Source organism: Ipomoea nil, unplaced genomic scaffold (assembly GCF_001879475.1).
Source record: "Ipomoea nil cultivar Tokyo-kokei standard unplaced genomic scaffold, Asagao_1.1 scaffold0317, whole genome shotgun sequence".
Taxonomy (NCBI): domain Eukaryota; kingdom Viridiplantae; phylum Streptophyta; class Magnoliopsida; order Solanales; family Convolvulaceae; genus Ipomoea; species Ipomoea nil.
The window spans coordinates 3,865,887-3,931,609 of record NW_017616745.1 but is presented as its reverse complement, the minus strand read 5'-3'; the positions used below and the strand labels follow the sequence as shown (position 1 = coordinate 3,931,609).

At 34.1% G+C, this 65,723-nt stretch overlaps 2 protein-coding genes and 2 pseudogenes across 10 annotated transcripts; all 4 read left to right on the top strand.

Annotated features, from left to right (window-relative positions):
* Nucleotides 1-22,703: 22,703 nt before the first annotated feature.
* Nucleotides 22,704-28,949, top strand: LOC109171379 (homeobox-leucine zipper protein MERISTEM L1-like). 7 transcript variants are annotated; one of them, XM_019320463.1, is made up of 13 exons: nt 22,704-23,045; nt 23,904-24,178; nt 24,309-24,426; nt 24,565-24,753; nt 24,997-25,440; nt 25,582-25,683; nt 25,790-25,990; nt 26,074-26,248; nt 26,729-27,000; nt 27,101-27,196; nt 27,390-27,781; nt 28,347-28,348; nt 28,537-28,949. In XM_019320463.1, exons 2-11 carry the CDS (start codon nt 23,955-23,957, stop codon nt 27,756-27,758), a joined length of 2,190 nt encoding a protein of 729 aa, XP_019176008.1. In that variant the 5' UTR covers nt 22,704-23,045; nt 23,904-23,954; the 3' UTR covers nt 27,759-27,781; nt 28,347-28,348; nt 28,537-28,949. The 7 variants fall into 7 exon arrangements, with proteins under 7 accessions (XP_019176008.1, XP_019176007.1, XP_019176006.1 ...); XM_019320462.1 differs by lacking the exon at nt 28,347-28,348 and having other exon boundaries at nt 28,522-28,949; XM_019320461.1 differs by lacking the exon at nt 28,347-28,348 and having other exon boundaries at nt 28,517-28,949.
* A 15,685-nt stretch (nt 28,950-44,634) lies between these two features.
* Nucleotides 44,635-45,086, top strand: LOC109167385 (annotated as a pseudogene).
* Nucleotides 45,087-45,451: 365 nt separating this feature from the next.
* On the top strand, nt 45,452-48,206 carry LOC109167146 (annotated as a pseudogene).
* A 4,637-nt stretch (nt 48,207-52,843) lies between these two features.
* On the top strand, nt 52,844-58,826 carry LOC109164899 (beta-glucosidase 46-like). 3 transcript variants are annotated; one of them, XM_019313462.1, is made up of 13 exons: nt 52,862-52,878; nt 52,914-53,111; nt 53,306-53,372; nt 53,495-53,553; nt 55,574-55,649; nt 55,745-55,819; nt 55,948-56,035; nt 56,149-56,401; nt 56,490-56,605; nt 57,028-57,283; nt 57,387-57,489; nt 57,866-57,983; nt 58,431-58,826. In XM_019313462.1, the coding sequence occupies exons 2-13, from the start codon at nt 52,950-52,952 to the stop codon at nt 58,627-58,629; spliced, it is 1,572 nt and encodes a 523-aa protein (XP_019169007.1). In that variant the 5' UTR covers nt 52,862-52,878; nt 52,914-52,949; the 3' UTR covers nt 58,630-58,826. The 3 variants fall into 3 exon arrangements, with proteins under 3 accessions (XP_019169014.1, XP_019168998.1, XP_019169007.1); XM_019313469.1 differs by having other exon boundaries at nt 52,844-53,111; nt 55,948-56,005; XM_019313453.1 differs by having other exon boundaries at nt 52,845-53,111.
* Nucleotides 58,827-65,723: the final 6,897 nt, after the last annotated feature.

Here is a 65,723-nt window from a genome sequence, read left to right as displayed (position 1 = left end):
CACAATTTGATTGCAGATTTATGAGAGCAAAAACCTAATTTGAATAAATATGTGCACAGATTGCTAAAAGGAATCATAGATTGCTTTTAAATTGGAGTGAAAAATCTAAATTTCCCCCTTCATTTTAACACCAACTTAACGCCAAAACTAACGGAGGACTATTTTGGCTTAAAATTCAAAAGTCAGATGACTACTTTGGGAAAATTAAAAGGCAAGGAACCAATTTGAGAAAAGACCATAGTTGGAGGACCATTTTGAGAATTAACTCTCATCATGATCTAAAACCGACTTAAATGTTTTATTTTAAACTCTGAAACTATAACCAATTTTAAAATAAAATTAATAATTAACAAAAAAAAAAAAAACAAATAATAGATTTTTGAAGTATCAAAGTACGTCATAAATCATCTAAGTTTTGTTAAAAAGACCATGGATGAGGGAGTCTAGTTATGATAAAACGAGCCGTAGATAAGTCTCATGAGTCAAATTTGAAACATTATGATTACTAAGTCAACTGTTTAATTAATTTGACTGTGGTTGCCACAAAAGAAACTCTTTTACCACTAGATAACAATGTTTTGAAATTTGATTATGGTTAAAGTTCAACCGATAATTGTGGGCCAAATTGGTCAGTTCCGGGGGGTGGGGGGCTAAGGTGGCAAATTATTTTGTGGACCCGAATAAAAAAATATTTAATTTATATACTAAATGCTCACAATTTATACATATTGAATGTTCACAATTTACATACTGAATATTCACAATTTTATATACTAAATGTTCACAATTTATATACTGAATGTTCGTATTTCAAATTGTGTACATTCAGTATATAAATTGTGTATTTCGACTCGGGTCCACCTTGTAGATCCACCTTGCAAGGTGGACCCTAGTCAATGGCATAACTATTGGGCTAAGGTGATGCTAGAGCAATTAGGTGATGGGCCTACATTCGGGCCCAAAAACATTTTAGTATTTTAAAGATATTAGAAGATTTTGGGAGGCAGGAATTTTGTATTTTTGATTAATTGTACTTTTTTCTTATATTTGAAGCAATGAATTTTCCTCGTGGAGTTGGTGGATTATGTTGATGCATGACTTTATATGTCATTATTCTCCTCTTTATTGAACAAAGTATAACCTCAAACCACCTCATTAAATTGTGTTCTTTTCTACTCAATCTCTACCATACCCCTCTCCCACTTACATAACACACTTTTTAATTGATAATAAAAGCTTTGCTATTTACAAGCCAAGGTTGGACTCCATAAACTTAATTGTCAAATGTTCATATTAGAAGCAAGTTAGCTAGCTAGATTGCAATTTTAAATTTTATTATATATTATTATATATAAACAAAAAATGTTAAATTATTCGAGACTTTCTAGATTCTGGGCTTAGCTTGTAACTGTTTTTCGAGTGAGAAAAAAAATTTAAATAATCATTGTTTATGATGTATCATTGATTTCAAAGACAATTTATGTATGCATCGATCTCCAAAACTTTTTAATTTTTGTTGTTGTCTTACCTTGCCTATCCATAAGGATTTTTGTGTTGATGGAAGTTTGGAGGGTCAAGTCTGGAATCCTGCCGTCTTTAGGTATTTGATACTTGGCGCTAACTGTTACACAAGTATAAAGAAGTATAACTATGTCTTCACTACTAATTGTAGTTTTTTTTTTTTTTTTTTTTTTTTTTTTTTTTTTTTTTTTGTCATAGTGGTATGTGTTTGGTCCATGCACAGTAGTTATCTTCATGTACATTTCGATGGTAGGATGCTAGATTCGGCCCTCCAAGTTTCCGAGCAACTGTCGAACTCATAATCTACTCTATACCAATTTTCAAGATCAAACGCTTACTACTATGTCAGATTTATAACTAGTAGCGAAAATACAATTTTATTTCCTTAAATTTGCGTAATAATTAACAGCACATATTTTAATGATAAGATATTAAATTTGGCCCTCTAAGTGTACGCCAAACAATATCAAAACTTTTAGTGTACGATGAAATTAAAGATGAGATCACATGATCCATGGAAATAAAAATTCTTAATTAATTGCTACAAATTAATTAAAATCCACAAGAATATGTACGTGCAGTAGCTAGGCAGCAAAGTAGCTTTCAGCAGAAACAATATTAAAAGTTGAAAACTGGCAATTAAGGTTGTAGGGACCCATTAGCAAAGACATGGTTGTAAAAGTGCAGTTGGGACAACAAAGGGATGCTAATTTAATGCCCTCAATATTCAAACCCTACCATGGGTTCACTTGGATAGTGACATACATGCATTCTTGATGACCCATTTATTTATATATTTATTTAATCTAATTAAATCAACTACCCAAGACTACAATATTCATTGTTCTACTCACCAATACATAAACAAATGGCCCCAAAAGGGTTGTCGTCGATCGAGTGAGCGAAACATGATTTTCGTGCATGAATGTCACGAATTTGATTCATGCCAATAACCTCTCGGTTGAACATGTCACATAGAGGCTTCCTATTGTGGTTTACCTTAGTTGTGTGGTTGGTGTGCTATTACATATGAATGAAATTTACTAGTGAACACCCTAGTGACTGCGAGTTTCCCTTGACATCTAAAATAAATAAACAAATGTGTGTGTAATAGGTATGGTGGTATGGAACATAATTTAAGTAATATAAGTTTGGAATTTTATGTAAAGGGTTTTATGTAATTCCTTAAGAAATTGGAAAATGCTATGTAGATTATATATGTATATGTTTTTATCAAATGATTGATGTAATGGCGTCCGTGAAATTTGTTGGCTGAAAGTTTGGAAGGTCATATCTAGTATGTTATCATCAAAACGTAGCGCTAGACCGTTGTTGCTACGCATGTATAAAGAAATAAAATTACATTCAATTTGTTACTAGTCATAGTAGTATGTAGGGGCTGGATATCACATTCACTATTAGCTATAACAAACAAGTGTTACAATTACTTTATATATTGATTACATATGTGATGGTTTTATTGGGACCGGGTCCACCATAAACCGAATACAGAACGGGGTAGGCAAAGAATAACTTTATTACCCATGGCGCTAGGCCCAAAATAGTACGTACAAAGTCCGAGGTACAGACCCAAAATGACGGCCCAAGTACAAAGAACAGGGCCCAGAGGGTGGGCTATTGCTAACTACGCTACTAGTAGGAATCGAACCCAAGTATGAAGGTTGAGAGTATGAGATCAAGATCACTGAACCGTAGTACTTGTCCTGTCTGTGTCGCCCCCTGCCAAGAATCCAGGGCCCCTATTTATAGCCTGCCCCCTTCCCTCTTCTAACACTGCACCCACGTGTCCCACGTACTCAGACACAACTCCCTCACTTTTTGCACGCCAGTCTGCACGTTCACCACACCTCCGACACCTCCGCAAGTTCTCCCGCGCACCCCACGCACCCCGAGCGGACCGCCCCCCAGCGCAGGTGACCGCACGCCGCCGCGCCCCATGCGATGGGGGCGCTAGGCCCGCGCTCGGCGCGCCATCGCCGGTTGGGGTCAGCGCCCCTGCCGGCGACCTCCTCCGGCCATCGGCGCCGGCTGGCCGGCTGCCCCCGTGGTCTCGCACGCGGCCTGCTGCGCGCGCCATCGCCCCAACCGGCGATCCCTTCCGACCACCGGCGCCGGCCATCCCTCCGTTCCCTCGCCGTCGTGCCCCCAACCATACCTCCTGGATCCGTTCGGCCCAACAACGTCAGCCCAATAAGTCCTCAACCCATACCTAATATCCCCATCAATATGAATTAAATTAACGTGCCAATCACATCTTTGGTTAAATTAACTATGTAAACTCATGTTAGATGATAACAAATCTGATTTTTTTTTTTTTAAATGGTCGATATGGCATTGTAAAAAAAAAAACACACAAATTAGAGTTTATATATATATATATATATATATATATATATATATATATATATATGGTCCTTTGACTATTTCCTTAAAATTTCAATTAAATCAAATTAAGTCATTATATTGACTACGCATTTGTACTTGAGTTAGTCCGTTGATAAACTTTTTAGCCAAATATAAGGACAATGTTGAAATTTTAAACTTCTCTCATTGCACCCCAGGCATAGAGAAATTCAACTGATATTGTGGGAGAAATAGATAGTAGATAATATTCATGATCCTTATAAGGGTTAGAGTTCGGTTGGGAACATTCAACACGACAAACAAAGCTTGAATGATTTTGGTTTGAAAAGTTTGAATTTTCACATTTACAACAACTAATGAAAAATTAGTGAGAGAAATTTGAGTTTCCAGCGTTGTACCAGTATTTGACAAAAACAATAACCAATCTGAATGACTAAAACATGTAACATATCCATGATTAAGAACTTAATTTGGTTTGATAAGAAAGCAATGTCTAATTTTGATATTTTGAACCAATTGAAAGAGCCATTTTTACTAGTAGACATTGACCTTGAAGGCTATGATAGTGATGATGAAAAACAAAAGTCTCAAAACATTGGGAAAAAATGTGGTGAAAATAAATGAAACGTACGAGGCTATGATCCACTTAGTCTCAAATTTACAAAGAAATCTCCATTTCTTAATTTCATGCATCATACATATATGGCAAGCCAGTTGCCACAACTCATAGTGGTCCTCCTATATAATTCCAATTCATATATACTATTCTAATTTAATATTTAAAACTTCCCACCGCGAGGAGTGGCGAGGACCATGACGTTAATTGCTTAGTGTCACAATCATTATCATAATTACAAATGTATTTGTCTTAATTTTTTTTTTTTTGTGTTAACTAATGTTGGACGGGGTAGCTAGAAAGAGTCAAGTTCAGCATTCGACTATTAAAATGTGCATGATGTTGACTGCAACGTAAGTATAAAGAAACAAAGTTGTGTATTTGCTACTAGTTATAATTTGTAGCATAGTTATAAGGGCATTCTCATCCGTGAGTTTTTTTTTTCATAGTTTTTAACACAAGGTAGTAATGTCGAGGAGAGAGGCCATGCAAGAGAAAAAAAAATCAACCCCTCTTGCAAGATACTTATTTTCACGATTTTTGAGATTGGAAGGAAAAAAAAACGGCTTGCGTTGCATTTGGGCAAGGAAGCGCTCCTAGTGAGTGTGTGCGCGTCACATATGACTGATGATTCTCTTTTTTTTTCCTCTCTATATACATCAAAAGTTAGGAACAACTTTATTTTTATATATTTGCGTAATAGTCAGTACCACGTTTCGATAACATGTTAGACTCGGCATTTTAATCCCCTACCTAACACATTTGTAGATGGATTTCACCTATTTCATTCCACCAAGCTAGGTAGGCATCACTTTGTCAAATGGAGGTTGTTCATTTGATTCAATTCTGCTAGTTAAGGTCAAGGGTGTGGAGTCTCTCATAAAGCCTTACTTAATTGGGTGTGGGCTGATTGTCCCATTGTTTAGGGTTTCTTCTCCTATATGTTCTAGGCTTTTTTTTTTTTTTAAATTTATTTCCTCTCAACAATAAAAACATTTTAAATTCAATTATATATTCGAAGATTTAATTTTTTGATTATCTGAAAAATATATTATCTTTGTAGACTTGATCAAATAGATTTGAGGTTTCTAGAAAGTGCAAAATGGAATATACATATGTAATGGTATTAATGCAGGTTAATACCAAGAATAAATACGAAAAATAACTAAATAAGGTAATAGTAAATCTTATATTTAGCTTTCAAGTTCAATACAACTATACAAGAACCAGGGGTGGTAGCTGAAGTGGCAAATGAGCTCTCTTTGTGGAGAGAATTTCTAGATAACTCAGGTTCGATTTCACAAGCGACGAGTTCCCATGGCCTTTCATAGTGAATGGGGATTAGTCGAATGAACTCTCTTTGTGGAGAGAATTTCTAGATAACTCAGGTTTGATTTCACAAGCGACGAGCTCCCATGGCCTTTCATAGTGAATGGGGATTAGTCGAACTAAGGTTCGATTTCACAAGCGACGAGCTCCCATGGCCTTTCATAGTAAATGGGGATTAGTCGAGTGGACTTGGATTGTTAAACCGATAGAGAAAGACCCAAACCATTAATAACTAACCCCATGTACTATGATCGTGGTAACATCTTTTTTTAATAACTAACCCCTTGTACTATGATCGTGGTAATATCTTTCTTTTTTTTTTTTTTTAGTACTACTGGCTCTGTTATAATGTAGTATCTGTTCAGAAGCACCCCCACTGAAGATCAAACTCATGACCTGTCATCTGAGAAAGTCACTTCGTGCCACTAGACCATAAGGTGAGTCAGGACTTTAAACAAGTGAGTCAAGACCTCTAACAATTAACTTGCCACACTTCTTAACACAATATCAAAATACATTTAAAAGCCTCCATAAATCAAATGTGCAAAAATGTGCCAATGATGCTTGGACTGCAATTACTGTGGGTAAATTATATTATGCAGCAATCATTATTAAAATAAAAAAAAAAATTGCCTGAAGGACATTAATGTAATCTTAGAAACAAACTAATAAATTGAAATTAATGCAATTCTTCATGTAAATAATACGGAGTATATAATATCCAATAAATAAAAAAATAAATAAAAGATCGTTGAACATATACACGCTCTGCCCCACAAAACATCAAGCTTGAGTTGACTTGTGAGTTGTGATGTATGGCTGTGCACTGTGTAGCGATGAGCTGTTCATCCCAATATTCTTCTGCTACACACGTGATTTGAAACATATTTACAGCGGTGGAAATAATAATAATAATAATAATAATAATAATAATAATAATAATAATAATAATAATAATAATAATATGTATTTTAGATTAAATTGCGATGCATTATAATCATTTATTTTATGATTATACTCTCAATAAATATGTTACGGAGTACGGAGTATTTATTTATTATGTATTTTAATTATTTTTTGGTGCGTTAAAAAACCTTAAAAAGATTGTGTTTGATTGGCATAAATTGCATTGGAATCGAATTGCAATTTAATGAAATGATAAACTACATTGTTTGGTTGGAGGGATTTTTTATTATTTTTTTATTTTTTGGTACATCTGACGCCCTCATAAGAGAGCGATTATCTAACCCTAAGGTTTGACGTACTATTTTTGTCGGCTGAAATGAGGCCTAGCAGGCTGTCTGGAGCGGTATTAAGAATCTCTGTTCCCCAATTAGCGAATTGTCCCATGTTGGCGAGCCAGTCGGCGCATTTTTTACCTTCCCGGCCTATGTGGGAAATACGAATGTTATTGAATCTGCAAGCTAAATCCAAGCATTCTATGATAAGGGAACCCACATGGGTAAAAGAGTTATGGTCTTTTGTGATGATGGCGACCATGGCCGCCGAGTCCATCTCTACCCAAAGGTTACCTAACCCCATTGAATTGCTATTCCATGGAATGTTATTCCCTCATGGGGCATTTGGTTGGAAGGAATGAATTATGGGAGAAAGGAATTGGAATTCGGTGAGGAAAGAATAAGGTAGGAATAAAGTACGAATTCAAATTACAATGTTTGGTATGCAGGTTGGAATAAAGTAGGAATCCAAATTACAGTGTTTGGTATGCAGAAATAAGGCAAGGAATTGAAAGGGAATAAGTGATACAATGACTGAAATGCCCCTATCGTATTAAAATTCAAATCATATGTTATTCAAAATTATAAAATATTACATTTATCAAATTAATAATAAAACACACATAAATTTTCACCAAAAAAACAAAACACACAAATTATTAACCATAAAAGTAATTTTTTTTTTTAAAACAACAACAACAACGATTGTACAGAATAAGGTGCAGGGGGAGATGGCGGTGTGTCCTCTAGGCCGGAGGAGCAGCGCGGCGTCGCAGGGGAGACAGTGGAGGGAACGGCGATCGGCGGCGTAGCAGATCGGCCGCGTTTGTGGCGTCGGAGGGAACGACGATTCCTCGTATCGACAGGGGAGGCGGCGGAGGCGGCGTTGGTCGTCGCGGTTGCAGATCTAAACGACGAAGCTGCAGTAGATCGGCGGCGTTTGTGGCGTCATAGGCTGTGGTGGCCGGCGATGAGAGTTCTGGACGAGCCGGTAGACATCGACGGCGGTGACGGCATCACCGAGCTCAACGCAAGCTACAAGAATAGAGGCCGGTTAATCCTTGGAGGATAATAGACAAGGGTAAAATTGTGTATACAACATCTGTTTTTCTCCCATCAAAACACCGAATTGCAATTCTTAGGAGGGGGGTATGAATTCTAATTCAGCATTTGGAGGGAATTGCAATTCCCTCCAACAAAACGGCGTAATTGTGGCTTCCGCTGAATTGCAATTCAACTACAGCTAAATTACGCCCAACCAGTCGGCACATTTATTACCTTCCCGGCCTATGTGGAAAATACGAATGTTATTGAATCTGCGAGCTAAATCCAAGCATTCTTTGATAAGGGAACCCACATGGGTTAAAGAGTCGTGGTCTTTTGTCATGATGGCGACCACGGCCGCCGAGTCCATCTCTACCCAAAGGTTACCTAACCCCATAGAATTACTATTCCATGGAATTGTTATTCCCTCATGGGCGTTTGGTTGGAAGGAAGGAATTAGGGGAGAAAGGAATTGTAATTCGGTGATGAAAGAATAAGGTGGGAATAAAGTACGAATTGAAATTACAATGTTTGGTATGCAGGTTGAAATAAAGTAGGAATTCAAATTACAGTGTTTGGTATGCAGAAATAAGGCAAGGAATTGAAAGGGAATAAGTGATACAATGACTGAAATGCCCCTATGGTATTAAAATTCAAATCATATATTATTCAAAATTATAAAATATTACATTTATCAAATTAATAATAAAACACTCATAAATTTTCACCAAAAAAATAAAACACACAAATGATTAACCATAAAAGTATTTTTTTTTTAAACAACAAGAACGATTGTACAGAATAAGGTGCAGGGGAGGGGGAGATGGCGGTGTGTCCTCTAGGCCGAAGGAGCAGCACGGCGTCGCAGGGGAGACAGTGGAGGGAACGGCGATCGGCGGCGTAGCAGATCGGCCGCGTTTGTGGCGTCGGAGGGAACGACGATTCCTCAGATCGGCAGGGGAAGCGGTGGAGGCGACGTTAGTCATCACAGTTGCAGATCTAAACGACGAAGCTGCAACAGATCGGTGACGTTTGTGGCGTCGGAGGCTGTGGTGGCCGGCGTTGAGGGTTCTGGACGAGCCGGTAGACATCGACGGTGGTGACGTCATCACCGAGCTCGACGCAAGCTACGAGAACAGAGGGCGGTTAATCCTTGGAGGGTAATAAACAAGGGTAAAATTGTCTATACAACATCTCTTTTTCTCCCATCAGAACGCCGAATTGCAATTCTTAGGGGGGGGTCTGAATTCTAATTCAGCATTTAGAGGGAATTGCAATTCCCTCCATTCAAACGGCGTAATTGTGGCTTCCGCTGAATTGCAATTCAACTACAGCCAAATTACGCCCAACCAAACAGGCCTCAATTCATTGAATTGCAATCCATAGGTCCCCCCCACCCCCCTATGAATTGCAATTCAATGAATTCAACCATACAAAGAAAAGGGAAAATGACATATTTGTCCTTGAATGTTATTATTAATATTACTACACAGGGGTATTTTAGTCTTTATATCATTTCTACCATTTTCATTATTTCTCTCTACCAAACAATGTAATTGTAATTCCTACCTTATTCTTTTCCACCGAATTACAATCCTTTCCCCCTTAATTCCTTCCTTCCAACCAAACGCACTGTAAGTATTTGATTCTCATTCTGATTCCAATTCCCATGTGCGAACCAAACACACCCTAGTAATGATAGTGGATTTTGGTGAAAGTATTTTGCATGTTTGGTAGCAGGGTGGAATTGGAATGATTACCAATATTGCTGTTTGGTTACGTATATATGATCCTATAATGGGAATCATGATTTTAAAAATACAAGAACAAAAAATTAAGACAATTTATTCTAATATAAAGACATCCAAAACACCAATATGAACAAAAAAAAAATCTAAAAGCACTAATCCAAACTTAATTAAAAAAAAAAAAAATTATTACCAAGCAGGGGGAATAACTTTCATATCCAAAAAAAAAAAAAAAAAAAAGGTGGTCTTGGGTGCGTTTAATTTGTGTATTGTACATTTAGTTAATTTCAATTGAAATGTAATAATCAATTTAAATATAATAATAGTTAATTTCCAAAATGGTCCTCCAACTATGGTCTTTTTTTTTTTTTTAATTGGTTCCTTAATTTTTAATTTTTCTAAAATGGTCCTCCGAATTTTGAATTTAAGCCAAAATGGTCCTTCATTAGCTTTAGTGTTAAGTTGGTGTTAAAATGAAGGGTACAACTGGAAATTTAGGTTTTTGCACTCCAATTTAAAGCAATCTGTGATTCCTTTCAGCAATCTGCACACATATTTTTTCAAATTAGATTTTGCTCTCCTAAAGCTGCAATCAAAATATGGGATAATCAACTAGAACACCAAAAAAGTTCATCTTCAACTTCATCTATAAACTTCCCAAGGCAAAGATTTCTGGCCTTCTAGTTGATTACCCCACATTTTGATTGCAGATTTAGGAGAGTAAAAACCTAATTTAAAGAAATATGTGCGCAGACTGCTAAAAGGAATCACAGATTGCTTTAAATTGGAGTGTAAAACCTAAATTTCCAATTTTACTCTTCATTTTAACACCAACTTAACCCCCAAAACCAACGGATGACCATTTTGGCTTAAAATTCAAAAGTCGGATGACCGTTTTGGCTTAAAATTTAAAAGTCGGATGACCATTTTGAAAAAATTAAATGTCAAGAGATCAATTTGAGAAAATACCATAATCGAAGGACCATTTTGAAAATTTAACTCATATAATAATCAATTGTAAAAAAATCATTTACAATTTAAACACACGAAAATATCAAGAGTATAAATGACAATGTGTTGAGTGTGGGTTCTATATTTGAACCACCCTTCTAAATGCATCATTCACCCCTCAACTCGCTATAAGGTTGGTATATGTATTTATCACATATAACTATATAAGCATTTGCTTGTTGGCAATATATATATATATATATATATATATATATATATATATATATATATATATGTGTGCATTTGCTTTAGTTAGCATCTATGTAGCACTAGAAACAGGAAAACAATAATTTCAAAGGAAAAACAAGTTCATTAGAAGAATAATCAAGTCCATATATAGGTGTACATTAGCGGGGAAAATCTAGTGGGATGAGTTTCAACCGAGAGAATGTTAATTGGTAAGAATTAAACTCATGACATAATTGACATTTATGTGTAAAGATTATGTTCTACTTATTTGGTCACTCCTTTTCCGACTGAATCAGGTCCAAATATTAATAACATATATACATCCTCGTAAATGTTATTTAATGTACACTCCTAACAATGCTACCCTTATACATATATCTAGGTTTATGTTTAGGTGAAAACTTACCTTATTGTGTGAACTTGAGGATCTGTGCACATCCTTAATGTTGCATCATCTAACGCTCCAGACATGGTGCAAAGAAAAAGTCAAATCAAGACACGGTGCACAATGTATGTGCATTGTGTTATAGATGACTTGCACCGTCCACTAATCTAGTTTAATTACCCAAATTAATTCTCAGGTTGACATATAAACCTAAATCCATATGTCTAAAATCAATCTATGAATCACAAGGGTGTACACATGCAGATATATAGTAGTGTGAATTATACAATTGAAATTGTAATAAATATATATTAATATTAAAATAAACATATGTTAATCAATTGTGTAAGGGTGAGTGCAACTGTAAAACTTATACTGATCCACCCATCACCATCACCCAAAAAATCTAGAATATTCAACGGAGTGGAAATAAATTTTCATTTCTAATTTTTTTTTTTTAAATGTATTAAAAAATGTTAATGCAAAATTTACAGATATGGTAGGAAATGAATTAAATGGCCAGCTCCAAGTAGTCAGCTCACCAAAACAGTGTCCCAAATTTAATTTGAGAAAATTGTACAATACTGAAATGACACTTTGCTCATTACTTAGGCCATCCACATCTGTATGTAGATATTGCACATTATATATTTAGAAACTACACTAAAAGTAATATTCAAAATAAAAAAATTAAATTTAAAAATAAATAAAAAATATAAAGAAAATTAAAAAAAAAAATAGTTAATTTGACCAATGAATAATATGTAAGACAGATAAAATGACAAGAAACTACTCCTACTTTCTCAAAGTACTGAAACCCAACGAGTCAATATCGCCTCCACTAAGACAGAGTCATTTCATGCCGCTGAACCACAAGGTCTTTAGCATTCTGTATTATTTTAGTTATAAACATATCATAATTATTTATAACACCCTTTTACAAAAATACTATATTTATTTACAAAAAGTAACCGTCTCTTATCTTTTTTGTTTATAGAAATGATTTCAATTATCATTTTCAGTATCTGGAATTTTTTATTATTATATTTTTTATATAGAGAAAATGGAGTAATAAAGAGGGGTTATTAGATGCAGTTGGGAGCAGGAAAGCGAAGATTAATTCAAGGGACCCACTGCCTTCACCCTCTTTCTCTCTTGACCAATAAAAATATAAAAAATTTTAAAAAATATTCATATTATTAATTATTATGACACATCAATAAGAAAATATGGAGACTATAGTTAGCTACTTAACCAAGATATTGGATCTTCATTTTGTTCACAAAGTTCAACTCTATGAATTGAATAATGTAAGACTTAACACCTCATCTTTGTAGAAATTCAACAAAACAAAAACAAAAACAAAAACAAATTTGGGCTTGATAAATTAGGTTAAAATACATACATACATATATAACTCCATCTCCGTAAATACCTCGAGAAGGAAGGTTGACGAATTAGGTTAGAATTATTGGATGGAGGTCTGGAGGGCTATGCCTAATATCCTGTCATTGAAATATCACACTAGTTAATGTGCATGTATAAACTAAATAAATAAAATTGTGGTCACAAGATTTCATGTTTGACTCTTTGAGGGAGTTGTCTATTGGCATCTTGGTTTGAACTGGTCAATTATGGAAAACTTAGGTTGGTTTACTTCATTGTGGCAATTTGTCGATTAGGGTCGCGTCACAAAGCGAATTTCACCCATAGCGCACATTCGGGTATCGCTTGCGAACTTTCTCGTAAATCAAAGAAATAAAATTTTGTTTTTGGTACTAGTTATCACTTTTGTTGTTCGGGTAAATACTTGATACTAACAATAATAATTATGATATATCGATCATGTCAAAAAATTAAACCTAATCTTATAGTTAGTTTTTAAGGTGGTATACTGATTTTTATAATTAAAATTGCATAATTAGGCAATATGAGACTTAATATATGAAATTATTTATATTTGCAACCTCTTTATTCATCAATCTAATTGTGATGAGTTGCTGTCAAAGTGATTAAAGAAGTAAGCAAATGGTATTGTGATTGAAGTCTCTAAAATGTATATTTGGCAATGAACAATTAATTCTAAGCACATGTTGAATTGATAGTTATTTAAAACAAGATGTACAAAATGCAATAAGTTCAATATTTAATTCCAGATGATTTTCATGAATGTCCTTGGATGTTTGTATTCAATAAGCAACTATATGCATATAAAAAAGTTGGGTAGCTTTTTAATTAATTTTATAGTTTTTTTTTTTTTTTAAGTATTCCTAGTAGTGATACTAGTGTGCTTCAAACCCGCCATGACTACTATAGTCAAGTTCAAGTACTTATTACCAAAAGTTATGACTAATAACCATCTATAACTTTAGTTATATATATATATATATATATATATATATATATATATATATATATATATCATATTTGCCTAACAACCAACGCCACTTTTCAATAAAAGATGTTAGGATTAAACGCTTAATTACCATTACGCTAAAAGTTATATATAGCTTGTAGCAGTCAACACCATATCTTATCTTACTCTATATAATAGCAAAATGTTTTTTGTCACATCAGTTTCCCGCCTAAATGAAATTCCATCATTTTAAGGTATTAAATACCAATTAAATGAAATTGCATCATTTTAAGGTATATAATGCAGCATACTTATCTATTTTCAATACATCTTAATCTACAATTATTGTTATTTAATAATGAAGCAGGTAATACATTCCAGTATTTTTAAGTAACATTTTATTATATAAATTAATTTATTGTTTACTTAAATAAAAAAAATTAGAGTATCCGATTTTAATAAATAAGATTAACCTTTTTTTTTATTCTTACAATTTTGTTGATCGACAACAATTTAATTGTTTGTTCTAATATAGTTTTGAGAGGGTAAAATTAAAAAAAAAAAAGTTACTAAATCAGTTACTAAATTGAAAAAAAAAAAGTTTTTTAAAATTTAAATCAGTTGCATGAACAATAATATTGGAGAGACGAATAAGTTTAAACAAATAATTATTGAACTGATATTAAGTAATTAGAAAATATGATGTATTTCTTAATTTCATTTTAAACAATAAGTTTTACCTGAAGATGATACTGTATTTATTAGTTTGTTTTAGATCTGCTCCGATCACCCGATTTTTCAGATCGGCATTTGGGGAAGAAAGCAATTCCACAACGGCCAAAAGCTACGGTCAGATTATCTGAAACGTTTTTTAGCAGTGGATTCCTTGGACGTGCGATGATTTAAAATCAAGTGTGCTAACAGTATGTGATGTTCGATATAACAACCAATTTAGTATTGTTAAAGAAAAATACATTTCAGAATAAGTTTTAATTACATGATTAATATTTTATTTTATTATTTTTAAAATATTATCAATAATAAAGTTACTTAAATTTTATGCCGTGCATCGCACGGGGCAAAAACTACTTTTGATAACAAGATGTTGGACTCGACCCTCCAAACCTCTGCCCAACAATTGAGTTTGGTTCTGCAAACCTTTGTCCAATATTATTGGGCAGCAGCTTGGAGAATCGAGTCCATCATCTTATTATCGAAACGTGGTGCTAACTGCTACACAAGTATAATAAAATATAGTTGCACATTTACTACTAGCTATATCGTTTGGCATAGTGGTAAGTGTTTGACAAACGTACACCAACCACTAACAATATGTCATCATGTCAAGAAGTAGGGAGTAAAAATTAAAATTACATGTAATACAACTATATATATATATATATATATATATATATATATATATATATATATATATATATACTTCGAATCTGGTGCAACCCCTATACTAGATGAGATCTCATGATATCCATGGATATAATTAAATTAGAATCTTAAGTATTATATTAGGGAGATTATGAATGAAAATTGATATTTTAAATTATTAGGGACCCTATCAATGGTAATAATTAATTATATTTTGTACATCTGAAATTTTAAATTATGGAAAATTTTACGGCGGTGTGTGCGTAGGTGTGGAATGGTGTGTGCGTTTTATAGTTTGCCATGGTGTACACCTCCTGTTACAGAAAACCGCATACGCCATTCCACACCCGCGCACACACCATCGTAAAATTCTCCACAATTAAAAAAAACACACACACACACACAACAAGCCCAATACTATATCTACTACGCACTGATTATCTACTCGAAATTCAAATGCCGATACCCAAATTAGATTCGTATATTTTTATTTTCTTTTGGATACATTTCGCACACGCCCAAAACTAGTAACACACAAACCAAAATGTACATGCCTGTATCACGAAACACACATTCCAAAACGCATAATTTTATGAAAAAAACCGGCACGCCAAGGTGTACAATCCCTGTTACAGTAAGACGCACACACCATTCCACACCCACGCACACACCGCCATAAAATTTCAAAGAAAATCACTAAGAGAGAGAGAGAGAGAGAAATATTGATTAAGGAGAGCTGAAATAACGCTACAAATCTTTATAAACATGGAAATAAATGAAATGGAAAGTAATAAATATAGTGCTTAAGGACAAAAGGACTTATGCTTCATCTAAAATCAGTATAACATGGGATCTAAGTGGTAATCAATCTGAATCGTCAACAAATTAAAATCAACGATCAGGGAGTGTGCTCACGGGCTCGGTTGACTAGGGGGTTTGCACTGGATTCAAAATTTATATATTACCATTTTACTTTTTAAAAAAGTAACATATGCATCAACGCTCTAGGTAGAATTATTATTCCAAACGAAATTCAACAATGACTCAATTAGATTAGTTGTAGCTTGCATAATATGAATACCAATACAATCTATAAATAAAAAAAAAAAAAAGGGATTATATATGTATATATTTATGTATGCATTAATGTATCACATATCTATACTTCCCTATATTACCAAATGGTCAAGGCAGGAGACACCCACCTAATGGAATTAGGGTTGAATTATCTAAATCAAGTATACCTACAATTTGTCAATTGGACTCTGATTTGATCTTATAATAGAAATTCTAATATGGGACCATAATAGGACTATTGTGCAAAAGCTGTTGATGCTGTCCCCATGCATCTTAATTGAATCACATTATATTCACACCTAAATCTGCATAATAATATCCTTAATCATAATAAATACATAGTTCTTTGTCTTTGTATATTTTTCTAAATATTTCATTATAGTTGTCATTATTATATTTTAACATCTCAATCGTTACTCGCACTAAATACATAATGATATATATTTAATAAGTTAAGGGTTCATCACCACTACAGCTCCGAATATTGGTGGATGAGATCGACAAATCGCATGATGTGGTCCTTGGTACGATCTGAACCTTGCACCATGTGAGAGTTTGAACCATGCATCCCTCGGTTGTTAGCAAAGTAAAAATAATAAACTTATTTGAGTTAGTTCACTAGTTGAGTTGTGCCCGAGAACATATGTGATAATATTTAAAAGTCAAGTAGTTTAATATGTATTAGTTTTTATTTTTGGTTATGACATTTTTACATGCGGCATGATAACATTTCCCTATAATTTTTTTTGACTATTTGTCAACCTTACAATAAATGCATATAAAATAAAATCATATTAGACAATACAATATTTTTAAAAAAAATTGTTTGCGTAGATATCCAGTATCTCATCACTTACAATAAATGCATATAAAATACAATCATATTAGACATCACAAAATATTTTAAAAACTTTCATTTGTTTGTGATGGATATATTAGAGATGAGCCCGACCCGGAGAGAAGTGGAAGCGACCCGAAGGCGATCCGAGCTGGTGGCGGTCCTAGCACAGGGTGGCCTCGGCTAGAGGCGGCCTCAGCTAGGGTAGTCTCGACTGGAGGTGGTCTCGACCGGGGTGGCCTTGGTTAGGGGCGGCCTCGGTCTTGTGCGCTACGCTCACGGACGCGGTGAAAGAAAATCCAATCGCCCGCTCTATTCTTACGTGGGCAGTTAGGGAAAGCCTGAGTATAAATAGGTTCATTATTGTTTTGATTAGGAAATCATTCTATCAATACACTCACTTCACTTGTAATCATCTTGCAACACCATTATTAATACAAGAATATAATTATCTCCGTAACATATATTCCTTATCTTTTATACTTTATTATCCATTTATTTATTCCTATTATTATTGTGTTAAATTAAGTAATCCGAACTATCAGGTTAATTTAATCCATCAATTTGCATAGATATTCGAGATATATCTCACCAATATGGGATTAATTTGGATGTGGTCCGTGTTGCACCTACTTTGAGACGAATGCAACTACTTAACTTATGTTATCGTCTCTCTATCTGTATGTGCGTGTGCGCACATTAAATAGCATATATTCATTGGTTGTTAATATAGTAATAGTAATATATAGTAATAATATTCAAGATAGGTAAAATATGAAGATAAGGTCAGAAAACTCATGAATGTTGTAAATTTCTCAATATGCATATTCTAAAATATCCTACCATTCATTCTCCATTTTGTTTTCATTAAAGAAAAAATAACAGATATATTTCGTATGAATTTATACTGTCATCATCATTTCATTATATAGTGAAATTTTGTGATTTAAATTAGATTTTCAATTTAAATAGGAAGTTATGTATTCAATTACTTCACACTTTTACTATTACAAAATTATTTAATATCTAATAATAATAATAATAATATTACTATTATTATTATTATTATTATTATTATTATTATTATTATTATTATTATTATTATAAATAAGGGTCAAATTAGCAATTTAAATATACATTCTTCCAAAAGGTTGAACCCCAACCCTAAGGGCCCCCCACACCCCGGCCCGACAGAGCATTTGGGAGGGCAATTTAAATATACATGAAAATACAATTAGGTCATTCAACTAAAAAAAATGCAATTAGCTCATAGAATAGGTAAAATTCTTGCAATCAAACTAAATTGACAGGTGCTTTCATGTAAAAATGACTATGTGACTTTTATAGCACGTTTGGTTCACGGAATGAATTTTGAGGTAATAGGAATGTTATTCCATAAGGAATGGAATATGCAAGGAATAAAATAGGAATTGTATTCTATTGTTTGGTTCGCGCAAGGAATAGAATTTAGGAATTATATTACAGTGTTTGGTTGGTTTAAGTAATAGAAATGATATATGTTTTAAAAGACATAAATACACTTATAAAAATATGTGGTGGTGGCGGCGACGGCGGTGGTGGTGGTGGCGATGGTGGCGGTGACGGCGATGGTGATAGCGGTGGTGGTGGCGGTGGCGGTGGCGGTGGTGGTGCTGGTAGCGGTAGCAGTGGCGGTGGTGTTGGCGGCGGTGACAGTGGTGATGGCGGTGGTGGGGCTGGTGGTTGCGGTAGCGGTGGCGGTGGCGGCGGCGATGGCGATGGCGGTGGCGGTAGCAATGGTGGCGGTAGTGATATATATATATATATATATATATATATATATATATATATATATATATATATATATATATATATATATATATATATATATATATATATAGAGTTAGGATCATATGAGAACATGTGTTTAGGTGAGAACGTGAGAACACATCAGAACATGTGTTTAGGTGAGAACGTGAGAACACATCATGTATATATATATATATATATATATATATATATATATATATATATATATATATACAAAGGATATTTTTGGTATTAGAGTACAAAAGCTATTCCCAAATACTTGGGAATAGATAATACCAGGGGGTCCCCTAGGAATGGATATTCCCCCTGCAAAGGGAATAACTCATTCCCTGGAATGCTATTCCCAGCCATGAAAAGACAAACCAAACAATGGAATAGGTCTATTCCCGAGAATGATATTCCATTCCCGACCTATTCCATGAACCAAACATGATGTTAAAGTTTTAAAAATTAAAAATTTTAACATGGTTGAGCTAGAAAATATTTTTTTTAAAGTAAACAAAAAAATAAAAATATATAAAAAATTACGGTCTATTTGTCAACGCTTCATTTTCTCCATCAAAGACGAATAGAGTTCTTGTCTCCAACCTGGAGATGAATACTTAATTTTTCTTCATCGCTAGTCTAGAAACGATGAGCCTTTCTTTGTCTGCAATGCCAGAGACAAAAAGAGCTTTTGTCACCAACTTTGCGACAAGGAAAACGACAGAACTTTAAATTAATTTTAAAATTAAAAAGAAAAGTCATGTGTGCAGGGAAACCGGTATTAACTGGCGAGAACGTTCAATTTGATATGATTGCATGAATTTGACTTGTTCATTGTGGCCAATTGCACTTTCTTTCTTTCTTTCTTTCTTTCTTTTTTTCTTTTTCTTTTTTTTTTTTTTAAAGTTAGATGATCTAATTAAATTTTTGCATATGCTTGAGTGGTTAACATGGTGGAGCTAGAAAGTATTTTTTTTTAAAGTAAACAAAAAATAAATATATAAAAAAATTACGGTCTATTTGTCTTCGCTTCATTTTCTCCATCAAAGACGAAGAGAGCTCAATCTTGTCTCCAACCTAGAGATGAATATTTAATTTTTCTTCATCGCTAGTCTAGAAACGACGAGCCTTTCTTTGTCTACAATGCCAGAGACAAAAGGAGCTCTTGTCACCAACTTTGCGACAAGGAAAACGACAGAACTTTAAATTAATTTTAAAATTAAAAAGAAAAGTCATGTGTGCAGAGAAACCGGTATTAACTGGCGCGATCGTGCAATTTGGTATGATTGCATGAATTTGACTTATTCATGTGGCCAATTGCACTTTCTTTCTTTCTTTCTTTCTTTCTTTTTTTTTTTTTTTCTTTTTAAAGTTAGATGATCTAATTAAATTTTTGCATATGATTCAGTGGTTAACATGGTTGAGCTAGAATTTTTTTTTTAAGTAAACAAAAAATAAATATATATAAAAAAATTACGGTCTATTTGTCTCCGCTTCATTTTCTCCACCAAAGACGAAGAGAGCTCAATCTTGTCTCCAACCTGGAGATGAATATTTAATTTTTCTTCATCGCTAGTATAGAAACGACGAGCCTTTCTTTGTCTGCAATGCCAGAGACAAAAAGAGCTCTTGTCACCAACTTTGCGACAAGGAAAACGACAGAACTTTAAATTAATTTTAAAATTAAAAAGAATAGTCATGTGTGCGGGGAAACCGGTATTAACTGGCGCGATCGTTCAATTTGGTATGATTGCATGAATTTGACTTATTCATGTGGCCAATTGTACTTTAAAAAAAAAGTTAGATGATCTAATTACATTTTTGCATATGGTTGAGTGGTTAATTTGACCCTTATTCCTTATTATTATTGAATCATTTAACATCTCTTAATTTATAACAAAAGAAAATTATGAAAAGACAAAAATGCTCTTATTAAAAATAAGAAAAGTAATGAGAAGGACTAAAATTGTCTAAAAAATAATAGTCTGAGATGTTAAATGATAAAAAATGATAATTTATGATTAAATTTGAAATTGTCACAAAAAACAATGAACCTCTTGTATATATGTTTAATATATGGAAAAAATATTTGTTTATTTAATTTTTATTAAGCTCTTAAAGTGCAGTTCTGCATATTAGTTATGCATTCAATGGTAAATGTACAGTAAAAATTAAGAACACAAAAGGTAGTACTACAATTTAATGTTGAAGAGTATCCACATTTATTTTTCATAACACAAGAATTGAATAGGTAGGTTGGATTTATTTTATTTATATTTTATAATGTGAGTATGTGACTTATGTTTATTTATAAAAATTATTTATATACAAACAGTTATTAAATTGATCTAAATTGAGTTTATTTAATTAATTCACTGTGATTTTGATCTTCAAATAATATAAATGTATGTGACACCTATTATAATAAATTAAACAACAAATAATATAATAGAAAGTGCAATTTAAACGACCATTTTTATTTTTATTTTTTGGGTAACAAGGAGAACTCTTAGCCAGTACCTAATAATTTGTACTGAATAAACTCAACTTGTGACCCTAGTCAATAAAAATATCATAATGAAGCAAATTAACATATTACTCGAGTGGGATTATTCAGATGGAAGAACAATTGGATTTACCCTAAAGGTTGGACTTCAGGTACTATCTACTCGCCTGCCCAATCCAAGTGGCCTGGTGAGTTGTGCCGTAGAGTATCTACTGAAGTAGAGGCGTCTGATCGGTCCTTAGATTGGAGGGCACCCGTCAGGTTGTCGTCACGACCAATTTATTTCACCAAATATATATTTTATTTTACTTAATAGCGTAACATAAAATTTGCGTGTCAAAATTACTTAATATTTATTTATTTGATTACACGTGAATCGATTTATTCATCGCATGATGCTACGTTTAGTATAGTTATCTGCATTCGATGTCATTATTTTTCCTTCTCGATGTAGTTTTTCATTTCCCCAATTTTCATTCTCCATACACTATCTTCTCTTTTCCAAATGTATAACTAAACAACACAATATATTACACTATTTGTTATTGTATAAAGTACTATCAACACAAATACTAATATTCCGTAATACCTAATACAATTATTAAGTATACCTAGTATTGGTATGATACATATGATTGTATCTGATCTTATCAGTCCCGTAACCAAATTCTAAGTTTCTTTTGATATACGACATTCGATATCTTCACCACTACGAAACTAATCCAAATTCAAATTATATACATACTATATGTAAGCTAACACCCACATATATGATATATTGATATGGATACACAAATAATATACATACATATTATATATATATATATATATATATATATATATATATATATATATATATATATATATATACACACACATATAGTTTAACATTCATATAAATATTTAATTAAAATATAACTTATAATTAAATTAATTGTTATATGATAATTTTAATAAAATGATAATTAAAAATAGGAAAAAGATATGATAGATGTAGGTGTATGGTAAAATTGGTAGATATATTAACTAACGGTGTTATAACGGTGTAAGGGTGATTTTGTCCAATGCAAATGAATGTACAACAATTAAAGCAAAATGTATATATTTATTAGCATATAAAAAATGGACAAAAATCAAGGACATAACTTGTATTGACACTTATTATGTTTTTAGATATTGTCTCAAATCCCCAACCAACCCAACTCCCTCACCCCCCTACCCTCCTCTCTCTCTCTCTCTTAGCGATATGATATGATATATATATTAATAACACCTCCAACCCCGCCATAAATGCATTTTCATCCTCTCAATACGCTCTGCAATAACTCCTTCACTGCCACATCTTCTCCACCTGTTCCCCTTCTTCTTCTTCTTCTTCTTCAATTCCTCTCTCTCTTTCTTCTTTTGATAATAAAAACACAATCTCTCTCCTTTCCCCCAAGTATATTTTCTTTAATTCCCTTCACAAGAAAGTTATCCTCCGCCATTAATCACCGCCTCCCGCCACCACCCCCCCACTGGCTTTCCACTCTCCCTCTCGCCGGAAAACCAGACCCTCCGTCGTGCCTTTCATGGCTCCTCCTCTCACGCCGCCAAAGAGGGAATAGTAAAACCCCAAGAAAATGGTAAGTCCCTATATGCGTTCATATTCGTTCCTATGACTTTTGATCTTACGTTATAATAATAATAATCTTTTGTTTTGTTTTTTGGTTTTTAAAGAGTCAAAGTTTGATGGTGCATCCGAGATATTCGCTAGCGTTATCATAGGAGAATGTAACATCAATCAATTGGGTAAATGGAATTATAAAACAAAAAAAAAAATTTAAGAAAATAAAATGGTAAAAGACCAGTAGGGTTTGTGTTCACACTGCGTCAACTCTTATACTATGAGTTCTTGCCAAGTTTTATTTTTTTTTTTCACTGATTTTCAGACAAAAGGAGACAAAAAGTCAGTTGCTAAATTGTTTTTTTTTTTTTTGCTTGTAAAACATCCTTTTACTTATCCTCAGACGCTGCTAGAAAATCTACTGGAGGGTCTTCTCTAACCTTAGTCAAACCGCCCCAAAAAATGTACTTTTGTTTGTGAGAGAAAACCCTAAAACTAGCGAGAGAGAAAAAAAAAAGATCGATACCCAGACCGACCGCCGTCGTTAAGTTTCCGGCGATCATCGGTTTTCACGCACTTGATAACCTCAATCAACGTAAAGTAACTCTCCGGCGACCCTTCAAGCTTTTGGGTGGGTATATATATATATATATATATATATATATATATTCATCAGTTCTTGAGTTTCATCTCTCCTTCTTTCCTTCTCTCCTTCTTCAATTCTCCAGATCTGCTTAGATTATGATATATTGTATAGGGAATGGATTAAACAATTAAACAACCCAGTAGTGAAGCATGCTTGGGGAAGAAGAAATTAAACTCCATTTTTTTTTCTGGGTAATTATTGTGCTTAATGAGGGTTTCTATCTTGTTGCAGATTATAAATTAATATCGAGGCCTGAGGGATAAGAACAGTGATTGATTAAAGATGTTTCAGCCGAACATGTTTGATACCCACCACCATTTGCTGGATATGGGCCATAAGCCGCCGGAGAACGAGTTGGATATGCTTAGAGACGACGAGTTTGAGAGCAAATCCGGCACCGATATCATGGAAGCTCCGTCGGGTGACGATCAAGATCCCAATCTACCCTCTAATAAAAAGAAACGTTATCATCGTCACACCCAGCATCAAATCCAGGAAATGGAATCGTAAGAAACCATAAATTCCATCATTTTCTTGAGTTTTTTTGCCCGCAATCTGTCACTCAAGAACCAACTGATCGAGCTGAGCTGTTCCTGAAGACTTATCATGAATTTTCTTGGTTTTTTAATGTAATAGGTTTTTCAAAGAATGTCCACACCCTGATGATAAACAAAGGAAGGAATTGGGACGGCGATTGTCATTGGAGCCTTTGCAAGTGAAGTTTTGGTTCCAAAACAAACGCACTCAGATGAAGGTTGTTCTTCCATGGTCCTGTTGAATTGGTTGCAGTATTATTTAGGGCATTTAATGGCTAAAAATGTTTTAGTTTTTACGATGGAGGTGAAGATTTTGATGGGTATGGCTGTAATTGTGTGTTAGTTTGTGTTTTCAGGCTCAACACGAACGCCATGAGAACAGTCAATTGAGGGCGGAGAACGATAAGCTTCGTGCTGATAATATCCGGTATAAGGAGGCCCTCAGTAACGCTTCTTGCCCTAACTGTGGCGGGCCTGCAACCATTGGCGAAATGTCGTTTGATGAGCAGCATTTGAGGATCGAAAATGTTCGCCTTCGAGAAGAGGTACATTCAAAAATGGCGCCTAGACGGTCAGCCTCCTAGGCGCCCGCCTAGGCGTTTTAGGCGCCCGCCTAGGCGCTCTAGGCCTTTTAGACGCTCTAGGCACCCTAAGCGGTCTAGGCGGTCCAGGGGCCTAGCGATTTTTTTCAACATTGTCAATGTAACAACAATATATCCAGATAAACATTGTCTGACATTCGGTATCTTCACCACAAATTTGAGGTTTTTTCTTTTTTGGTTTTGTAGATTGACAAGATTTCTGCCATTGCTGCCAAGTATGTTGGCAAGCCCATGCTTTCATTCCCCAACGCGCCGCCACTTGCGCCGCCGCGTTCGCTCGATCTAGGAGTGGGAAGTTTCGGGCCTCCATCGGCACAGCTGCCGGGGGAACTATACACCGCCGGCGATCTTCTCCGGTCGGTTTCTGGCCCTTCAGATGCCGATAAGCCCATGATCATCGAGCTCGCGGTGGCTGCAATGGAGGAGCTGATCAGAATGGCGCAATCCGGGGAACCCTTGTGGGTCCCAAGCCCCGACAACTCCACCGAGATTCTGATCGAGGATGAATATGTCCGTACATTCCCAAGAGGGATTGGTCCGAAGCCATTGGGATTCAAATCCGAAGCCTCCCGAGAATCCGCCGTTGTCATCATGAATCACATTAATCTCGTCGAAATTCTCATGGATGTGGTACAAATCCTCATTCAAAGCAGTTTATAACTTATTTTAAGTTACAAATCTGTTCAGTAAAATATGAAAAAAAAATAAATTAAAATAATAACTTATTTTGAAACGTTACCTTTAACAACTTTAATGATCACTGATTTTCAGAATCAATGGTCGGCTGTGTTCGCCGGCATTGTGTCACGAGCGCTCACCCTGGAGGTCTTATCCACCGGCGTTGCCGGCAATTACAACGGCGCACTACAAACAGTAAGCAAAACCAACATTAATCCTATTCTAGTTAAACTGAAACATTAATTAGCAGCTTAGCTTTAGTTTGATTAACTAATTAACGTTGTACTAAAACTGTTTCTAGATGACAGCCGAGTTTCAAGTCCCTTCACCACTGGTTCCAACTCGAGAAAACTATTTCCTGAGATACTGCAAGCAGCATTGCGATGGAACCTGGGCAGTGGTTGATGTTTCTCTGGACACATTGCGCCCTTCTGCTGTTACAAGATGTAGAAGAAGGCCATCTGGTTGCTTAATTCAAGAATTGCCCAACGGTTATTCCAAGGTAAAGTTCATTAATTTATCAATGGTACTATGAAATCTTTCCTACCTAGGTTTTAAGGTTTTTTGGATTTTGAAATTGATTAGGTAACATGGATTGAGCATGTTGAAGTCGATGATCGAGCTGTTCATAGCATCTACAGACCTCTAGTCAATTCCGGCCTGGCTTTCGGGGCGAAACGCTGGGTGATGGCGCTAGACCGGCAGTGTGAACGCCTTGCTAGCGCCATGGCTAGCAACATTCAAACCGGAGAAGTTGGAGGTACCTGTTAAAATTAAATACGATCTGACGGGTGACTAATAACACCTATGAAAATGCAATAAGAAATAATAATAATAATTCAAGTTCTGACTAATAACACCTCTGATCTGACGGGTGACTAATAACACATCTGAAAACGCAATAATAAGAAATAATAAACACTTATGATCTGACAGGTGACTACGTTTTAAAATTATTTCCTTTCTTGATTTGAGTCTCAATAAATTTATCTCTGGTATCCTTTGCAATGTTAAAAAAATCGCTAGGCACCCTCTAGGCGGTTGGGGACTTCCTAGGACGCCTAGAACGCCTAGGACTTCCTAGGGCGCCTAGAACGCCTAGGCGGGCGCCTAGGCGCGATTTTTGCAACACTGATCCTTTGGCATGTTAAGGTCACAAGAAAATTTACTCAGTAATAACTGCGAGTTTCTCTAGTAAGTAAATATAATAATTATATTGATTTAACTACTTAAAATGCAGTTATAACGAGTCCCGAAGGCAGGAAGAGCATGCTGAAGCTTGCGGAGAGGATGGTGATGAGCTTTTGTGCTGGAGTTGGGGCCTCGACTGCCCATACATGGACAACATTGTCCGGCAGCGGGGCCGATGATGTCCGGGTTATGACCCGGAAGAGCATAGATGATCCTGGGAGACCTCCTGGTATAGTTCTCAGCGCTGCAACTTCATTCTGGCTGCCTGTACCACCCAAAAGGGTGTTCGATTTTCTCCGCGACGAAAACTCCAGAAACGAGGTTTGATCATTTGTATATATCATCCCTTAACCCATATCCACTCTCAATCCTCCATCTTCTCTTTACTAGCAAGTTTTAAGGTTGTCTGTTCTTGTTTCAGTGGGATATTCTCTCCAACGGCGGGCTTGTTCAAGAAATGGCGCATATCGCCAACGGTCGTGATCCTGGAAACTGCGTCTCTCTCTTGCGAGTTAACGTAAGAATTTAAGGAAAAATTATCCAGTAGACTATTAAATTTATTATTTTTGTTCAATTAGGTTAATTAACTTAAACATCTTGCAATTAAATATTAAACAAGTAATTGAACAGATAATGTAGTGTAACAGAGTTAGTAGTATTAAAAAAAACTATTAAACAATTAATTGAACATTTTTTAATGTTAATTGTAGAGCGCAAATTCAAGTCAGAGCAATATGCTGATTCTCCAGGAGAGTTGTACGGATTCGACAGGATCCTATGTTATCTATGCTCCGGTGGACATTGTGGCCATGAATGTTGTGTTGAGCGGCGGAGATCCTGACTATGTTGCGTTGCTGCCTTCCGGTTTCGCCATTCTTCCCGACGGGCCGTCGAGCAACGGGGCTGTGAATCCCGAGGTTGGTTCCGGCGGCGGGTCTCTACTCACGGTGGCGTTTCAGATATTGGTGGATTCGGTCCCGACGGCGAAGCTCTCTCTTGGATCGGTGGCCACCGTGAACAGCCTCATCAAGTGCACCGTCGAAAGGATTAAAAGCGCCGTTGCGTGCGAAAGTGCATGATCTCATCTTCAATAAAATGAATGGTAACATATATATTCATTCTACTTATGATATATATATTAAAATCTTTATTTTCCTATTGAAGCTCGGACATACCTCAATTGAGTTAATAGTTAGACGTGGTTGGTAATTTCGACTCTTGAGTATAGGGTTTACTATTAAAAGCCTCCAAAATCTTTAGTTTCTTTAATTGAGTTAATCGTTCAGCCTAGTTGGTAATCTTGACTCTTGAGTGTATGGTTTACTTTCGAGAGCCTCCAAAATCTTTGGTTTCCTATTGAAACCCGGATATACCTCAATTGACTTAATAGTTCTGCATGGCTGGTAATCTCAACTCTTGAGAGTAGGGTTTACTTTCAAGTCTCTCACGTCTTTAATTTGCTACTAATGAGTTATAACTCAATTGATTGATTAGTTGATAGCTGATAGTTTTAAGTTTCGAGTACTCAGTTCACCTTCTGAGAGCCTCTAGAATCTTTAATTTGCTACTAAATGAGTTATAACTCAATTGAGTTAATAATTCTACTTCACTAACAATCTTAGGGGTAAAGTTAATTTTTTCCACCAAGGCTCCAAGACTAGGGCTAGTGGTGGGTGTCATCGAGTCTAGGGTGTAATTCTTTAAATTATTACGAAACTTCCATCGACTTTGATCATATTTAGTGATTATTTTCTGAATAAAAATTTCTCGTATATAACAATAACTCATAAAAGTTGGTTATATAAAATGTACTAACCATGACTCCCTTTCTTAGTAGTGCAGTGGAACATGAAGGAGTAAGGACAAAAGAAGCAAGCTAGAAGGGTGTGTTTACTCTTGAGGATAGGGTGATCAAAGAAAGGGGAAGAAGTCAAGAACGCACCGTATATATATGTGTGTGTGTAGTCCTTGTTGTGTGGTGTTTTGTTGAGGAAAGTGAAGTGGCATTTCACCAGGCTGCAAGGGTGATGGTTCGGGTATTGACTTCGTCATTATAGTCGAGTGGACAAAAATGATATTGTAATTCGAGTGAATTGAGTATGTAAACGCTAGAGTTTAATACAATTATAATTGTATGATTATATCTATTATTATGTAGGTCTTCAATATCTTTTGCTTTCTTAGTTGACTATAGGTTCTATTCCCTTTTGTTATGAGCCATGGAAGCTTACATTTGATAACAAATCAATGGTACCTTTTGTCATGTATTACTTTGTTCTTCCCAACTATCTATATAGGGTGTCAATGTTAAAGGTTTAACCTCCAATCCCTCAATTGTATTTTAAAAAAAAAGAATAAAAACCCAAAAAAAAAAAGAAGAAAAAGAAATGAAAGAGAAAAATTAGCTTATCAGTCAATTTTGTCTTATTTGACTACCGTTAGTTGTTTGACATGGTTAAACACTCAATATAAGTGTTTGATTAATTAGTTTTTTGTAACAGTTTATTGCTTCAAAATGTTAAAATTCAAAAAACAGTTTTTTCAGCTAGTTTGTTGAGAAAGTCATTTTGAACGTAATCAACTTTCAGAGCTAATTTACCAAACACTTTTCTACAATCGGCTAATGTTATTAACTAGTCAAGCCAACTAACTCAATCAGCTAATAGATATTTACCAAACACCCCTATATGTACAGGCGTCAAGATTAATAATAGCTAGATCAGAGAAATTTTGTTAGATCAAAACACCGGTCAAGTTGACTGAGTAGTTAACTTAGTAGCCCAAACTTTCAAGTTTCATTTTTGTGAAAATTATCTATTAACCTTTTTAGTTCGACTCAGCAGCTATGTAAAACTTAGTTGGTTTACCTCTTAAACTAAAAAAAAATATATCCATCGTTTCATATACACTATGTGGGTACAAACTGTATATATTAACAACAAATTATAAAGAAAATTTTTGCAGTACTAAGTTGTCTTCTGATATATTATGTCTTATATATAATATATACTTAAATGCTCAATAATTGTTTTAAATTGATAGTAAAGGCCTTGCATTGACTTTTTTGCAGTAGTGGAGGGTGATGTCGACTGGGAAGGGGCTAACATATGGGTGGGTTTTGGCTACCACTTTTAATGTGAAATCATTAAGTTTAGCAGGAATTTTATGACTTGAGGCTTTGAGTAGTTGGAAATACAATAAATGATAGAGCACTGCAAAACAATCTCATGGTGATGAGTTGGTTCCCATTTTTATTTTATTCTTCTGTCAAAAGATGTTGAATCCCCAACCTCAAGGGTCCTTCACACCCGGTCCGACAGAGCATTTGAAAAAATATAAATCACAGTGACTCAATGGCTCAGCAGACATGACCAATGCCGGTGTCACTGCTGAAAATTATGAAAGTTTTGACCACCTGAAAATGATCTTAAATCACGTCGAAAGCAAAAAATGGTCGGAACAACGCTTTCGACTTGATTTAAGATCATTTTCAGGTGGTCGGAAATTCCATAATTTCCAGCCGTGTGCGCACAAGGGATATGTACATTTTTATTTTATTTGAAAGATGATAAGTGTAAGTGTTATATTCTTCACGAGTATAACTCATTAACTCTTACGATATACTGTATCTTTAATTTTATTTTAATGGATTAGAGAAAAAAATGAGATGAATAAAACTATGACTTACTTTGTTTCTGACTTTCTGGATCAAGTAGAACAAGCTAAGCACATAAGGTTAAAAATAGAATCAGATCGAATCAAGTAAGCCTTGAGAGATCTATACTAATAAATTGAAAATCTGATCATATTTTTGTAAATATGTAAAACTTTCATTGTATCATTCAGTAAAAATAAATCCTTTTGAATAAAAACATCACTGTTTTGAGAAAAATCGATTAATATATGCAAAAATTTAAATGATTCCACCTCAGCTTTATGTATATATAAAATATAAAAATATTTCCAGTAAAATTTAAACTTGTGACCGTATCTTTATCGAAAAACTAAATTTCTTCCATATACATATATTTAATTTCAAAATCCACCAAAAAGAGTATAACCTGATATTATATAACAGTAAAAAAGTATAGAAAATCAAAATCAAATATAATCCGATGCTATGATACAAAAATGCCCAACAAAGCTCCAAAAGGGGTAGCAAAGGGGTAGCCGGATGGGTGAAACATAATTCTTATATAAAAAAATTACGAGTTTTTTTTTTTTTAATGCTTCTGACTCTATTACAATATAGTAACTGAGGCTCAAACTCACAACCTCCCATACATTATTGGAAATTATGGAATTTCCGACCACCTGAAAATAATCTTAAATCAAGTCGAAAGCAAAATGTGGTCTGAAATAGCAACAAAGGTTTATTCGGATACCGAAAGTGGTCGGAGCAAGGCTTTCAACTTGATTTAAGGTCACTTTCAGGTGGTCGAAAATTTCATAATTTCCAGTAGTGATATGGGAGTCCAACCCGAGTGCCATTAGACCACAAGATCTTGACAAATCATGAGTTTGATTCTTACCAACACCTCGTTAAATAATAGTTGCGAGTTCTTCTCGTTACCCCCGAAGAAAAAAAAAAAAAAAACAACAAAATATATATCCTGAAAACGTACTATTACCACTAGCATGTATATATTTCCTATTTAGTTCACCTTTCAGGTGACTGAATGCAGTGCTAAAAATGTCTCCTGCATGTATGACAAGATAAATAACACATTTATTTCTATTTTTTTTTTTTAAAAATTATATATCTTGTTTTCTCCTTTAATATATATACAGATATATACAGATTACAGACAGACACAGTATCTATATATGGTGACAGTCCAATTAATAATCAAAGTCTAGAAAGATCAGAAGATCACAATTACGTGGCCACAGAAGCTGCAGTGAAGCACATGCATCTGTACTGCACACACTCAAACTAATGTCTTATAAAACACAAATTAAAGTGTTTTCTGTGATATATATGATGAAGATCAGAGGGGAAAATTAAATTAAATTAAAAAACATCATTATATTAAAAATGGGCAGTTGTGTTATTTAAGGAAGAACAGTACCTGTGTCTTGTTTGCCCACAAGTGATTACCAGAAACTAAAGCCACATAAAGAGAGCTGAGAGTGGCATTAATTTGCTACCCAAAAAAGTTTGGCCACTGCAGAGAGGACTAAATGCCCATTATTTCTGCAACTCTGATCTGGGGACTGCTAGCAGCTAGCTATAGCTTAGCTTGCAATTTCTTGAATTTTTGCATAAATTCCTGTTGTGTTTTATTATCATGTATATGTTTGGTTCTGAAACAGATGTGCAGTTAAAATGGTGGTTGATGAAACTGTTGTTGTCTTTATGGGATTCATGAGAGTGATGATGAACATACAGTATAGATATGTGAATTAAAATAAAAGATTAGAGATGAGGGTGATGGTTAGGTTTGTTTGGATTTTTTTCTTTTTCAAAAGTTGGTTGGGGGGTTACACTTCTTTCTTATGGTTTTTAACATTCTTAAATGAGGTGGAAAATTAGGGTAGAAGTTATACGCCTCAATTCACTAGTACAAAAAAATGTCTTTTGAGTCTCTCATAAAACACTTTTCGAGTCATTTGTATAGGTGACTCGGATCTTGGTGACTGAAAGTTCTCCGCTTTTCGAGTCATTCGTAGAGGGTGACGCGGAAAGCTGAGAACAGTTTTTTTTTTTTTTTTTTTTTTTTTTTTTTTTTTAATACAGACTTTCCGAGGCACCTGCTCCGCTACACGTGCCTCGAAAAGTTCTTTATTATATTTTATTATTATATTCCCGCAACACGCACTGAACCTTGCATCTTGTTGTTACTAGTAGAACTGTGTGGACCATAATGATTGCTTATGTAATTTATGAGCTATTAAGCAAGTGCGAGTTTATCCAATGTACACCCTCAATAATGATTCTATGTTTTCTTTGTTGCAAAAAAATATTTTTTAAAATGGGAGTCTGATTTATATTTAGACACGACTTTGAACCCATTGGCCCAACCAACACCACAAATATTTTACATATATAAATAAAGATTGCACTATCTAAACACAATGAAGTAGTAGTTGATATATACTACATTATCATGTAACACTTGAAAGAAAAAAAAAAGAGGAGAAATAGTTCACATGCACAATATAATGACAATACGAAACCAATTGCTGAAGAATAATAAAAATCATAATATAAGGCTAGTAACCCAATTTGGGTGCAACCAAGATGGTCTTGAGGATTGAGTTCACTCTTGGGCCACTACCTATCTATTAGCTTCATCTTCATGGGCCTAGCAATATCCTAATCCCATTCACAACAATTCTCCAACTTAATTTATTTTATGATGACTATATATATATATATATATATATATATAGAATTAATTTCACTTTTGGTCCCACGACTTTTGATGTTCTATCACTTTTGGTGCACAATTTTAAAATTTTTTAATTTTGGTGCCTAACTTTGTTATTTTTATCAGTTTTGGTCCTTTCGGCCAAATTGACAGCGAAATGTTGCTGGATTTTATATTGTTAGGGGTAAAATCGTCATCCCAAGGAAACATCTTCAACATCTTAACAAAATCACTGTAAAATCATATCTATAGGTGTTTGATGATGAGAATAATGGGGAAGATGGGCAGAAACCAGACAGATCTATGAGATTTATAGTTTCGACCATTGGCAAACTTTTTTTTTCCTCTTAATATGATTTTTCTTTTGTTTAAATATTGAAGATCTTTCTATGGGATGACGATTTTGCCCCTAAAATATAAAATCCAAAAATATTTTACCGTCAATTTGGTTGGAAGGACCAAAACTGATAAAAATAACAAAGTTAGACACCAAAATTAAAAAAATTTAAAGTTGTGCACCAAAAGTGATAAGAACTCAAAAGTCGTGGGACCAAAAGTGAAATTAATTCTATATATATATATATATATATATAGTGAATCATGTAGCTCATTTGGTAGCTAAGCCCACTGGTTCTCAAGTTGGTTTTGGGGAATGGAACCTTGTTTTACCTTCTTGTATTATATTGGTGATTATATATAATTAGTTGGTTTTACCTTCTTGCATCCCCTTGCTCCAAAAAGGGTCTCCAAATTAAAAAGATGTTTGGTTCAATGCTTAATAAGATGAGACAGAAGTTAGCAAACTGGAAGGCGAGCTCTTTAAACATGGCAAGGAGGAGAGCCCTGGTGCAATCGGCCCTTGCCACGGTCCCGACTTATGTTATGCAATCTATGGTCCTCCCGGTTAGCATTTACAACAACATTGACAGGATTTGTAGAAACTTTCTCTGGGACCAGTCAGAAAACTCCAGAAAAATCCACACCGTTAACTGGACGGATATCTGCAAGCCCAAAAAGGTTGGTGGGTTCAGCTCGTGTGTATGTTCTCATACACAGGCTCTGGGAAGGAAATCGTTGTGCGGATTTCATGGGTAACCTAGGTCAAAGCGGATGTTGGGGGGCCACGATATTTGAACACTCGCCGGATGACATTAAAAACATTCTGGAGATGGATGCTCGCGGTGTTTCCACTAGAAGAATCTTCTAATCTTTTCTGGGACCTTTGGTCCCCCCCCTTTCACCAAAAATTTAAAAAAAAAAAAAAAAAAGAACCATATGCGAATAGTGTTTCTTGTAAATGAAAAAAAAAAAAGTGAAATAATATCACCCGTCTATCTAAATTGATTAATGGATTTTTAACAATTGATTAACTTAAATGGATGAATAAAATTATTTCGCAAATTTTTATAGGAAGCAGTGATTTACTTATGAAGACATCATTTTTTAAAATATTCTTTGTATACCTTAATCGAAAGGAGAGATCGTGATAATATCATCTACATCTGTGCCGCTTCTCATGGAGTAGATCCCGCATCCAATCAAGTCTTTGACTAGGAAACATGCATTGTTTTTCATGTCGTAAAGGACGATGATTCACGTAATTCCTAGTAGCTCGTAATTCCTAGTTGCAAACATGCATTGTTTTTCAGCACCTGGTTATTCTTACTAGGATAATTTTTGAGAAGAAAAACTTAGGGATAATAAAAAATTCAATCGTAGACTTACTTTTTGTTTTTAATTTATTTAATACAAAATTCATTCATGGACTTACTTTTTTAAAAGTCCAAACCGTTTGGTAGAATTTTGAAACAGATTATTGGAATAATGGACTGACTTTGTCCAAGTCTACCATTTTACAACCGTGAGAAATTTCTCAATTGACTGCAAAGAATCTTCCAATTGAACATATAAATTTTGTCTAATACGAAATTTTTTAATTTATTTGCAACATATATAATAACTTATATTGCAACTTAATTAAGTCATATCGAGCTATATGAAATTTGGTGAACCAATTGCACAAATTAAAATATGTTGTGGGAGATTATGCCCGTTGGCCATTTAGCTCCTAACCGGTGAATACAGTTGCAAGTGGCACAAAATAAGAAAAGTAGAAGAAAAGTAGAGACAAGATAAGAGACAAGGAAGTTTTATTAATCTTGCATCCAAAACTATATCTATACAAGAAGGTATTAGCACATATATATAATGTACAATTGTAACGGAAACCATAAGTATGGTCATAATCCTCCGACCGTTACAAGTGTTATAAACACTATAATAATGTCCACTTAATATTATTTACAACACTCCCCCTTGGACATTATTTGGCCACGACCTTGCCTCGTTAAAACCTTGCTAGAAAAACCCGGTGGGAAAAACCTAGCCAAGAAAAGAGTACAATAAAAAAATATATATATATTCATGCCTCATTAAAAACTTCACTAGGAAAACCACGTGGGAAAAACCTAGTTGAAGAAAAGAGTACATGATATATGTAAAAACATATATTGTATTTGGTCGCCTCATTAAAAACCTTAACTTAAGAAAACCCTGTGGGAAAAACTTAGTTAAGGGAAAAAGAGTACAACCATAAGCCTTCAGGGCGCAAACCGCATAATCTTCAGGATTTTAGGGTTTGTCCATTTAACCAATTATTTTGCAACTTTTCCTCATTGTCATTACTATATCATACTCATGCCTCGTTAAAAACCACACTAGAAAACCCAATGGGAGAAAACTAGTGAGGAAAAGAGTACATGATATTCATGTATTTATACGTTGCAAATAGTGCGCAACTGTTAGTCTTTTATGACTTAATCTTCAGGATTTTACGTTCAATGTTCAATCTTCCGGATTGATTCGAGTAAATGTACTTCCAGTCTCCCCCTGAAGATAACAATCTTCAAGTTCTACATATATTTCAAATTTTGAAGAGATGGATTGGACAAATCTTCTGGATTGTCACTTAGAGTAGTGTACAATAATCTTATGGCTCTTCTAGAGCTAATATAACATTTGTGCAACACAAGTGTTATTGTCCTCATTTTGAACATTTAGGGAAATTCATTATATAACCAGTTTGGACTTGGCATTGCGGGGATCAAACAAAACAGCCAGTACCCAAGTAGCCTATTAAAACCGTATCATGGTTTCTTACATAAATGTCATGTCTTTGTATCTCGAAGATACCGGAGGATATGTTAATCATTATTCAAGTACTTCATTTGTAGGGGGAGCACTAGATTTTGCTAGCAATTTTATCGCAAATATGTTGCGGTTATGGAACTTCTGGTTCTATAATGGTGCTCCAATGATAATGAAGTAAGGGACTTCGAGTCCAAAAAGGTTCCTTATCTACTTCAAGAGATTATTAGGCAACCTTTAGTTTGATAAAAACATGACACTTATATGCATATAGACATATGAAAAAGCATTTTTAGATGTAGGCTGATTGGTGTATATAAAAAAAACTGTAAAGAAAAACTCGATCTTCAAGTCGAGATAATACTTATAGCTTTCACAAGCTTTTTGTTTCAAAAGTCTCAGTCTTTAAACATGAACTGACATCATCAAGCTCTTTATATCTTTCATTGATGTTTACACCATCAATCTTGACTGAGATAATAAATAATAAATAAGTTCATTATCAACCCTTTATCGAGCACACAATGGTACATATTATTCCTTCAATGAGGATATTAACTCCATTCGCAACCCTTTAAAGAGTAGATAATGACACATAATAATACTTAAAAATGAGAATTATGAATCCATCAGGGATTTCTCAAGATAAATTTAACTGCATATCTAAATTTATTATTCTGCCAATTGTATTATGTAGCGGAACTTAATGCCATTTACCGTGGGAGAGTATATTTGATTAAAATCAATTAAGGGTCTCTGCGTGAACCCATAGGCTACAAACTCGCTGCATATCATATCACCTTGTTATTCTTACTTCTCTTTCATGCACACACCCATTTGTAACCTTCAGGGTTAACGCTTAATGGTGTATTGTTATAAAGAGAATTTATTCATATTAGCGAGTCGAGCTATGCCTTAATTGCTCCTTTATATATTAAATAGTCATGGCACTTCTGGTGCCTAACTCTGGATCCAGATTATCATATAACGAGCAATTTGTGATGGCAATTGTGTTGTCGACAACTATAACCTTTTTGTAAAACTCCCATATCTGTAAAAGTAATGGCAATTTCTAAAACAACCAGATTCTAAACATTTCCCAAAGATATTTTGATATGGTCGTTCCGCATCCCTAGTATTACGTTTGTTTGGTGCACCTATAAGTCTTACCAGGGTTTTTCGTCATCTGGACGAACGTCTGCAGGACATAATTATTCAAACTATTTCAAGAGTGACAATATTTCTTTACTAGATCTAGTATTATGATCCATATCTCTTTCACCGATAGATCTCCTACACTTCTAGTGTCAAGGAGTATCGATAGATATGTTTGATCCAAGGATATAGGACCTAGTCACTTCTTTTATGATCATTATGATCAATAGATGTATTTGGCAGATTATTTGCTAAAATCGCAAATAGATTATCTTTTGAACTTCCAGTTCAATCTAACTAGTACATGGATTTGAATGAAGATGTTTTTATTCTTATGAAATTTCTTGGCATTCCAAAAAAGCTACGGAGTAGTATATTATCTCCCCCTAATGCCGAGAAACAATCTTCATTAGGAATGCAGTCAACGTACCCAATTATATGTATTGATCCCCTATCATGGGCTTTCGGTGTTTAATCAATAGACGAGGATTTCTTTGATAGCACTTTTAGAGGTACGTTATGGTGGTGATATAAAATAGACTGCGCAAATAAAATAACGCAGATAGGGAAATGTTACTTCTGAAAACACGTACTAGGTGTAAAAAAAAGGGGTATAGCAATCCTTGGGGGATTGATTTGTGATATGCAATGAGTTAGACTTAGTAAAAAAAACTTGACTCATAGTAACGTCAAGCAATCCTTCGGGGATTGATGGGATAGGTTGACCATTTTTGGTCAAGAATTCATTGTCAAGATCCATCCTAAAAGGATGACTTAGAGAATTAAAATCCTTAATCTACCTTCTGGGCAAATAAATATACAAAACAATGAGGGCTATAAATTTAAATATCATATGCCCAAATCTCATGTCAAAAAGTTTCTATAGCAAAAACTAGCACTATAAACATGTCATAGCCTTGAACTATTATCACATGCAAGCTAAGGTTTAGCAACGACAGGTGCAACCTAACCATATTGAGAATTCATGATATTGCCACACTTATAAGTTGGGTGATGAATCTCAATAGCTATGGCCTATAGCAAATAATTAATTGCTAACAAGAAATAACAAAAGCTCTTATATGAGCCTAATCAAGAGATTATATGCTAAAAGTTGTCAATTAAAGAGAAGCATGCAATAGCATGTGATATAATTGTCCGTTATGTCTTGGACACCAAACTCTCTATTGAGTCATGCACATCCATTAAATAAAGAGTATCATGTTTGGTACACACAAGGCATGACATGACAAGAGATATTGTTTATTAATTCATAAATTAGAAAAATGAGAGATGTACCGTTCGCCGAAAAATAATGAGCACATGTTCGCTGTCAGGCCCATTCATTCCTATTTCGGGGAGTCAAAAATAGCACTTTTCCAAGCAAGCTCTCATTTTATTTCATAGTTTCATATCAGCATGAAAACATCACAAAATAGCAAGATATACAAGCTGAAAACGGCAGAAAATTTTCAGAATTTTGACCTGGATTTCAGAATTTTCTGGGGAAAAATGGTAACACATTTTGGCACAAAATTTTGCAGATATGTAGTTCATCAAGTCTAGAATGTACACGAAAATTTTCATTCCAATCCAAGGTCTAAAAGTATTTTTCCCAAAATTTTTCTCAACATTGCTCCAGGCAGAAAAAATAATTGGCAGCACACTGCCAAAACTTTACAAATTTTTCTGGAATAACCAAAGAATATTTTTAACAAAATATTTTTACAGACATCAAATATCACGAGTCTAGGTTCTCCAGAAAATATTTCATGCCAAAAGGAGTTCAACAAGTATTTTTCACGAATTTAATTTTCAAACTGCGCCGGTCAGAATTTTTAGGCAGTGATTACTATGTGTAAAAAAAAATCACAACTTGTTTGCTTCAGGCAAACCAACATGATGTGAGTCAATATTGACTTTTGGAGAGTAGTATAACATTAGAAATAGAAGTTGCAAACTTCATGCATGAGTCATTAGTCACCTTAAAGATCAATCCACATTCAGGGTCTTCCAGACCTTATTAAAAAAAATAGCCCAATGACCAAACACTTAGCATAATTTTGTCATGTACTACTACTGGATTACAATACGACCATTGACAATAAGACCCGCATACACCAAATATCCTTCAGGGATTGACTTAGGGTCTATAAATCCTTTTAAATCAAATATCTATAATCGAGAGCTTGAGGCAAGATAACCGGTGACTAATAAAATTAGTGCTCTTGATTTACCTTCTGAGTAAAACTATATTAAAAAAAATTAGACATTATAATTTTGTTTAAATACTCCGATTTAAGATTTATTCTAATGCCCAAGACTCATGTGAAATAATACAAAGCCAATTTTACATTGGGGGAACTACCCGAGTGCTGATATTTTTAATTTGTGCTATGACTTGTTGCCTTCTGGGCAATGCTATATTTAGAATTTTGGCTATAATCACTTGTTGATCAAAACAATCCTTCAGTGACAGTCATATAATAAGTGCTTCATTTCTAGGCAAAAATTACATTAAGATTTAAGAAAAATCTTATAAACATTAAGAGCATTAACACTAGGGCCAACACCTAGCAACACAACATGCCAACCACTAACAGGTTCATTGAAAGCACATGCACTGCCACGAATTGGAACATGGGGCTAGACCAAAGTATTTAAATTATTAAAGTATTAATTGTGACATAAGAGTCACGAGACGCTATGGCCGAACTGGCAGCTTGACGTGCACCATTATTAGTCACGCAAGTAGGTGTGACCCTAGTCCCCAATACCAACACTAAGTGATTCATTAGCAGTGGTATTCACATTAACCAGGAACAATAACACTGTCACTAAACAAAGCAAGTACTGGCAGTGTGGTTTGATAAGTGTGGTTACATCATATGCTAGAAATAATCAAATTGGATAATTTAAATCAATAATACTATGCACTTAATTCGATTATATGCATAATAATAATCTTGAATTAAAAGTATGAATATGAGAATAAATCTAAATATTCATTCTCAACCAACATGGATATCAAAATCCAAGAATAATGATGATAAGGTTACGATACATGAAATTCTCAATTGAAAAAAAATATTACTTAATAGTAATAATGTTATATAAACATTTTTTTTGTGTATCGTAACTGAAAATCATAATATCATCATTATTACCACATAAAATTTGAATAAGCAATTTCAATAGGAATTCTAAAATATGATTCCCATATCATAATCAAGATTATTATGGCAAATCAAAACAAATGCAATATCTAATTGCCACAAAACAATGCCTTTTCCAAAACCATGATACAAAATCACATTTCTTAGCATTTAATTGAAGGTCAAATTTTTTTGTTTTCAATGTGAGAATAGTCATTGAAACAATTTGGTTGCACAAGGCACATCATTGCTAGCTATATGAACTCAATATTAAAGGTAATATAAGGAAGATCACTACAAGATGACAATCATCTTTAAAAACCATACAGACTGACGTGATAACCACTATACCACAACAACCTTCGACGTGGCTCAGATGACAGGCGCGACGGCGATGGAGGGGGAAGAAAGGTATGAAAAAAAAACTCATTCTAAACAATTTCTCATTGTACTAAACGAATTATCATACCAAAAATAATTAATCAATCATATTTTTCATGCCAGTATGTAAAAAATAGTGTATATATTGAAAGCAATACAATTTTTCCGGAAAAAAAAATATATATCATATGCGAAATTCCAAACTTAGTACATCTAGCAACTAGAATTTTAGATATTGCAAGAAAAATTGTACGCATATTTGATATGAAGTCACATATAAGCATAGGCCAAAAAATTTTGGTTCCTCATCAAATATTCATCAACATCAATATTTTTGGTTCATTGCTACGAAATATATGTATTTGCACAGTAAACTTATTCATTCATGATATACATATTCACAGTAAGTATATACTTACGGATGCAGAAGTATATTATCAAAAAAAATATAATCATATGATCAAGTTTTCATAAATTCAAAAATGCATAAAGCATAAACACATATGATTTTGAGGCATCCGGAAAATAATAAGGCATAAAAAACTCATAAAAGTTACCGTTCACCTGGATTGAGCGTGCTGATAACGTGTTGTGGGAGATTATGCCCGTTGGCCATTTAGCTCCTAACCGGTGAATACAGTTGCAAGTGGCACAAAATAAGAAAAGTAGAAGAAAAGTAGAGACAAGATAAGAGACAAGGAAGTTTTATTAATCTTGCATCCAAAACTATATCTATACAAGAAGGTATTAGCACATATATATAATGTACAATTGTAACGGAAACCATAAGTATGGTCATAATCCTCCGACCGTTACAAGTGTTATAAACACTATAATAATGTCCACTTAATATTATTTACAACAAAATAATGTTTATTATTCTTGTTAAATAATCTCTTAAATTTACTCAAAAATTTAATAATTGTAACATCATAAATATACCATATAATATATATGCTTTAAAAAAAAAACTGTAAATTTACATTCACTACTTAATTTGTAAACTGACTTATTTAAGAAACATTCACGAGTGAGTTAACAACGTAAATAACTAAATATTATTATTTGAATAAAGAAATCATAATAATAACACATGGAGTGTGGATAAATTAATGAAAGTTATTGAGCTTTGAATATCGATAGAACTACTTTAAACTCCTCCCAAATGCTCTGTCGGGCCGGGGTGTGGGAGCCCTTAGGGTTGGGGTTCAGCCTTTTGGAAGAACTACTTTAAACTCATCATGCTGGCTTTCAAACAAAAAGATGATCATAATAATAAAGTACAAAAAAAAAACAATAATATAATTTGAGGATTAATAATCTCTCTTTCTCTCTCTCTCTCTCTCTCACACACACACACACACACACACACACACACACACACACACACACACACACACACATATATATATATATATATATATATATATATATATATATATATATATATATATAATATTGACACGAAGTGGCTCTCCAAAATGGGAGATGATTGGTTCGATCCATAGTAGGGGCCGCTTCAGTAAGAAAGTAGTTATGAATAGATATTACACTGTAACAGAGTCAATTATTTTAATAGTTTGATTGAGGAAAAGTATGATGGAAGGTTTGGATTGGATTCGTTGTGCTTGCATGAAAATTATGATCCAATTCATTGTTAAAATAATAATTAAATACTCACTGAAAACATGTGTGAGAGAAAGATCCAAGAAAAGAAAAAAAAATATCACTTGGACTTTCAAATTCTACTCTCTATTTTTACTCTCTACTTTTATTTCATCACTCAAATTTTTTATATTAACATTTTTCTTAGACCCACAAAATGAAGACGCTAAGTGGTAAAACTGTAAAAGTAAGAGGATAAAGAATGAAAAAAGACTTAAGATGTGTTTGGTTCGCACATGAGAATTGAAATCAGAATGGGTATCAAATATTTGATTTTGGTAAAAGTATTTTGCATGTTTGATAGTATAGTGGAATAAGAGAAGAGTAAATACCAGTCAAGGTCCCTCGAGTTTGGTGGTTTCACCACCTATAGTCCCTAACTTTTGTAATTACCATCCGTGATCCTCCAAGTTACGGAAATTGACCGGCTGACATCCTCCCGTTAGTTCTGCTGTCTAAACCGTCAAAAGCAGGGATAAAAATATCATTTGGCATATATAATTCTTTTTTCCTTATTTAATTGTCATCCTCAGCAGTCTGAGTCTCTAGGTCGTCTAAGCCGGCGAGCTAGGCAGCGCTCTTGCCGTCTAAGCCCGCGAGCAGAAGGCCGGAAGCACAAAACCCACGTCTCTCTCTCTCTCGAAAACCGCCATCCAGCCAGCACAAAACCCAAAGACACTGCACGCAGCAGATCAGATTGGTTGTCTTAAGTGCAGGTTCATGGATATTGTCTTCCTTTGTGTTTTTGTGGGGGTGGTTTTATTCTTCTCATTCTTCTTCCTTTATTTATTATTTTTATCATAATTGTTTAAAATCCATTGAAGCAGAAGATTTGTCATAGTTGTCTGAAAATAACCCCAAAAATGCAAGCAAAATGGAAAAATGACTACATAAGTGATGAGTCTAATCTCAAATTTCAGACAAAAACTTGTGATAGCTTAACTCTCAATTTGCTTTCTGATTGTGCTTATCACTGTCATCCTCGTCTGCTACAATGAAATTGCACCCTAACCCTCGTCGGAGTTCTCATCGCCACTCTACCCGGAGGGAGTTCGAAGCCGGCGACCATGCAGTTCCGTCCGGCCCCAACCTCATATCCAAACGGTAAGTCGTTGCTCGATCTCTTTATCAGCTGCTTTGCTTGAATTGGTAAGGTGAAGAGATTAGGGGATTGATGATGATGAGATCATGGGAGCACTCAATTTGGGGGTTCTGAAACCTGGGTTCCATGTTGTTTCTGATTTGGATAAGCTTTGTGATTTCATTCTCCGGCCAGGGATCTGCAGCATCCTCAAAAGTTGATGACGACTTGAGGATGAAGTCGTTGCCGAGTAAAAAAGAATTATAAGTAAAAATTTGGCGTTTTAGAGACTTAGACGGCAGGAGATGACAATAAAATAAGTAAAAAAAAAAAAGCATTATATGCCAAATGACATTTTTACCCCTGTTTTTGACGATTTAGATGACAAAAATTAATGGGAGGATGTTAGCAGGTCGGTTTTTGCAACTCGAAGGACCACGGATGGTAATTACGAAAGTTAGGGACTATAAGTTGTGAAACCATCCAACTCGAAGGACCTTAGTTGGTATTTACTCAATAAAAGAATGAGAAGGGATGATACTTTTATTTTATTTGGGTATAAATTTTTCAATTAAAGAAATATTTAAAAATTATAGTATTGTTTTAAAATCCTATCATCCAAATAATATCAATCACGTACTTTGATATTTATTCCTTTTAGAACTAAACCAAACACACCGATATGAGACATAACTCCCATCTAAAACCCTTGAGAAAATTACACTTTTGGTCCTATGACTATAGGGGAGGTGGTAATTTCAGTTCGTGACTTTTAAAACTAACAGATTTAGTCCTTTTAGTACGCTTTTTTTTACACATTAAGTCCTTCCGGCCAAATCACCGGTGGATTTTGGCCGGAAAAACACAATCCCTTAATTTATTAAATATTTGGGGGGTAAAATGGTCAATTCAGATTCTACCTTCTTCTTTCTTCTCCTTCTCCTTCCTACTTCTTCGTTCTTCTTCTTATTATTAATTTGTATTTGTTGATGAGCATATGGATAATCATGAGCATCACCATCAAGACCATTACGATCACCATCATCACGATGATGTCAAGAAACAAAGCCCCCCGCCGCCGCTCTCAGCCGCACACGGCGCTTCTAGCAAGCTAGCCAAGATTCACGAGTGCTCGATTTGCCGTGCAGAGTTCTCTTCCGGGCAAGCCTTGGGCGGCCACATGCGGAGGCACAGGCCGGCGGCGCCTATCAACACAGTCGCCACCGCAATCGGACTGCGTCGGAGATAATCCCAGAGCTGCCGTTTTCTCCCTTGATCTTAACTTGCCGGCCCCACAAGAAGAAGAAGAAGGTGGCCATGGCAACAAGTTTGAATTCTCAGCCAAGCAACAGCAAAGTCTTGTCTTCTCCGTCCCAGCTTTGGTGGACTGTCATTACTAAACAGCTTTCCGTTCGTTGAAGATCATCAACAAATACAAATTAATAATATGAATATTTTATATCTATTGGATAGGATCTCGATCTCGATCGATACCCATCCATCTTTCATTGGAAGAAGAAGAACGAAGAAGTAGGAAGGAGAAGGAAGAAGAAAGTAAAATCTGAATTGATCATTTTACCCCCCAAATATTTAATAAATTAAGGGATTGTGTTTTTCCGGTCAAAATCCACCGGTGATTTGGCCGGAAGAACTTAATGTGTAAAAAAAAAGCGTACTAAAAAGACTAAATCTGTTAATTTTAAAAGTCCCGAACTGAAATTATCACCTCCTCTATAGTCATAGGACCAAAAGTGTAATTTTCTCTAAAACCCTTGAATTATACGTTGCTTTGACCACAAAATCCCGTACCGTGTTTGACCAGAGGATCTGGAAACTCCGTGAAGATCCTTAAAGAGATTCAATTCCTAGGTTTCTACCTGTACTTTCTGGAATCATTGTCTCCTACCAACCACATCAGTCAGAGGTGACGTCGTATATTGTGTCATCTGGTCTCCCAATTCTGCCGTCACCCGCCTTTATCCGCCAGCCGCAATTCGCGCAGCACTGTTTCATTCTCATTCTTGATCACTCCGTCGACCCCTCACAAGAAATTTTCTTGATTTTTGCTCCTTCGATCGAGTCGTTTAATTCAATTTTCCTTTGATTCTCTTGCAACGTAACCCATTGTTTTTCCCAAGCAAAAATCATGGCTTGTTCTATAAAACAGTCACCTTTCTCGATCAAACCCTGCGGTTTGATTCCCAGAAAGGGATTGGATTCGGGTTTAGGTACTAGGTTTCTGTCGCTACCCAGGATCTCAAAAACCAAGATTTTGAGTTCTGATGCGAGGCCTCTGTACATTGCCTCTGTTGCAAAGTTTGGGCTATCGCTATCAAGAACACAAACCCAGAAACCTTCGACTCAGTGCAGGGCGTACGAGGCAGACAGGTCGGCGGCGGCGGCGGATCTCCACATCGAAGCGCCGAAATCGGAGGCTGCCCAGAAGCTGAAAATTGGGATTTACTTTGCCACGTGGTGGGCTTTGAATGTGGTTTTCAATATATACAACAAGAAGGTTCTCAATGCGTATCCTTATCCATGGCTGACCTCAACTCTTTCCCTTGCGGCGGGTTCGTTGATTATGCTGCTTTCTTGGGCTACCAGAATCGCTGAAGCTCCAAAAACTGATCTTGAGTTCTGGAAGACCCTTTTCCCAGTATGAAATTCACACCCTTTTTGATATATATTCAATCATTTTAGTGGTTAAGTTGTTTTAATTTGAGGTTTTTTGAGTTGGTTGTAGCTTGTAATTAAGCCTTTTAGGTTTCATTATAGGATTTTGTTAGGATTAAGGTTATTTATTTATTTTTTGGGTGACGAAGAAACCCGCAACCACTACCAGTAAATTTCGACTTATGACCCATAGTTAAAGTTAAATCAGTCTAGATTGTACATAGCTGAACTGTTCAACCCAAAAAGGCTTATAAGTTGTTTTCAGTGGAAGTCGAACTTGGAACTTTGTCGTTACTAAGTTAACAGTTCGACTAACTTGATTAAGGTTATTTATTGTCTTTATTGGTGATAATGTAGGTTGCAGTGGCACATACAATTGGGCATGTTGCAGCAACTGTAAGCATGTCAAAGGTTGCTGTTTCATTCACTCACATAATCAAGAGTGGTGAGCCAGCATTTAGCGTGTTGGTTTCGAGGTTTCTGCTGGGAGAGACATTCCCCGTTCCAGTTTACTTGTCACTTCTGCCGATTATCGGTGGCTGTGCACTTGCAGCCGTTACTGAGCTCAACTTCAACATGATTGGTATAACGACTTTTTCTGTTTCCAGAGCCTCACATTATTCAAGCATTCCTTAAATTAGTAATTTGATCTCGTACAATGTATTCGATGTTCTTTGTTGTGCGTTTGATACAGGGTTTATGGGGGCTATGATATCGAATTTGGCGTTTGTGTTTCGAAATATATTCTCGAAGAGAGGGATGACAGGCAAGTCTGTGAGTGGGATGAACTATTACGCGTGCTTGTCAATATTGTCTCTATTGATTCTTACGCCCTTTGCATTTGCTATGGAGGGTCCCCAAATGTGGGCAGCCGGCTGGCAAACCGCTCTTTCCCAGATCGGACCGAATTTCGTTTGGTAAGCGTATATTATGTCAATTCTGGCTGTGTTTGTTAGCTGATCTCCATTGCAATGCTATATATATCGTCTATATTTCGTGCTGACAGTGATACAGAACCAAAAATGTGTGCTTTTACGAGGACTCATGTTGCCACGTTTTTTCTTGTTTTCCACATGATGTTTCACAACATTTAGTACTGGTACGGGTTATCATTTGTTCTTTAATGTTTTGCTAATCAGAATATCGTTTTGGTTTGAATTGTGCAATTAGGTGGGTGGCGGCGCAGAGCATATTCTATCATTTGTATAACCAGGTGTCGTATATGTCCTTGGACGAGATTTCCCGTTGACATTTAGCATAGGAAACACAATGAAGCGAATCTCGGTCATCGTTTCTTCTATCATAATCTTCCACACACCTGTCCAGCCAGTCAACGCCCTCGGAGCTGCCATTGCAATCCTCGGAACCTTCCTCTATTCGCAGGTAATCCTCGATCTTCACCTTAAAAATTAAGACCTCTTCGTAATTTTTGCCAGAATAGTATTAATTAGCTTCTCATACAAAAACTCGTGTTTAATTTAATATAATGGCCGATCATTTGCTTTAATCAAAGAAATTAAAATCGGGGAGAACTTATCTCGTTCTGAGATTGGGTTTCTCTATTGTTTAACATTTTGATTGCATTTCCTCGGAAAGATTTCGACTTTACATAAAGTAAAGATCAATCATATAATGACACACTCAAATTACAAATTTTCTCTGTTTAGAATCTGAACTGTTTCGGGTTTGGCTGTAGTTCAAGTTCATAGGTTCACTGAAGCATAAACATGAAAACTATTGTTGATATTCATCTCTGGTTTTGGGCATGCAGGCAAAACAGTGAGGAGACTGAAAATGGGGTTTTGTCATATAGATCAGAGATGTATTTACTTGGGGCAAAAAGATGGCCTGATTGGCTTTATAGTTTATAGTTTGTTACTTTGTAGTTTTGCTATCCTCTCAGAATTTTTGCTTTCATGTGAACATTTTTGTACCTTAATAAGTGCATGGTTTTAAGCTTTCAAGTGCACATTTCGTATAAAATTTCTTTTTAAAGAGTCATTGATCATCGTTATCCGCATTTTTTACACCGGAAGTTGCCTTCACACTTGATCAGGCCAGATCAGATCGATTCTCATAGACTCATGAAATTGAAGGTTAATTCTTATATGATCACTTGTATTTATATAAGAGAAATTAATTAAAACTTGTCCATTTATTTCTAGTAATATTTCATCATGTGGGATGTATTATATTTCTAGCTCCTAATCACCACAACAATTCTAGTTTCATTCTTCTTCATTAGTCATTACCTAATTTCCTTAAAATTTTCCAATAATTCCAACTGCCCCAACAAAAAATGTGCATCTTTCTTTCTCTATCTTCTATATCTTTTATATTTAAACTCCACAATCCCATGTATGTAAAATCACCCATTCTCCACATATTATTATTTCTCATCTCCGCCACACTTAAATATAACCCTGGCCCGGCCCGGCCATCTTTCTAATATCATGGCCACCGCCGCCACCACTGCCACCGGCCTTTCCTCTATCCTCCTCATTCTTGTCTTGGCATTCACTACCGTTCTTGCTAACCCTCCTCCCTCTGACGAAGCCATAGTTATGAAGAAATGCACGGAAGCCCTCGGCCCGCGAGGCTCCAACTTTGTCACATTTTGTGCTCGCAATCTCCTCGGCCACAGAGCTGCCTTCCTCGCTACCTGCGACGCCAGGAAAACCGTGGCCCTCGTCATAAAGGAAGTCCACAACAAGGCTAAAGCCGTCGAGGCTCTGGAGACGAAGATAAATTCTTCTGATGATAAGTCCTCGAGCACGAAAGATGCCCGGGACTTGAAGAGTTGTTGGAGGATTACAAACAAGGTGGTTAGCTCAATCGCGAATGTTTTCGACGACACTTTAGTGATGAAGGGGCTTTCCAATGAATCTATTACAATGCTGAAAGGGATTCATGGAGATGTAGCCACGATAAGGCAGAGATGTGATTCCTCGGTTCCTGGAAGACAAAACGGTTTGTGGTTGGAATTACGGTTAAAGGCGTTGGAATCTTTGACGGCTGATATGGTGGCGTGGGCGTTTGTGGATCACCTCTATAGTACTGCCCACTAATTTAATATAATAGTGTGTGTGTTTTGTGAGAAAAGAGTAATTATATATACATAATGGGAAAGGAGGAGAGAATAATGGGGAAAATGATTCTCTTCATGTATGTTGGGTTGATTATCATCATGTTTAGTTACTCTTGATTTATTCTGGAGAATGGAGATAATAAATGAATTACATACATTATCTTATTATTTTTATCATAAATATTATATTGTTCTTAACAGTAATGCGGAAATATCCAATTGAAAAAAATATTGTTTCTTAATGCGGGAAAAAAAAAAAATTCCAGCAACTCAGAAATTTATAAGTGCAAAAAAGAATATTCACATATTGTGATCTCAATTATACAATAAAAAGAAACTAACCCTAACCTCCAGCCATAGAATCATATATATATATATATATATATATATATATATATATATATATATATGAATACTAAACGAACACAAACAAGATGAGCTCCTAGCAAACGAACCTACAATCCGAATTCTAAAATTTATTCATTTATATTCGTTTATCGAAATGAGGAGGTTCCTTGAGCAACCTTAGGGTTCCTTGTATAGTGAACAAAAGTCTAACCTTTCACAAATTATCGGGTCGGAATGTGAGATCCTATGGTAGATGATTCCACTTTTTATCACAAGTATGCTAAATCATTTTTTTTTTTAATTTTGTTTCAAACGGTTGATGATTATGGAGTTGGTCCAATGGTTCTTTGTGACGTGTTTTTTGAGTGTGGTCTCATCATGTTAAGAAAAGAGGAGCATCACTCCATCTAATTATTCTTGTCTTGAAAGAATGGTGCTTTGGCATCCAATAATCTACAAAAATTTTGAGAGATAGATGATTGTTTTTCTGTTTTTGACATTATTGTTAAAAATTATTGTGAATAGCCTATACTATATTTAGGTCTCCAATAAAATTTTAATTCACAATAGTTAATTATAACCTTACATGAATTAAAGCATCCACAATAGTTGTAAATAATTTTAAGTATTTTCTCTTTTGGCGGTCACTCTATTGTCCTCAACACACCCCCAGGAATTGTAGGTGCACGAGACACGTACCAGCTCCTCTCTCTCTCTTTAGTAAGTGAGGCTTACAAAAAAGAAAACCGTCTTCCTAAAACATCCCCTTCTATCCTCACTCTTATAATCTCTTTCTTCCACATCACATAAATCGTTTGAAAAAGCCAATTTTGTGTCATTGTTGGGGATGCTGTTAGGGCATCCTCAATAGATTGGTTTTTTGCACAAGAGTTAAGAAGTCATGTAGGATAGAGATGAAGGAGAGAGGAGAAAAAGAAAATAAGAAAACAAACAAAGCAAAAATAATTTGACAGTTGCAGGAAAAAAAAAAAAAAAAAGGACTTTAAACGCGCTGGCATCATCTGTGAGGTCTTTGGCTTTTCTCTCTCATAATGTGGCCCACAAAAACTTCCAATTTGCAGAAGGAACTCCTTTACTCTCTCTCCTCCAACTCACTCTTTTCTCCTCAAAATTTGGTCCAAAAGCTGTTAATGGAGATGCTCTTAGAACAAGAAGATAGTGTTTTGATTCACGTCTCACAATAATAGCGCGCTGCGTATGGCCCCACACCCACACATGGCTGTCCTCTATTGGTTCCTTTCTTTGGACCCAACTATCTTCCGATCCGACCATCTAACAACACCCCATCAAATTAATTTGAGTTTACATCAAAACAATTATAGTGTGTTTTAGTCTTATTATCTATATATGGAATATAAAATTAAAACAGAAATTTTAATTTATGATTAATTCAAACAAAATTTTAGATTAGGTAATCTCATTTTACACATCAATTCTCAACATATCATAAGGATGGATTCTTTTTAGAAATTTGTAATAAATGAAAAAACAATTAGAAATTTAGAATGTGAATTGCAGAAGCCCATTGTTGTGATGTCCCACGAGATATATGGTGCTTTCAATCATAGCCGTCCATAAATAATATTGCCCCGTTCCAATTTCCAGCAAGCAAGCACTAGATGTTAAGAACAAAATGTCTTGTCAACCAAAAAGTCTAGAAAGCAATAGAAATGATGATTAAAAGATTTTGTTTTTTTCATAGAGTGTGACAGGTACGTAGGGCATGAGGACAAATATTATTATTATCATTAAAATAATTGTATTCCGATACGTAATTGCAACATTAACTTCCCCATTTCATGTGTGGCATAGGTTGGAAGATCATGTTATCATATATTGTCTTTTCAATAATAATAATAATAATAAGGCAATAATTTGTCTAAGTCGGGTCAAGATGATATGCAATATTTAATATTACATTTGCTAGTATAAGTATTATCATGGACAGAGCCAAAAGGGGACAGCTCCCTCACACACCCCCTATCCTATATATAATCTTTGTATGTATATATGTGTATATAGTACATGTTTTAGTATTAGTATAAAAAATTATTAAAGATTAACAAGAAATGAATTAGATTAGTTGGTAGAACATATGTTTGGTAATAGTAAAGTTTAAGGGTTTGAATCCTTTGGCATCAACATAGTTTTACAGATGTGTAATTTATAATGTGTTTTCTATTCAAATTATTTTACCAAATTAATTATGTTTCATATTTTGTTATGAATATTTTTATAAAATTTCGATGTGTTTTATTTTTTGTCCATATTTAACAATATTTACAACTATATTTCTTAGGTAATTTTAAATTATCTCTTTTGTTTTAATGTTTCGCTTTTACTGGAAAAATTTTTCGAATCTGTCCCTACTTCTTCCCCCCTCAACCGAATTTTTGACTCTGTCCCTGAGTATTACATTTACATATTGACCTGACTCGTTTCACGAATAAAGATCCGTAAGACGGTCTCACACATGTGTAATCCTAATAATAATAATAATAATAACAATAATAACAATAATAACAATAACAATAATAACAATAATAATAATAATAATAATAATAAAGTGGTGTACAAGTAATGACGCTCACAAAGTTCTTGCATGCACATGAGTCTCAGTAATCTGGCAGGATCAAATGCCCTGTAAAGGTAAATCTTTCTGATAGTGACAACGTTGTCTTAAACAATTTCCTTTATGATGTACAGTCATTTCCTTAATTATGCAGACAGGTTATAATAAGTGGTGCCCACAATTATTATTATTATTTTATTTAACAGAGCGCCAAGCCTGATGTCTTACATATGACACCCTGTGATGATCTCTCGGTTACCTGGCATTCCAATCTTATCATCATCTAGGATTCCCGTCATGATGTCAATTAGAGGATGTTCCTATTCGACCCACTTGATCGTCTCGTGACTAGCTTTTTTAGCCAGTTGCGACTCTGTTCAGCTCCCGGTAAATGCTCTAAAAAGAGATTTCCCGGCCCCAACTCATATTTTTCTATATCTTGCATCTATTAAGTGGTGCAATTATTAATTCAACTTTTCCTGTTAAGGAATACCAATATTTACCTATATAAAGATGTCTCACCCATGTTTCCTTTCTCATCATAAGCAAAGATCAGACCACCTTTTACCAAAGCTTATAGTCCTTTGATTTCATTAACAAACATCTGTAAATGGGAACTTCTTCATCAGTTTCCTTCCATGTTGTCTTTGCACTTGTTTTCTGGTTTTTTGTTGCCCAGATTTCATGCAGTTTGACAGAGCCCATAATCCCCTCAGAGGAGAGTTCATTCCCAAGCAATTTCCTTTTTGGAACTTCTTCTTCTTCATACCAGGTCCATATATATTCACTTTTTTTTTCTTTTTTTTTTTTGGTTAACTATTGCTAAAATTTTTAGTAGGGACAAAATGTGTCTTTCAATTTGTTCTTTTTCTTGTCTTTTTGGCGGGTGATATTATTAGCCACCAGTCGGCATTTTTAGTACGAATTACATACTTTCGAGAGTGTTGCATGAGTTTTAATTTGCAGTTTGAAGGAGGTTTCCAGAGTGAAGGAAAAGGCCCAAGTAACTGGGATGTTTTTACTAGAGAAGCTGGTAAATTTTCATAACATATACTATACTCATGTTATAATAATTAAGATTCTTTAATTCCTCAGATCATATCCTTCACTGCACCCTTTTCTGGAATGGAATAAGAATAAGTTGTTGTGTTGCAGGGCATATAGTGGATGGAAGCAATGGAGATATCGCGGTTGATCAGTACCATCGTTATCAGGTTCTTATTTAAGATTCTGTGTTCGTAATAACAAATTATAAATTTTTAAAAGGTAAATTGTGAACATTTTGATTAAGGTGGATACGGGTGCACAGAATAATTTGCGTGTTACATGTATCTAAATTTATTATTGATCAGTAGCATCGTTATTATGTCTTTATTTGAGAAACAATAATTCATCGTTTGGATCAAAAAAATCTTAAGAGAAAATTATGCTATATTTACCTAAAGTTTTGTCCTTTTATTCTCTTTTGATTCCCATCATGTCCCATGTTCATTCTGTTGGGCCCATAGATCATATTTCACGTGTCACATCCTCAATCATTACTCATATATGCCATTATATCCTGTCTAGTGTTGAACACTAAAGCCAATTTCGTTCCATCAATAATATAAAATATCTACACTTCTTCCGACTTATTTTATATGTTTAGTTTAGTTAACAAAACTTAGGGTCCATTTGGAAAGCAGGAAAATAATTTTTGGAAAATATTTTTCATAAAAGGAGTCATTTTTCAGAAAATATTTTTCTTTTTTGTGTTTGGCAACACAACAGAAAACTGTCTTTGTGTGTTTAGTTCATTTTCTTGAAAAATGAAATAGAATTGTATAATTAAACATTTTATATAATTAATTTTTTTGAGAGGTATTTTATATAATTAATTATTTTGTTTAAAATATAAAAATATTTATTTTTTAAAATCAAATAATATTATTTATTTATTAAAAAGTTTTTTTTTAAAAAAAAAAAGACGGCGGAAATTAAAAAATGAGGTAGAATTGTATAATTAAACATTTTATATAATTAATTTTTTTTGAGAGGTATTTTATATAATTAATTATTTTATTTAAAATATAAAAATATTTATTTTTAAAAATAAAATAATATTATTTATTTATTAAAAAGTTAAAAAAAAAAAAAAAAAAAAAAAAAAACGGCGAAAGCCAGAGAGCAGTGCTCTCTGATTTCTCGCCGGAAACCAGAGATAGCTTCTCTCTGGTTTCCGGCGAGAAACCAGGACTAGAGAGCAGTAGATGGAGGTGGAGTTTCTTGTCTCATCTTGCCGGAAGTCAATCGGAAATCAACTCACAATCGGAAAAAGTACAGTGTTGATGGAGGTGGAGTTTCTCTGGCCAAGAAGAGGGGAGAACCAAAGAATGGAAAATGACTTCCCCCCAAAAAAAGGGGAAGTAATTTTCCGGAAAAGAGACATCATTTTCCATTGACTAATGCCCATTTTCCTTTGACTTATCTTTTCCTTGCATAGCCAAACACCAAAAACTCGAAAAATAATTTCCAGAAATCATTTTTCGGGTTTCCAAACACACCCTTAACTGAAGTTATTTTTTTAAATCAATATTTTATCATATTCAATTTAATATTAGTATATAAAATTTATATATTTAGAAACTACATTAAAAATACTATTGAACACACAAAAAAAAAGTTCAAATTTAAAAATAATTAAAAAAAATAAGCAAAGACAAAAAAATTAATTTGACTAGTGAATAGTAAAATAGTTAAAAGGGGCGTTTGGTAAATAGCTGATAGGGTTAGTGGGTTTGACTAGTTGATAACATTAGCTGATTGTAGAAAAGTGTTTGGTAAATTAGTTGTTAGCTGATAGCTGATTAAATGTAAAATGACTTTCTCAAAAAGCTTATCGAAAAAACTGTTCTGAGTATCTTTTTGAATTTTAACTTTTTAGAACAATAAGCTGTTGCAAAAAGCTAATTAATCAAACACTCATATTGATTGTTTAACCAAATCAAACAGTTAATAATGGTTAAATAAGCCAAAATTAACTTATAAACTAACTATGTTACTAAATAAGACCAAAATGAGACAGATTAGTATGTAACATACTGTGATTGACTGAATATTTAGTTAAAATGACTCCTGAATTGATAATCAATCAATTATAACGTATCACATTATGTGACATCTTTATCAAGTAACTCTTATCATTTTCCTTAATCATTACAACTTTAATAAAGTGACTGGTTTTCATGATTGCAGGAGGACATTGATCTCATGACAAACTTGGGTGTCAATAGTTATCGGTTTTCAATATCATGGTCAAGAATTCTTCCTAGTATGCCCCAAATCCATTTCTGATATTCCCATAATTCCATTACTATGTTTCTGCTCTGTCACCATATCCATAACTATTAATCCAATTTGATTCAGAGGGGAAACTTGGGCAAGTAAATAAAGCTGGAATCAGGCACTACAACAGGCTGATTGATGCCCTAATGCAGAAAGGTTACTTCTGTACCCGACACGTAAAAATGTGCTAATTGAAAACCGTTACGTTGTCTGTTACACATAAAAGACAATCATTTTAAAGAAAACCGTTATGTTTTATGTTGAAAAACATTTAATAATTGCAGGGATACAACCATTTGTGACATTAAGTCACTATGACATCCCTCAAGAACTGGAAGACAGATATGGAGGGTGGCTAAGTCCCAAAATCCAGTATGGATTCTAGTTTCTTTATCTGGTTACATATATATATATACATCCTAGGACTATCATAAGTGGGTCGAACATTTTGGACTAAATTTGGTCGAACGAACGTTGTTCATCAGGGAGGATTTCAGCTATTATGCAGACATATGCTTCAGATACTTTGGGGACAGAGTTAAGCACTGGGCAACATTCAACGAGCCTAATATCGTCGCCATTCGGGGATATAGGTCGGGGATTTACCCTCCATCGCGCTGCTCGGGCTCCTTTGGGAGCTGTGGAGCAGGCGATTCGGAGACAGAGCCTTTCGTGGCTGCCCACAACATGATCCTCTCCCATGCTGCTGCAACGAGCGTCTACAAGACCAAGTATCAGGTACGTATGAAAGATGCGTTCTGTCTCAACTCTGTGTCGCATAAGTCCTCTCGGGGAGGAATTGATTCGATCTTTGGTGGCTTTTCAGGGAACACAAGGAGGTAGCATTGGGATAGTTATGTACACAGCATGGTTTGAGCCTTTCAGCAATTCCTCAGAAGACAAATCTGCTGCTGAGAGAGCTCAATCCTTCTTAACAAACTGGTGAAATTTTTACTTTTTGGTCAATAGATCGCTCCCATTGGGAGTTGAACTTAGAATGTTGTGGTTATCAGGTCAATCGCCTGACCTGTTACCCAAATTTTTGCACCATTCTTTTGTTTGGTGACGAGAGAAACCTGTAGCCACTACCTGAGATTGTGCACTGGGTAAATCGCACTTTGTGACCCTAGCTGACAAATGACCACAAAGAGGTAAATCAGCTTAGGTTTTCCATAGCTGACCGGTTCAAATCAAGAAGGGCAGTAGGCCGTTCCCACGAAAAGTCAAACTTAGAATCTTGTAGTTACCAAACCAACAACCTGACCAGCTTGGTCAGATTGCCCCCAAATTTTGCACCTTTCTTGATTCCAAAACCCAAAACAGGGGTACAAAATTGATCTACTTATCACAAATTGTAATTGCAGGTTCTTGGATCCTATTATATTTGGCAAGTACCCTGCAGAAATGAGACAAATTCTTGGATCTGAATTGCCAACATTCTCAAAGGATGATCTGAGAATGATGAGAAATGGACTGGACTTCATTGGGGTCAACCACTACACCAGTTTCTATGCTAAAGATTGCATATTTTCTGCATGTGAACAAGGGCCAGGAGTGACCAAAACTGAGGGCAGGTATCTCAGGACTCCAAGCAAAGATGGTGTCCTAATCGGGGAAGCTGTAAGTATCTCTCGTCTAAAAGATTAAACTGACAGTGAGACTACACATTTATATTTATATATTATATGATCAATACACTAACGGGACTTTCCTATGATCATAGACCGCGATCGACTGGCTCTTTGTGTACCCTCAAGGAATGGAAGAGATTGTGACATACATAAAGGAAAGATACAACAACATACCAATGTTCATCACAGAAAATGGTTGGTGAAAATAATTTAGGAAAAATCACTATTTTGGTCCCTCAATTGTTCTACAACTGTTAATTTAGTCTTTAATTTTCAATTTTGTCAAATTGATCCTCCAATTGTTTTAAATTTCGTCAATTAAGTCCCCTAGCCACTATTTTGGTAACTAACGGCTGACTGACGAAATTGTGGCTAGAGAACTTAATTGCCGAAATTTAAAACAATTGGAGGGTCAATACGACCAAATTAAAAATTAGGGAATAAATTGACAATTGCAAAACAATTGATGAACCAAAATGGTGATTTTCCCAATAATTTACTTATAATCTTAGTTTTTTTTTTTTTTTGGTAATAAATTTAATTTTTGGTGGTTAACAAAATGTTCTTGCAGGCTTTGGAGATTTGGATAATAATCCCAAGTCATCTACAGTAGTGGCTTCTTCACTCAATGATTTCAAAAGAGTGGAGTACATGAAGGGCTACTTGACTTCCCTGGCAGAAGCAATAAGGTAGTGATTCAACAAAACCAAAACACTTATTAATTTAGAAAATAATACTATAGTCAAAGGAACAAAAATGGAATAAACTTTCTGGTCACGAAAGATAAAATTCCCTCCTTCCAAGAGCTCTCTCACTTTACCCAACCCAACAAAATAGTTGAGGAGTAAATCGTAGTTATTCAGCTGCCTCTATAACTGCCTCTTAGGTAGAACGCACAGCCAACCGTATTAAGTGTAACCCTCACATTTCGACTGTGAAATCTCGATATTGTGTCCTTACAATCTACCACACCAACTAAACTACCCATGTGAGCAACCTATATAATTTTTAATATTAAAGTTATAGAATTACAATTATAACCCTATAGCAAAAATTATCCAAATTATAAGTTAACCCTAACATGTGTTTTGGGTCGTCAATAATTATATATATAATGGCCATGTTGTGATAATCAGGAAAGGTGCAGATGTAAGAGGGTACTTTGCTTGGTCATTGCTGGACAACTTTGAGTGGTTATATGGATACACCCAAAGATTTGGACTCTTCCATGTTGATTACTCAACTCTTCGAAGGATTCCTAAGCTGTCTGCCTCTTGGTACAAAGGATTCATCTCCAAACATCATGGGATGCTTCAAACACACAGCGCCGCATAACATCTATGTATCAAAATCGGCTTCCTTTAATTTAATCGGGTTTGTGGTCATGGTTGGATCGGACTGATCTGAGGAAGATGTCAAAGATGCCATATCATATATATATGGAGTATTTTTTAATTTACGGAGAAATCCGTTGTCACTATACATATCATATTTTGATCGGCAAAAACTTGAGGAAGAAAAGAAATTTAAGAAAAAAGATAAGTATTTACGTGTTTAGCTAATAAAAGTTTGGTAGTTGAGTAGTTGATATCATGTAAGAAAAATAAATAAAATTTCCACTACTTATATAAGCCTTAAAAAAATGTCTTAATGGGCAATCCCAATAAAATCAATCGACTATTGACTTTGGGATCAAGTAGTTAGCCATTGGGCTCCCCCACCACTCATCATAATTATCATGTAGTTGATATCAATGTAAGAAAAATAAATAAAATTTTCACTACTTATATAAGCCTTAAAAAAATGTCTTAATGGGCAATCCCAATAAAATCAATCGACTATTGGCTTTGGGATCAAGTAGTTAGCCATTGGGCTCCCCCACCACTCATCATAATTATCTGTCTTAACAGGACTATTGACTATGAGTAGTTGATATCATGTAAGAAAAATAAATAAAATTTCCACTACTTATATAAGCCTTAAAAAAATGTCTTAATGGGCAATTCCAATAAAATCAATCGACTATTGACTTTGGGATCAAGTAGTTAGCCATTGGGCTCCCCCACCACTCATCATAATTATCTGTCTTAACAGGACATTTGGTTAAAAGGAAAGAATTAAGAAGAAATAAATTGTAATTTCGTGGAAAAAGAATAAAGTAGGAATTTAAATTACATAGTTTGGTAGGAAGGAATTGAAAAGGAAAAAGTGAATAAAGACTAAAATACCTTTGTATAATAATAATAATAATAATAATAATAATAATAATAATAATAATAATAAAATAATAATTTATCACGTTTTCTCCGACCAAATCATAAAATTGCAATTTTATAAAATTTAGTTGGAATGAAATTACAATTATATTTCATCCTACCAAACACCTATAAGCCTCTTGAGTCTTGACAATCACGTAACTTTGAGTCAAACTCCACAACAACTCGATGAAGACCCAATTCAAGTTACTTGTAGTCCTTGAAAATGGCCCAAAGTTCTACATCGTCAAATTTTCATCGGCATCTATAAATTGAAGAATATAATACTTCTTATAGGGAGAGTAAGATTTAATATACTTAGGCACCCCTAATAAGGGGTTCATCAACACATTTTAGAATAGTAAAATCTCCTTGTGTTGGATTTTAATAAATGGAAAAGTCAAATTTTCAGCAAATCTTCCTCCTACAAATTGAAGATTCATGTCAGAGAAAGCCTACACAATCTGCAATTGCACGTGTTTACACTTTGGTACTTGCAGTAAAATTTTCAAAATACACACACCCCGTAACACATAAGAGTTTTTTGCACTTTTAGTCTCACGACTATAGTGGTACTGGCAGAATTGATCCACGACTTTTGAACCTTGAAATTTTAGTCCACGACTATTGATTTTTTTGCAAAAATGATCCTTCCGGCCACTTTTCCGTCAAAATTTCACCGGAAAAAAAAATTTCCATTTTTAGCCTCGGGTTAAAATTGCCATTTTACTTGTCTCAAAAAATTAAAAGAAAAAAATTGATATTTGACTACATACAATATATACTACTGTCCCAGGCGGCGGAGTTCCTGGAGCAGGCAGGGCTGTCAGTAAGCGGCGGAGTGGCCGTGGCGTTTCCCGGGTTAGTTGGGTTATCCGGCAGTAGCATTGGAGTGGTACATGTACTCCGCTGCCTGGGGCAGTAGTATGTAGCCCAGTAATATTGTATGTAGTCAAATATCAATTTTATCTTTTAATTTTTTGAGATAAGTAAAATGTCAATTTTAACCCGACTAAAAATAGAGAATTTTTTTTTTTTTCCGGTGAAATTTTGACAGAAAAGTGGCTGGAAGAACCATTTTTGCAAAAGAATCAATAGTCGTGGACTAAAATTGCAAGGTTCAAAAGTCGTGGATCAATTCTGCCAGTGCCACTATAGTCGTGGGACTAAAAGTGCCACTATTTATTACGGTGCCCGTGTATCTATTTTCTTTTGTTTTGGTCTCTCTCAATTATAAGCACATTTTTCACCTTTAAAAAAATTATATTTTAAATATGGTTGAGCATATATGGAACAACAACGACAATTAATTTAACCGCTTTGTATTTTAATTTTTTATGCATTTGAATTTATTTTTATCCGCTTTGTATTTTAATTTTTTATGCATTTGAATTTATTTTTAACCGCTTTGTAGTTTAATTTTTAAGCAATTAGTTGTTTAATTTTCTTTTTATAAATATCGTATTAATTAATTAGCCTTGCTATGTTTATTTTAATTATAAGTTTAGAAATGAAAGCTTGCAATTTTTACCTATGCAATTCATTTATGTTTACCTCTAAAATTATAAATTTATAAATAAATAAATAATTAATTAATTAATTAAAATATGGAGATAAATTGGTGGGTCCACAAAAAGTTGTGCAAAAACTTAAAATTAATGGGAAGAAGAGATTTGTGATTGAGTGAGATAGTGGATGATGAGGTGGATGTTGGTGCCCACAAAAATCTGGGGTAAAATCCCAAATTATTGAGGATGCCCTTATACTACATATGAGTTGAATTTATCCATACACACCCTTAGTAGTTGTAGATTTCTCTCCTTACTCACATATCTACAATCTACAATTCTCATAAAGCGGCCCTTAACTAGAACAAAAAAATGTCGGTAGTATTGTTTCTTAAAATGAATGTTTCATATTGTTTTGATTTTAATATTTTTTAATAATTTTCCTTATTTACCCTCTATTATATTATTTTCTTCCCTTAAATAACCTAAATTCCTTTAGTATAAATTTTAGTAACGGAATATTCCGTTAACTATTTATTATTTTTAACTTACTCATTAATTTCTATAAGAAAGGTCTTAGGTTCGAAACTCATCCCAATTAGAATTAGCATAATTGTTAAACAAATACTACGAATATGTTAAAATATATTTTTTAAAAATATATAATATAAAATTTAACATAAACTTTGTTCAAATAATTAGTCCGGCTAAATACATAACATTCAAAGTTAAGCATCAAAGATTATAAATCAAGAACTTTAAAAATCATTTAATTTTTATGCATTTAAAAAAAAATTTAGGTTTTTTTTTTTTTTTTCGTTTAATTAATCTTCTTTTGATTATTTAGATCAAAATAAATCTTAATATTTCAAGTATACTTTTGCAATTATTGGTATGATTTATGTCGTTATGGTATTAATATTTTTTGTATGTATTTTTATAATGGTACAATTGTACATTACTTTACAAATATTATACTATTATTTTTTTATCGGACAAAATTGTTCTTACATCATTGTCAGGCATGCGCGACCTAACTACAAAGTTGTTGATTATAAATACAATTACACTTGGACTCTAAAACGATAAGATCATTTTCTAACGAATAGACAATGTTGACATCCCACTGGCTCTAATTGAACAAGTTTATACATCAGAATTTATCAATGCATAAAAACTTCTAAAGAAATTTGTAAGTTAATTTTTACTATATCATTATAACAATATCGATCTATTGTAATTATATATTTTGAATTATTTATTATCATCCTCTATTGATAGGAATTGCAACAATTGTCATTGACAAACTCTCAAAACAATTTATCTCAATAACGAATGTAAATTCAAAAAAAAAAATCAATGACTTCATTATTGTTGATGAAAAGTATGTACACCACTTTATTACTCTTATTAAATTAAATAAAGTAGTAGCTACAACAAAAAATAATACATATGCATTTAATTAATTTAGAATTAGATGTCTATAATGCCTTTATTTTTAAAAATTATTCATTATAAAAGAATTAAAAAGATATATAATTTCATTAGTTATATTATCTTTATTTTCTACAATTCAAAGATTCATTACCTTCAAATTTATTAATTTATTATATTCACTACATTGTCCATTGTCTTGTTTTTACCTTATCTTGTAATTAAATATCAAAGTTATAATACAAAATATTATATATATATATATATATATATATATATATATATATATATATATATATATATATATATATTTACCAAGTATTTTATACAAATATAATAAATATTAAAATTTTGTTCAATACTTTTACATGATAACCTACGGCACACATCTCACAACGCATGAAACATGTAGGGGAAAAACTATTACTACCAAATATCAATAGGTGCTTGGGATAAAGAGTTAATAGTACAACTATGATCCCATCATATACACAACAAGGCAAATCTAAAGCTTCCTACAGTACACCATATATAATCTCATTGCACGATGAATCCATCTATGCTGCCACCAGTAACCCAATTGCACATGACACACTACCAATAAAAAAAATATGACATGTACTGAAGATGAAGACAATGACAATGCTACCCAAAAGAGAATTAAGAAAAATTAGAGAAATTTAAATCAAAAGTAGTATTTATTTAGACTATCGTTTTTTTGACTAAGTATTTAGACTAGCGTTATTACAAAATTCTAAACATTTATTTGAGTGACAATAAAATCAGTCTCTCATATATTATCTTGTATTTATATACTTTAAATTACCGATTTAAATAAACAAATTCAATATTGTTTACCTATGCATGAACATCTACGATATAATATTGCATTGATATGTTTTGAAATACTTATTTAAAAATAATCATTGGGCATTATTTCATTCGTGCAAAGCGCGAAAAAGAACTAGCAATATAATATACTTGTAAGTGTCAATGTCAGCATTAATGAAAATCATGTGATAAAAGAATATACAACATGCGACTTACGTGTATCATTAAAAATTAAGTACGTATAGATATAGTCTAATACAAGTAATCAAATATCTTGATCTCTTCGTCAACTCGTTGATTAAGATTGGATCCACATTTATGGGAAGAAGATTGGATCCACATTTATGATCACGTTACAATAAGGCATTTTAAAACCAACCATTCATAACCCATAGGGTAGCACAAGTAGCAAATGAGCTCTTTTTATGAGGAGAATTTCCGGATAATCTGGTTTAATTTTCACAAGTGACGATTCCCTCTGGGCTAACTCCTGTACCTCTCGAACGAATTTGGTGGACCTAAACTATTAAACGGACAGAGAAAGACCCGAACCACATTGTGGTTTCTACCGAAAAAAAAAAAAAAAAAAAAACCAATCATTCATAGTCCATGTAAAAAAAAATACTATTTTCTTTTTCTAAAAATAAAAACTTTATCACGAATCCAAATTAATACTACTCCTAATTTGCATTCATATTTTAAAGCCTAAAAATCAATTGATAACATGTAATGGTGTGTTACTAAAGTTACGTACGGCGACTCTCCAACTAACTTTTGGCAAAATTTCGGGGACCAAAATGGTCTCCTTTTGCCAAAGAAGGCAACAAAAAATGGTTGCCTTCGTCCGGGAATGGTGACCATTTTGTTGCCTTCAGTCGAAGAAGGCGACCAAACATGGTCACCTTCTGCCAGAGAAGGTAACATGCGACCTCTTTGGTCCCTCGAATTTTACAAGAAGTTGGTTGGAGTTGGTCATTGAGTCGTCGGAGTTGGTTAAAGGGTCGTCGAAACCCTAGTGATCTGCTATTACAGGTCATCATCAATCAATTTTTGGACTTTAATGCATCAAAATAACATATTTATGAGTTTAATTATTACATCTTTCAAAAGTTTAAGAGTCTAGCTAATTGACTTTTTCAGTAAAATTTAGAGCACAGCTATTTCACCATTTTCCTTTCATTATATAATTTGAGAATATGTATTTTGGTTATGCCGAGGAGTGGGAAAGATAGAGATTATTATTTGGGTGTAAACTTGTGGTTTTGCATGTACTTCTAATTCAAGAACCGTTTATATAACATTATTTTTTCTTTCACAATGATTATATTGTAACTTCCCTTACAACATGACCGTAACTTACATATTCTACTTTTGCGTGTTGACTCATTCTTTGATTTTGACACGCTACATTAACAATTTCTAAGTTGTTATTATTCCACCAAGTATAACAAGACTTCAATAATATCACCGTCGTACGCATTTATTCAAATGTTAAATAAATTATCAATTACTTTCATGTATAATAATAAATTTATACAAGTTGAATAAAATATGTTATATTAACTTTAATGTAATGATAAACACATAAATCAATTTAAATTGCCAATGATAACACTGTGATCTAGTGGCATGTAGTAACTCTCCCGAATAGGATGTCATGAGTTTGATCCTTAGTGGTGGCGATATTGACATTTTGTGCTTTAATATTTTGAGAATGTATTTATAAACAGATACTACATTATATTGTAATAGAGTAGTAACATGGATTATATTTTTGCATCCAATTACCACCGTAATTAAATAACTAAAATTGCAATAATGTTTAATTTTAGTACTAATTAACCATTCTAAAATAAAAAAATAAAAATCAATTACAATCATCACAATTCATATAATATAAATTTAATTTTTTAATAAGCCAAATAAATATAAATAATGTCAGGGTTAGTGTCTCACTTTCGTGATCGCCATTGACACATGAATCTTATCCATGAACCACGATGTTGAACAAACATGAATAGTTTTTTCATTCCTTGTTTCTTAATTATCATTTTTTTAGTACGTCATTTTCCATGTGCCAATAAAATAAAGATAAATAATTAATAAAACTCCTCTTCAAAAACAATAGTTATAGACTCATAGCGTGGTTCGGAATTCGAGTCAAAAAATTTTACCTTCTTAATTTTGTTTCTTTTTTATTTAGGTTAACAAATTGAGAAAGTATAGAACATATACTATATTGTTAAGAATTATGAGTATTTAAAAAAAAAATTAATGAATAAAAATATTTTTTTAAAGCTATAATTAAGATGTTTTAAGTAGTACTCATATTGATAGATTTTAAAAAATAAATTTAATTATAAGTACATAAAGTTATTGTTTTCAATACTTAAATTTGGTT

Bases quoted from the DNA above. Each gene is read 5' to 3' on its own strand.
- LOC109171379 (XM_019320462.1), top strand. From the start codon at position 23,955: ATGTTTCAGCCGAACATGTTTGATACCCACCACCATTTGCTGGATATG. The intron at 24,179-24,308 runs GTAAGAAACCAT...TTAATGTAATAG, and splicing joins CAAATCCAGGAAATGGAATC to GTTTTTCAAAGAATGTCCAC. The intron at 25,684-25,789 runs GTAAGCAAAACC...AACTGTTTCTAG, and splicing joins ACAACGGCGCACTACAAACA to ATGACAGCCGAGTTTCAAGT.
- LOC109164899 (XM_019313453.1), top strand. From the start codon at position 52,950: ATGGGAACTTCTTCATCAGTTTCCTTCCATGTTGTCTTTGCACTTGTT. The intron at 55,820-55,947 runs GTTACTTCTGTA...TAATAATTGCAG, and splicing joins TGATGCCCTAATGCAGAAAG to GGATACAACCATTTGTGACA. The intron at 56,402-56,489 runs GTACGTATGAAA...GTGGCTTTTCAG, and splicing joins TCTACAAGACCAAGTATCAG to GGAACACAAGGAGGTAGCAT.